Here is a 58,667-nt window from a genome sequence, read left to right as displayed (position 1 = left end):
TCTATTTGCTAGTCAGATAAGCCCTACTCAGCTGGTGCTACCAGCTTTATGCTGACAGGAGAAAAGCTTGTCATTTTATTGAAATCATGGAAAATTTGTCTTTGAGAAAAATAAAACTGTTTTTCTGTTGTTTGGCCTTAGAAATGTGGATAAGCGTGTGCACATCTGGGAACACATTCATGAACAGATCTGAGTACATGTTAAATTTGCAGTTGATGTTGGCAAATGGTTGCATAAATTTATAGTTTCTGTGCTTGCAAGCAAACGAAAGCAAGCACATCACTTTTGTGCATTCAGGTTGGCTATTGCAGGTTAAATGTTCTTCCAGTTTAAAAGGAATACACCTCTAAATCATTGATGCACAGCAAGAAGTCCAATATGCTGGAACCTTGATGTTAAATTAAAATTATAGCAGCTGCACACAGAAGTTTCCATAATGAGAACAGAAGTTTAGTTTGATGTCAGATGCACATAAAGTTGGTCTGTCATCTATTACACAGCTGATTAAACCTTCAAAGGTAAATACGGTTCTTTTTTTCATTCTTTCACCATCTTTTTTGATCCGTCTTCCTCCATCCTCTTCTTCTTCTTCCCCTCTTTCTGTCCAAGTCAGACGCTTGAAGGCTTTGACTTTGATTAATGATGAGCCGAGCTCCGCATTAAAAGCCAGGGGCTGCAAGTGGGGCTAGATAAAAGTGGAGCACAAGGAGCAAGGGATTGGTGGGTTGGAGGGTGGAGAGAGAAGCTTTGGGACACAGTCACCAATCACTGTCAGCATCATTGTCCCAGGGTGACAATGGGGACGCACTTGGAGAGGACAGCAGAGCTTCATTGAGCTGGATCTCACCCTCACACAACCACAACACATCGTCTCCGACAGGCTCGTCACACGTAGGTTATGAGGGCACATTAAAAAAAAAAAAAAAAAAAAATTAAAAAAAGAGGGCAAAAAAAAAAAAAAAAAAAAAGGGTGAAGGATCCTTTTTCGGTTCAACTCATTTCAGAATCACAAGCTCTGTTCATGTAAGAGACATTAACAAGATACCCATGTTGATTAAGAGGGCTATATCAAAATATTTACAATACATCCTTTCAGTTTTGTTCAGGGTTGCAGTTCAAAAAATGTCATAATAGTTCCTGTCTAAATGTAGAAAATCTATAAACAAAAACATGGAAGGGAAAAGACATTGGCACTATGCTGCCAAGAAGCAGACGAAGGTTGCCAGAGTTATCTTGTGTTTGAGATGGGGGTGCAAATGATCAATTAATCGGTTGTTCTAAAGTTGACTGATGTTATTCATCTGCTAACGATTAATTGTTTGTTTATGGTGAACAGGGTTGATCGTCTTTCCATAACAAGTTCATTATATTCCAACAATTTTTGTGTAAACTGTGTTAAATACTTCCTGCATAAACAGAAAATTGAGATTCTCTGACATTCTCAATCTCAGACATATTTATAAAATATAACGTAGCATAAGCTATTAAGTTGCTGAATAGAAACATAAAAGATGAAACAAGTAAAATATGTGAAACACTTAATCTCACATGAACAGAGATGTTCATAGTCTGTGAGGAGCATTGAAGACTTTACTCACCACTCTGTATCAACAAAGTGGACAGAAACTGTGATATAGCTTTCTGCTGCCAGGGAAGTCAAATTTCATTTAAGCTACGTTTTATATATATTCTGCATTTTAATAAAATATGCGTAAACAGAAATGTGCATTGTAGTTCTGCTACAAAACGGCACTAAGTGCCCGGAAAATACAAATGCCTCTGTAACAGAGAGAAATGTCCTTTTTTATTTGTTGCCAATTAGCAACTCTGCGTCTATTTGACACGGTCTTGTTAAAAGGATTATAATTCCACATAAACCCTACAAAGTTTTGACTAGCTGTCAAAGCTCTACAAGTATGGAGCCATAGGCGAATTAGTGAACATTATCTTACAGTTTGTTTTATTTAACCAAGGCTCAATCCAGACACGTATAAAAAGACACACTTAATGAACGAGACTTTGTTTATGCACCTGAAAGCATGAACTGAATTGCAGCCAGAGAAACAGAGCTTCCCTGCACGGCATCTTTTCCCCACTGCAGGAATTTCTGAGTGGAGCACCCATCCCCAGGGTCTGTCAGGAACAGTGTGCCTGTGGCCGGTAATTGATAATGCGGCCCAGGCAGCCCTCACCCTGGTCAGTGGAGCGTGAACTAGCCTGAGAAGTAGAGAGGCTGGAGTGCACCAAGGTAAAGCTCAGCTCTCACGTCGCTGTGTGGAGAAATGAGGGAGGGAGGGGGAAGAGGTGAGAGCCAACAAGGGCAGCCGGGGCATAATCCACAAAAACAGACCCTCTCACTCCTTCACATTTGCATTTTCCCCATGCAGGAGAATAGCATGACACTCAAACTTACTGATCCCAATGAAAGTCGTAGAATACTCCCTACAAAACGTGATTTACAAACAATCCCATAATGGCAAGAGGATTGAGATCTTTTTCGTTTAGTCTTGTGCAGAGGGAAGACATGGAGCTGGGAATAATCTACCAAAAACAAAGGAAGGAGGGTCATCGTGAAAGGTCTCTTTGATGAGAGCTTTTTCAGAAAAATGCTAATCAGGTGGGATTAAAACCTGCCTTTGTTGTTAAGAGTCAAATACCTGATAGACACAAAATGTTATGAGAACAGAAATTGACTGAAATTCTTATCAGAAATGGTCGTATGTTTACAAATTAGCATTATAGGATGGGATAGAATGTATTTATATTTTATCATTTAACCTTCAAATAAAATAAAAAAACAAACAAAAAAAAACGCACATTTAAACAACTGTGTAGACAGATAATTGTGATGATTGGAACTGGTTATTTCCATTCCCTTATTACTCAAATTAAATAGACAACACAGAGATATATCTCATAAATGAAGTGTGCTGAATGATTTGTGTGATTGGATAGAGTGACATTGCAAAGGACAAAAATGATCAAGGTGCCTTGTATCTAGATTAATTGACTGACCAGATGTGTGCAGTCAGGCGTGTGGCAGCTGCAGGGTGGAAAATTCTCGTCGGCGTCACAAAATGTTTCCATTTTAGTGATATCTTTGACAAATGCACAAATTTAACAAGTAACATCCCACACTTCACAACTGAGTTCATGATGAATCAACAGCTTTTGGGGATGTGACAATTAATTGTTTATAAAGTGTAATTGTGTGTTTACTACGTGTATGATCTCCCATTTCACAATATTCAAGATTCAAGCCATAGTTCACAGATTGCCAAATGTTTCTTTTCAAAGTTTTCCCTTGGCCTCCAGAGGCTCTAGTGTGCTTGACCCTCTTTTGCATAAAAGCAACCTGCACCTCAACTTTATTTAAATAAGGCAGAGCCAGGGTGACACTCGACCTCCTGAAATGCGACATGCCACTACAGAAGGCATTGCAAGGCTGCACACTCAGTCACTGAATAGGAAACATTAACATGATTTATACTTTGGATATATTACATTACAACTCCCATATTCAGACCTACTCAACCCAACAGCAGATTAAATTTTAAATCAGTCCTGGATGGACTAATGTTATGGTACTCCGGTTACAACTCAGACAGAGTCCTTATATCTGCAACTGAAACTCAGAACAAATGCAAACTTTAATAGAAGAGTCAAATCTACTTTTGATTTATATGTGATGGCCAAGAGATTCATAATATTTGCTCCTATAATACTGGAACATTGCCGGAATAGTCTTTTATCAAGTGATTTTAAGTTATTGATTAATTATTTACCAACATTATTTTCCTCTAGTTAAAGCACGATTATATATTCTTGGAAATGTTGAATAATTGTATTAAATTTATTTAAAATCTGCAAGAGATTTTATTAAGTAATTGGCGTGCCACCTTGCAAAAGATTATTATTACTGTTTTTTTTTGTTGTTGTTTGTTTTGTTTTTTTATCCTGCCTGCCGGCAAGCCAGGTTTTCTTTTTCTTTTCTTTTTCTTTTTTTGATCTGTCAAGAAATTGTGTGGTATTAGCATAGTAACTTCACATTATTGCCACCTATACCACACATATTGCAACTGAGTACTACAAGTACCGATCCCGCAGGAATTGCTTGATAATAATAAATCTAACACCCAAAATACACTGTGTAGATTCCCTGCATGTAAAAATGAAAAAAAATAAATAAAAAATAAATCCTTAGGTGTGCCCATTGTCGGATATACTTCAGACTGGATTTTACATCTTATTAAAAGGTTTTTACATTTCCATGTTATACTACTGTAAAAGATGTCTGCAGATATGTGAAACATAGAAATTGTTTAACAGAAGCTGTGCAAAAATAAATATGGTCATGGTATAGAAAAAAAGTTTGAAAGTTGTATATCATTTTTCTTTAACTTCACAATCATTGTGAAGGGACGACTAAGCTAGGAGTTAATCTTGTAACTAGTGGTTTGCCGATTTGTCCTTGGGGAAGACACTTATCTTGCCTTGCCTGCTGGTGGTGGATAGAGGGCCTGGTGGCGCTGGAACATGGCAACCTCGCCTCTGTCAGACTGCCCCAGACCAGCTGTGGCTACAATCTAGCTTACCACTATCAATGTTTGAATGTGTGGCTGAATGAGTGAATGGCCGAATGTAGTGTAAAGAGCTTTGGTGTCCTCTGTAAACGCACTGAAGAAAAACAGGCCATTTGACACTACTGCTTGGGTTTTATCCATCACTGCTACAACCCTTTGAGTCCAGGGCTGCACAAAGTGTCACAATTTGGAAATAAACATGAAACTGAAAAAGCTCAACTTAGCATCCCCTTCATTTATCTTCTGGCTCAGGGCTTTAGAAATATAAAGGAAGTAAAAACTTTAAGGTTTCTAAGGCAGTCCTCTGATGATGATGATGTAGTGGTTCCTGTTGTGACAGCGGGCTTGCAAGAAAGAAAGAAAGAAAAAGAAAGGAACAATGGTTAGAAATGAACAAGAGGAGCAACATAACTGTACTTATGTTTTTCTTTTTTCTTTTTGCTATCTCGATTTTTACAGCCCCATCAATTGTTCCCATCATGCACCAGATCAGCTCCACCATGAACAGCTTCACACTATCATGGCCTCAACCAGAGCAACCCAATGGCATCATCCTTGACTACGAGCTGCGCTACTACGAGAAGGTAAGCTGCAAGAGCGTACATTTGCATGAGTGTTTTGTTTTTATTCTTTTTTTTCCCAGCTGAATTTCTTTCACTTGTGCTCTTCATATGTTGTATATGTTACATGTGATGCTGCAGAATCTAAGCTCCTGGATATCTGCAAGCTGTTCCCCTGGGTTGATAATATGTCCAGTCCCTTCGCTCCCTCCACCTCTCCCACTGTTCTTTGGTTTCTGCTGCTGATGAAGTGAAAAGGCTGACCTCTGCACCAGGCCCACTCTGCACAGTGCAGTAACCCTGTCCCACTGTGAAAATGCATTGGGTCTGGAGGGAGGTCGCATCGACCTGTCTCCTCACACACAATACGTCTGCTTTATTAAGTCACCAGCACTACCCTTCGGTTACTACGCTGCTTTAGTATTGACCTGTAGGCTTTTCCCAAGGCCTCGAACATAATAAAACTTAGATCAGCATTTTGGTTTTCGGCCTTGTTTGTCTTTCTAAAGCAGGTCCATAAAAAGCCCAGTCATGCATAGGTTCGTTTTTTTTTTTGGTTGCCAGTCTTCATCATTCTAGAACTGTTTTGAGACTTAGTTAACCTTCACTATCTTCTGTTTTCCACATAGAAGATAATAATCAATATAGATTTATTAATGTGTGTGTGTGTGCATTTCTTGTGTTATTGTTGAATTCTTTGCTTCTCACAAACTCGCTGTGTCCTAGGTTCCTGGATCGATATTTGCAGTGGCAGCTTAGAAAAGTTTTGTCACGTTAAACATTTCCTACTGGGACAAGAAACAATTGCTATTTAAAAATGGTGTTGCATTCAGAATCGTAGGTCTTCAATGTTGTTTTTCCTTTTTGAGGTTTCACAGCTCAGGGAGCCGAATCTGACTGCCATGGCTCTGACAAACCTTATCCACCAGGCAGCTTAGTGTCATGTAAATACCACTCACACGGCCCACGTTACCTCATGAATATCAATCAAACCTGATGTTTAGCTTAGAGCTTCCTCAAACAAATAGATAAGTGCAGCATAATCACAAATTAGTGAACTATCGGGGACATGATTGCTAATTGCACTGGGATAATTCAGGTGATGACTGAGGCTGTGGTCCATGCTGCCAGGCTGAATGTACCTACATCACCCCCTATTTGTTCCAGACTCGAAACGTCTTATCTGTGTAGAAAACGTCCCACCGTGTGAGACTGAGTAAGACACAGAAGGTGAGTCAAAGTGATTGCTTTGTGACACACTGGGCTGTCGAGATGAGATTTCCCCTTTGGTGGTCCTCTTTTGACACTCTGTATTTTGGATCTGACAAGGCTTTTCACACATTCTAAACAGACTTTCCTTCAGCCAGACACCCCTGACGGAGATGTCAGAGATGTGTTTTTATACCTGATTAAGCACCAAATATGTCTCCATCCCTTTCCCTCAGTCTCTCTCGCTCTCTCTTTATATATATATATATATATATATATAGTAATATCTCATCAGTAACACACTAGCTCACCGTACATGGAATATCACGCTGTAAATACTGTCATTCTTGTGACCAGATTAATTTTCCATTAGCAGATCCAGAGTGGCTCTTCATGGCTGATCTCAGATTTAAGTACGTAACTCATGGTACCCGGACCAAGCCGGGTACTGTGCACGGAAGCGATTTGATTGACAGCTGAGGGGGTTCAATGATTGGCTCTTGATTTACGTCACTGAAAACTCCCAACAACAGTATGGTTTAGCTGTGGACTACGGACATGCTGTATGCTATCAGAGAGCTGTTCAGTGTGGAGGAGCATAATTGTGAGTTTAACAATCTCTATCTGCACCAGGAACACGTGCCTTATTTTATTTTATTATTTTTTCTTTTTTGTGACCATTATGGCCAAGTGCCATAATGTAATTATATTTATATGCATTGTGAAATAATCAGCTGATGTTAGTCTCTCTAAGACGAAATTAAATATCTAGGTTTATTTGAGTCCATCAAAACCACAACCTGGAGATTTTCCATTGCTGAGTGTCTCTGCAAACATCAGCAGAGAGTTGACCACAACTGCTGCGCACTCACAGCCCGGCCACAATAGTGAGAAACAGATCCGCGATGGAGATGCTCACCACTGGGGTTGAACCAAACCGCACATTAATCGGTTAGAGTGCAACTCGCCAGTGGAAAAGCACCTTAATAATCTCTAACAAACTTCTTAAAGATTTTTTAAATAGCTGCACCAGGACTAAATCACTAAATGCCACATTGTATTCACTAATTAGATGAGCATTGAGAATTGATAACACCAGATTTTATTTCAGGGTTTCAAAGTTGAGTGTTGTGAATAAAAATGCATTCATCACTGTGTTAATTTATCTTTATTAAAATATACCTTAGTTTTTAGGTTGTAATGTGACAAAATGCATGGAAAATGTCAGGGGACGTAAATACTTATTCACTTTCAATTCTATTATCTTATTAATATCATTGTTATGTGTTGTTTGTCACATCAACATACACTACAAAATGTAGGTGGTAATGAGTAAAAGACAAATTTCCATTTTTTTTTTTTTTTACTTGAAATCCTAACTAGATGTTAATAGGTGTTCACCCAGCAGATACCTCTCTCTTCTTTAGGCTGCCTACTTAGTCCAAAGTAACTGTTCCCAGGACCTTAAATTGCACAGCAAGATTAAATGATTTAAACCCTTTCAGAGGAAAGGGGGAAACATCTCATCCTATCTTTTCTCTTCCTTTTTTTTTCGTCTAGTTGCCTGAAAATTTGGGGAGGGAGGAAATAAGTCTACATAGTGGAGGTCAGGCCCTCCATTAGGCCGGAGCAGAACAGCCACCCGCTCTGGTTGCAGACAGCTCTGATGGTGTCAGGAAGAGGGTGCATGCGTGTGCGTGCGTGTGCGTGTGTGTGCGTGCGTTCGTGCGTGTGTGTGTGTGTGTGTGTGTGTGTATACAGCTAGGTGTGAGTTTGTGTAGTTGTGTATGTGCAAAACCCACCAGCAGTGCAGGTGGATCCATTCTGGTTAACAATAGTGAAGTCATGCAGCAGTGTTAGAAAATGCAGGCAAAAATCCAAGGTTTTACAGTCTGGACACAATGAACTCTCCCCTGTGTTTCGTTTAAAATTAGTGATGAGACAAATAAAAAGGCGACTTTTATATACTTACTTTCCACAATTCTCAAGTTGACCACATTTTGTGGATACATGTAGATATTTGAGGGGCAAGTTCATCTCTGAATACTGTTCTTTATTTACCACACCACAGTCCCCAATCAAAAGTCTTCACATTTTCTTGTGCATGCTTACTTTTCCCCCCTCTTGGTTTTTACTCCCACATTGAATGTATGCAAAGAATAATGGCAAAGGAAGATGGTTGCAAAGTATATGGGGAAGAATATTAAAGATTAAAGAGAATTAAAGAAAGTTAACTTGAAAAAAAGACAATGCATTCACATTTAATAGACATACGATTGATAAATTAAGATAAAAAAGATAGAATTTCCAGGTTGTAAATGTCAGTTTTAGAGCATTTCTACTTTATCATGGTTTTAGCCAGTTTTATTATATGCAGTTTGATAAGGACATGATCATAGGAGCAATTTCCTGAGCTATTTTTGTTTTACAAAACTAGAAATACTAGAATCTGTGTTCATAAACTCCTCGGTTTGCCTTTGTGTGTGCCGGTTATTTGCATGCATGCAACTGTTTGAGCCTGTGAAGAGGACACATGGTATCCCACCATGTTTGTCCTTTCGCCAAGTGGCCATGCTGTGCATTTTGGGTTGGTTGGCAATTTTTGAAAAACAGACACACAAGTAAGATTCTCACTCACAGAGACATACACACATCAAGTAAAATAAAAATTCATTTGTATTGTCCAATATGACACAGCTTTCAGTTTTGAATCAGATATAATGTCTTACGAGGCTTTATTAAAGTGGTGTCTTTGAGAGATGTGTTTTCAATTGATAAAATGCTACAGATTTCACTATAACTGTGAAAATGAAAGAAAGTAATAGGTAGTACTTCCCCGTAGAGCTTCATCGTCACCATGGCCTAAAAATCCAGATCACTTCAGTTGTAATGATCTCTATGAAATTAATGACGACGTAAAAATCGTAGAGGTACAGCATTGCTGCAAACATTTAGAATCAACTAGCTAGCCATACAGCAACGTCATAATCCTTTTTTTTTATCTTTACTCCCTTTCTGTAAATAAATTACTGCACAAAGCATGATGTGAAACGTAAAATAACAAAACCAGTTATTTAACTCGACTTTTTGAAAAGAATCACAGCAGATTATGTGAAAGGAAAAATGTCTGACAAGGATGTCACTTTTTGTTAAACAAATTGCCAGTTTAAGATTAGTTGAAAGAAAAAAAATATTTTACTGGACAGACCCAAAACCAAAGGCTATAACTGCTTTTGTTCACTAAGTGACTCCAGAAAGGGGTAAACATGAGAAATTTGCCATACTTCTAGTACTGTTTGATCACATTGTCACCTTCTAAAGAAAAAAAAAAGAAAATCTCTAGAATAACATGTAAGCTTTAAAACGTTTTTGAGATTTTTGCATTTGGTTCATTTAAATATTCATGTCCTCGTTGTGTTTAACATGTAAAGCAGCAGTGGGTAATTTTTTTTTCCCCAACTCCCAAAATGAGCTGCCTGTGACTCATATTTCATGACATTCACAATATATGACCCTCTTTACGAGCTCTTCAATTATGGAATATTTGTGACATAAAAAGAGAAGTTATGACCATGTATACCAAAAATCGCCAAGGGGTTCAATTGTACTTCATTGAAACAATGCAAAATGCTGCCACTGCGCTGTCACTTTGCTCTTTGTTCACTACTATAGTAGTTGAGTTGCAATGCAAAGAAATGACAGGGATATTTTTTTAACATAAATATTAGCTGATAAGGTATATTTGTTCCCACTATTACTCTATAAGGGTTTAAAGCTATGGCAAAATGTTCAGATATTCCGAATACTTTATGTCATCCCTAATATTGCAGAAATGGGAGTTTTTTTTTGTTTTTGTTTTTTTTTATCTGCATGGAGATTTAAACACCAGTGTAAAGTTCCAGTGATACTTTTCAGATGGTGGAACAATCAACAAGAAGCAAAAGACGAATGTGAAACACGTTTTGGCACCACTGCGGAAAATGAGTGCAGAAGATTTTGGTTGGAATGAATTCGGCTTTTGAACAAGGACAAATCTGAAGGGAATATGGTCATTGATCATGGATAGTCTGCTGAAGGCAGAGGCATTGGAAATATGCTGAAAAATTATTTGAGTGCCCAGGAGATGGCTGAAAGTCATGAGTTTTCTACAGAGAAAAAAAAACACATCACACAGAACCGCTGGACCTGGCATTATCACCTATTACTTTCTTTTTAGATGTTTCTATCTAATTTTATTCATCTATTTTTGTAGGATTTCCATGAAAGTTGTCAGGTGAAAAATATTCTTATATACCGTTGTATGCGACCTAAAGTTACTTTTTACTGTGCAGTTTATTTTCCACACATTTCATTCCACTGGTAACATCTTATTGTACTTAACATTAAAACAAATAACATTTTAATGCAGCCACTCCAATGGATAGGTTTGTGAAAATCACGGCTTTTCCGTTGGTTCTAGTTCTAGGTTTGCATGCTATAAATTAACAATAAATAAAACCAAAAACCTATTTCTCTCATAGTAGTAATATGGATTTGTTGAACATCTACATCTAAGAAGATTTAAGGCATTCCAGTAGCAATTTAGTTACAGTTTCTTCTTTTTTTTATGTTTGATTAGCACATTTCTATGAAAGAGTGTAAAACCTACAAAGCTCAGTATGGCTGCTTTAAAGTTTTGTAGAGTACACACAAACATATTCAAACCTAAATATTAATTATCACATTTCTGTTCACAGATAGTATTTTAAAATACTTCTATATTGAGACTAACCATCATATGTTATGGCTCTGTCACTTTGCTGAATGCTCCGGTGATCATTTCCCACAGTGCTTCCTGTCTGTCACCTCTGGCAATGATTTTGATTGGCTGCTCCGCCATCTGCCTTCCCACCTGCAACTTACTCTTGATTTAGTAAGTTGGGGTGTGGTCCTCCTAATCCCCAATTGACTGGCAGCAGGGAAGGACCTCTCATAGCTGGAAGCTCCTCCTGGCAAGGCTTTCCATTGGCTATCTTCAAACCTGCTGGTGCGCCAAATGCCAGCTCATTTTTGTGTGGCAGATGTGTGTGTATGTGTGTACGTGAGACATAATCCCCTTTTGACAGGCAGCATGAAGAGGCCATTCTGAGCTCATTCTTTCCCAAAGGACAGCTCACCCATTGGCGGTTTGCCATCTGTCTGCTCACCTGTTCTGCATTCATATTCAACAGATGGGGGTGTGGCTTGGTGAAGGCAAAGAAGATCTAGGCTAATTTTGACCCCTGGGGGTCTGTGTGCTTTCAACCATGGCTGGGACCATATGATTTGATGGCAGGGGTTTCAGTCTCTCACGGGGACTCTTGTGGGGTGCACTTTTTTTTTCTTTTTCAAAAAAGCTGTTACTAAGAAGTCACGTCTCGTAAGTGTTTGTTTGCAGCAATTTGAAAACAACTTGTCTGCTCTCAACACCGAAAAGTACATTAATGATTAAACTCCCTAAACCAGTTACATCCGGCGTTCCATTTATAAATATGTTTTTTCCTCTCACTGACAGAATGAAATCCTGCTGGTGTGATGCCCCCACATCCCAAGCCCAAACATTTGTCTTCATCAAGCCCAAAGTGTCCAATAAGAGTTAATGTGATTGCGCACATCATTATGTGTGTGCGGGAGGTGGATGGAAGCAGATCTCATAGCCATGTTTACCTCGTCTGCTTAGTGATGGAGCAACCGGAATGATTCAATTACACCAATCAGATTGGATAATGATTTCAGTGTGGGCTGCCACTGCCTCGAGTTTCTTATCGCTTCCTGCCATCTTCCATCTCCTCCATGCGCCCCCTCCTCCCCTCCTTTTTCTTATTCCTTACCTGATTTTTTTTTTTTTTTTTTTTCTCTAAGCATTCATACATGATGGCAAAAATGCACAGTTCTGACACTGAACAATGTTCTATTAAGCCAGTTTAAAATAAAGACTTCTTCTAGTTACACAGAATTACTGACACAGGGATGTACAGCCCCTTTGCTCATGGCCACCCTTTCCAGTTTGTCTGCATTGCAGCCATCGGTGGCCTGCAATGGTGGGTGTAGTGTAGGTGCAGTCTTATTTTCTGGCTGTCATATTCACTCTGCGTTACGGGATTGTGACAGGCCCCAAGTTATTACTGATCCCCTATAGCAGATTCTGTACCTCCAACAAGTCCCCAGACTTCTCTGCAGCAGACTGTCTGACTCGCTCTGTTGAGCGTGGAAATGGAATTAGGACCATTTTTCAGACATTAGTTATAATTAAGAGGTGGCTGCACGTATATATACGCACACGTTATTGAATAATTCAGTGTACTTGAGTAGCATGCCGATTTATGTGCAGCTTTTTTAAAAATCAGCATACTTTAAACAGCCTCACAAAATGATGTTGTTTAAAGTTGAAGGTTCCAATATTTTACATGTGTGTTATTGGATGAATGGGACACTATCATCTCTGTGGTTGGTTTAAGTTCTGCAACTTGAGGTCCTGTATTGTTCAGATGTTTTCTTCATGCCGCACTTCCATTTAGCCACCCCCTCAACACACTAAAAATCATAACTTATAGAAATTTGTCTAATTAAAACAATATTTAGCCTTTTTATTAAATGCTCTGAGACAGTTTTCATTGTCTTTTCTTAACAACAACAACAAAAAAAAAAGAAAACATACACCACAAAAGAAAAAGCTGAATGTAGTTAAATGCTTATGTCTCTTTATCAGTTTGGTAGCTCAGTGTTGAAGGTAGTCAGCAGGTTTTTTGCTTAGAAAAAATGTCACATGACAAATAGGCCCATGTTTATCTTTTACTTTTTACCTTAACGTTACAGTAAAGTATTTTTTCTAAAGGTTCCCTGCTTCTCTTTTCATGCCTTTCTGTCTTTCTCTTTCCAAGGCTTTGCAAGTTGTTCACATGTTGCAAATGCATTAAATACCATTTAATATGTTGTTGTTTGTCTGATAGGTTTTCTTGTTTTAAGACACCTTCTCCAATAAGGAAACCAATTCCTCTTCTGTGTAAAAAAAAAATATAAACAGAGTAAACGGATCAGATCTGGTCTGGTTACTGCCTGGTTGCTGTGAATGGAGGCCACTAATGCCACAGAATTGTAAAAAAACAAAAACAAAACAATAGCACAATACTTAGCATGGACCGCCTATATGCCACACACAACAATGATATAGGTCTACCACACATTAACAACCCTTGCTAGAAGCCAATTCTGTCAGATGTTAGGTTTGTAAACCATAAATAATTTCAAGGTGTCTCCTGTCAAATTGAATTCCTTGATGCTCACTTGTTGGTGAAGTTTCCAGTCATAACTTTAATTTTAGGATGGAAATGAACCTTTATTTCTTAGTTGACAGTGTGTCTTTTGCGCAGCAATTAATCGCTAATGTTTTCTGCCTTCACTGCTTCTTTCAGGATCATGCAGAGATAAACTCCACTGTGCTGCGCAGCCAGACCAACACTGCACGTGTGGAGGGCCTCAGGCCGGGTACAGTTTACGTGGTACAGGTGCGGGCGCGGACTGTGGCTGGCTTTGGCAAATACAGCAGCAAGATGTGCTTCCAAACCCTCACAGATGGTAAGGACCGTGGAGCCAGAGGAATCAGTTCTGTCTGCTCATCTCTCTGTCCTACTCTGCTTTTCTTTTTTTTTTTTTTTTTCTTTTTCCATTTTTTTTTTTTTTTTTTTTCCATTCCACGCACACACACATACACCCTCTTCTTGCTAGCACCCATGGACACCTCTTTGTGTTTGGTGTTGGATTATTATTAGCAGAAGAAATGGAAGGAAAAACACAGTTTTTGATTGCACTTCTATTTCCACAGCAAAATTGATTTCCTTCAGGGTCAGATGTAAGTGTGTGTGGGAGCTATGAACATGAAGAATGCAGAGTATCTTTTCTTTGTGCAGCTAACTGTGGTTCATTTAAAATGCTTAGCTAATTGTTTTTGGGGCTTTTTTTTTTTACCATGTCCTTCTGTTCCCGGAGAACTGTACTAGAATACATAACTCTGATTAGCAGTTGATTAGATTGATTTTCTTTTTTTTTCTGGGCATCAGAGGCAGGGGGCAGTTGGCAAGGGAAAATGGGCTGAAACACCTGGTAAGCTGGCAAGCATCTGGAGCTATGTTCATTAGTGTCACTGCAGAAAGGGTGTGAATAGATTTGGTGAGGTTGGTGGAGCAATTCCTCACAAGCTTCCCAGCCGGGGGTTTTGGTGCTGGAATCAAAACAGCTTGAGCGTGTCTGAATAACTCTTACTTACTAGAAGACCACACTAATCTCTGATATGGTCAGAGTTCCTAATACATAAAGAGGTTATAAAGATATTTCCACATTGTACTAATACAGAAAGTAACTATAGAATCCTCACACAAAGAATGATATATTCCCCAGCTTTTGCTTGTAGTAATTTTGGTGATTATGGCTTACAGATGAGAAAAATCCAAAATTCAGTGTCTCAGAATACTAGAATATTGTGAAAAAGGTCACTGGAATGGAAACTTATGGCGTCACACCCTAATCAGCTAATCATCTCACAACATCCGCAAAGGCTTCCTGCGCCTTTAAGTGGTCACTCACTCTGGGTCAATCGGCTACATAATCATGGGGAAGACTGCTGACTTGACAAATGTGCAGAAGACTGTCATCGATACCCTTCGCAAGGAAGGTAAGTCACAAAAGGACATTGCTGCAAAAGCTGGTTGTTCACAGAGTTCTGTATGCAAGCATGTTAACTGAAAATTGAGCGGAAGGAAGACGTGGTGTTTGGAAAAGGTCCCCCAACAATTGAGAGGACTGTCATGTGAAATCCATTCCAGACACACATATGCAAATACTAGATGGGTTACAAATGCACATTCGCCATATTAAGCCTCTCCTGAATCAGAGACAACGTCAGAGGCTTCTCATCTGTTGTGTTTTGGTCCATTGTGTTTTCTGAAGTCCACAGTCAATCAGCCGTCTACTGGGGAATTCTCAAGAATGTTGTGCTTCCCTCTACTTTCAAGCTGGATGAAAATGCTGATTTTATTTTCCAGCAGGACTTGACGCCTGCACACACTACCAAAGGAGCCAAAAGCTGGTTCAGTGGTATTCCATAATGGTATGGTTTTCCTGTTTTGGATTGACCAGCAAACTCCCCAGGCCTTTCGTCAAGAGGAAGATGAGCGATACCATATGCAACAAGTCGGATGATCTCAAAGCAGCTATCAAAGCAATCTGGGCGTCCATTACGCCTGTACAGTGCCATAGGCTGATCACCTCTTAACCATGGCGAATTAATGCAGTCATTCAGAATTTCTGCATGAATCCCTTCAAGTTAACGCTGCAAGTGATTATGTCATATAGATATAGTTGATGAATACGTAAAGCAAATAAATGTGCTTAAGGTCCCTTTGGTGTTTTCATTTAGGCTGTGGGCATACTCAGCAACGTCCACAGCATTTCAAGAACAATAAAGGTAGGCCTATCAGCAAAATTAGGATTTAGAGCTCCTAATTGTAGTTTTTAAGTGGTTGACAGGTATTTTAGATTTCTAGTAAACGTGTCTTAAAGTGTAAAGGACATTGCACCTTGGTTGGGCAGGTGGGATGGCTCACAGCGAGCGGTGGCATATCCAAAACTTGACAGATATGGACGTATTATTAGTAATGAAGATCACAATACTTTATGCTATGGTTGAGTCTTAATGGAGAGAAAAATGTCAGGTGATAGAGCTTATCATTTTGGCTATTTACCTGTGCAGAGCAGATGTGGAGGCACAGTCGTAGGCCCTCTGTTCACCCTCTCTTCACAAATGATCGTTCTCTCAAACATGAGTGTCGGTTTAGATGCATGCATGCAGTCACACACGGGGACACATACCTCACAGTCGCTCATGCTGCTTATGGTTCATCCCTTGGCCGGTTGCCATAGCACGACATTCGTCAAGGCAATTAGCAGCAGGCACCAGAGGACAGCCGACGATAACACCCACGCCTCCACCTCCTGGCCCCTCTTACCAGTCTTTTCTCCTGCCGTCAAACCGCTTCATTTCCTCATAAAGTAAACACCTTGTCTCCCTTCCAATAAATGTATTTCTTAATCCTTTGTGTCCTCCTACCAGGACATTTTTGTACGCTTTTTCACCATTTTCTCTTTACTCCTCTGGACACACAAAGTCATAGAAGAAACTTGACCGATCATTTAAGGAAGAGATTTCATTTTGTCTCCGTGCACCAGGAGTAAGTCTCGAAGTTATGGGAACATATTTACCACTGGAAGAGCCTTTTGCGTGATTTCAAACTGTCAAGGGAAGTTGGTGTTCTCAAAGGGAAGATTTATATAGACCTCTCACAACGAATATGCATCAAAATATAATAGAATGAGTGCCGGGAAACTGCAAAAAGCTGTTCACAATGTTTTATTGAAATATTCTTGAAAAACTTACAAGTTAAAAAGGCGACCAATTCATGTCAAATCGAGCTCCCTCACATATTGCAACTCTCACACTACTCCCAAGATGCATTAGGTCTCCCTTTATCACCTTAATCCAATGCGTCCATCCTGCATGGGGGATGGGATGGGATTTGGAAGCTGCTGATTTGCCTTCAGCATGCTAAATTGTGATTTTGCTTTAACGACTGTGCTCCGGGTCTCAAAGTCGCAAAAAGACTGGCACACACAAAAAGATAGCTGAGGATTCTGCTGCCTTTGCACTTTTAGGTTGTCCTCCAGGACTGCCACAGTCAACACTAGTTAAAATAAAATAGTGGATGACTGACAGTAAATGGCTTTCTATTAACACTTGTAAAGCCAAGATTTCAACAACAGTTTCCTTGTCCACTTGTTTATGACACATACACCAGCAGAGAAGATTGTAGGGTCTTCCTCGATCTTTTTTTTCGCTCTCAAGTTTTCTTGCGTTGCTATTTTTTTTCCCCCTTTCACTTTCTTAGTCAAACACAACAGGGTTTCCGTAAGCACCTCTCAACAGAATTTAAATCAGTTATTTTTTTGTTTTGCCACCTCTTTTCTAGTTTTTACTAAACAAAAACAAGAAAAGCTATATAAGATAAATAAACACAGTGTGTATTATTTACAGTTTATTTCATTTTCATTACATGTCCTTCTACCCTTTCTTTGTGTAGACGACTTCAAGTCTGAGCTGAGGGAACAGCTTCCTCTGATTGCGGGGTCAGCAGCTGCTGGAGTGGTCTTTATTGTCTCGCTTATTGCCATCTCCATCGTGTGCAGCAGGTAACCAGAGTTTTCCTTATTTTCTCTTTTGTGCTAAATTGTGAAAAGTATTATTCATGCTACTGCTGTCACTGAGATGCATGATGAACGAATAAAAGTAGTTATGCTCCCCTTGACACTGGCTGGCTACTGGCATCAGAGTGTACTAAGGTTTTTGACAATTATTGCATATATTCTCAAAGTAACCCAGCCAATATTAGCTTGCTTTACCGGTGTCAGTCAAGTGCTAAGATTCCTCTGTAGAACTTTTCAGCATTAGTTAATGTATATTGTGTTTACATTAATGCTAATGTTATGTACTTTCTTTTTTTTTTTTTTTTTTTTGTTGAGATCTCCAGCGTATCACGGAAATGCTTAATGAAGTTGAAATAAAATAACGTATTGATAATTTTGAGTTGGATTAATTATGAACTGGAAAACAACAAAAGTTATATATTTGGACACTGCAGGAATTGTTCTTATGTTTCCTCTTTCTTACCCTAACTGAAATGAAGAGATCTAATATAAGAATGACAGAAAAAAAATCAATAGATTTAATAGAAATGCAAAAGCTGTTACATTTTAAAAGGAAGACTTTTTTTTTCCATAGAGACTGTGACAACTCCACCCCATTAAGCCCATCTCTTTTTGCAGCAGTTTGTCACATTGTCAAATTCCTGTCTTGCTCCACTTAAAATATATGAAAGTTACATTTTCACCGGTGATGTGCAAGTTTGAGCAAGTCAAGTGCTCATCAAATGGGGCAGCCTCTTTTGATGCAGAAGCAGAGGAGACATGAAAAGAAAAAAAGATCCTATCAAGGTCTAATTAAAAATCAACTCATTTTCATAAACTTCATCTGCTATTGGTATCCGCTGAAGCTGATTTATTTTCATCTGCGTCATCTTCAGGCAGCACAGAACATCATGAGCCGTCTTCCCTTTCATCATGTCAACTCTTATATTCTCTTTCAATGTTTGCTGCTCTCTCAGGAAAAGAGCATACACCAAGGAGGCAGTGTACAGTGACAAGCTGCAGCATTACAGCACAGGAAGAGGTGAGTCCACTCTGATAATTGCAGTCACAATTGCTAAAGGGTTGGCTTACAGTACCAGATTTTTTTTTTTCTTTAAATTTCTACACATATAAAAAACTGTGTTCTACTGTGTAATGGCCTAAACCATGAAAATGAACAGCTTTAGTTTGATTTCCTGATGACTCGGACCTTGTTTGAATGGTAAAACATGAAATATTTTCTGAATATAAAATATTCACTAACATGGTGAAACATGCTTACAGATCTTTGTATTGCATTGCATTTAATAGTGCACCATTATTACAGCAATAGTAGGCACAGGCAAGACCGACAAGAACTGTTTCCCTAACACAAGAAGAAGTCGGTGTGTATGTAGGTTTTCCCGGTTTGTGTCGGGTTATTGTATTCATTTAGAATGGCAAAAGAAAAATGAATTGTATGCAGTGAAATGAAATGGAGGATACCTAAATGGACCTGGAAATTTGACTAAATTCTTTTACAACCTTTTCTCACTTGTTTTATTTAAATGTGATCCTTTTTATTATTACTGTGCACATTTTAGATTAAACACAAGCCTGCAAATGGCAACGACACAGAAGCCACCCCGGCATGTTTACATTAATTTTCTAAAATAATGGTTGTTTATGCAGGAAGTGGTGGACACTACACTTTGGTAATAGACTGGCAACTCAAAATTGCGCTGTGTTTTTCTTATTGTAATTATGCAACATATTAGGCTTTATTGACTTTCCCTCACTTAATGGATGTCTGCTGTCAGATCCGGAGCAATGCAATACAATAACACATTAGAATTACAAATTAGAAAGTGGAAAAACTGAAGAGTGATGACTAAGAATAATGCAAAAGTTGGAGTTTATTTATCATAGCAGCCTTTTTCATACATCTAGGTGCAGGCTCATCTCCCAAAGGATTCAGAGAACAATGGGCTTTATTAATATAATACTTTGAAAGACAACAAAAAGGTTTAAAAGATCCATCAATCCATTATTTAAACTTGCTTTTTCTTTTCATGGACACAGTGTGACTGATGCCTATCTCCAGCAGTCATTGGGGCGAGATGCAGGGTACACCCTGGACCATTTCCCAAGGCAGCGGGGGCCATTTTATGTGACCACCATAAAGAAGCCAATAGTTGTAAAGAGAATAGATTTGAAAAAAATGTGACAAAAATGCATTTCTTTATACCCTAATATATCTAAATGAAATCCAAGGGATTAAATTGCTCTCTACTGCAGCTTTGAATATGTCTATCAAAGTGCTTGATAGTCCAAGGTGTATAAATATACTTACAAGGCACCGTATTATGTTCAGCGTAAAGTTAAAATAGAGATGTCATAAAACTAAATTGATCAGGTAGGTATTTGTGGATATAATTGTCTCTCCTGTGCGCTGTGACATTGACTAAAATTTCTTCGGGCTGCATGATATCCATGATTGAGTCTTGTCTAAGCCCTTTCCGGGCATGCACTGATGAGGAACACAAAGCCCAGAGGGGCGTACAAATAATCTCAGGCACACTCAGACGCACACATGCACACAAAGGAACGTGTACAGGCTTTGTAGCTCATATGAAAGCTCTACAATCTGCCAACCAAGCAGTCTGAGAAAGGGACTCTCACCCGGGGAATTGAGTTTTGTTGAACCTGACACAGCAAAGTGTTTCAACACAGTTACTTTGTGTCAAAGTCACAGAAAGGTGGCAGCTTGGGGCTCATTAAAGCCGCTGTGGACATGAACTATAGGAGTCAATTCTGTCATAACTATGTTTGGCTGAACCTGATTCAATTAGCATAATGCAGCTTGTAAAAAAATTAAGGTTCAAAGAAGTGAAAAACTAAGCAAGAGATCTGAAATGAAAAGGAAACGAAATGCTTGTAAGGGGTCCTATTCACAGATTTGGTTGTTAAACCTTCACACTTCCTACACTCAGAAACTCCCTCTATCGCCACAACACCTCATGGTGTTTTGTTTTCCTCTATTCTCTTAAGATTTGAGTGACAGTTTGATAATGTCAGTATTCAGCACGACAATAAAAGAGAGCCCCTCCGTCAATTGTTTTATATAAACTTCCAAAAACTGTGCTTCATCCAGCTGCCTGCTTTTGCAGATGTTGTCACACGCACACACACACACACACACACACACACACACACACACACATCCTATGACGTCTTCCTCATTGTGTAAATAAAGTAGATTTAGAGAAGCAACTGAATGACTGCCTTTTACATTGCAGTGTACCCCAGGCGGGATATTGAAACAAACAAACTGGTAAACACATGAAATAAAAAAAAATAATAGTTCATATGATGAACCAAGGTGACCTAATTTAGTGGACTCTGAGAATTTCCCCAATAACGCTGTTGCATGTTTTTCTCTTTTCCTTTCATCAAGGAATCATTTGAATTTCAAAGTTCTAAATCTGTCTTGCTTTTGCAATAAAAGGCCATACTTATTATTATTTTTTTTAATTAGCTAATGAAATTGGAAACCCACCAAATAAAACCAGCGCTTGCTGTATTCCATAACACATTTGTTGTTTAACTTTTCTGAGGGATGTATTTTACACTTTGGCAGACATGGTGGCATTTGCAGGTACGGTTGTAGCAATGCATTCATTGCTTATTAGACAAGATTATGCACAAATAGAGAGTAACTTTAAGGACTGTTTTGGGGAATGCTAACAATCCGCTTTTGCTTTACTTATTTGACAAGTCAATATATTTCAGTTTTTATGCCTGTGTAATTTTACGTTGGTCCTAATGCCAAAGAACATTTTAAAATAAAGGTTTTGTAAGTCTCAAAAGGAATCTCTATTCAGTGTTAAACCCCTACCATTTTTCATTTGAATGATGATGACTTGTAATAGGGCCCAGATAGTTCACCCACATTACCTACACACAATAGCACAAAAACAACAATGTGCCTTTGTACCATTTAAACCCTAACACATACAAACTGAGAGTGAGTTTCACACTAATTGGCCTAAGTGTGTGACAGATGATTTTCCAACATCAAACAATGGATAATTAGTTTAGATTGAGTCAGGAACCTCAGCTCATAATACCGTGAGCAACTAAAGTAGATTAGTCTGCTTCTTAGACAGACATGAAATGAAAATGAACCCACTGTAGGGATATACTGCCCTGCTGCTGTTTGTTAATTCCTCAACAAATATAATTACAGAAAACAGTTAATTGCCAGCTCTTCATTAATGCTTAGACGTATGGAAATTACATTTTTGTCAGAGAAAATAAATTGGTGGACAGCGAGTCCCGTTGCTGAAAGTATGAAACGGTCCTTTAACTTAAAAAGATTAGCTTTAAAAAAAAAAGCCGGAATTCCTATTTGTCTTAAGACTGAATGTAAATCCTGTTAAGAAAGACCACTAATTTGATTTGTCCCATAGTTGTATTAGATCATTGGAAGCACTGGTCCGGTGTGGTTGATTTGTGAATACATTAGACCCACTTAGTAAACAAGCATAGCAGACAAATAGGTCAGTGACAGAAAATTTCATGGTTAAGCAGTGTACGGTAAAATGTAACTTCAATTAATCAGCCAAAAAAGAAAAACCAACTGACTTAAATTGCACAAACTCGCTCTATGCTTCCAGGGCTACTCTCAAACAAGTCCACCCTTCTAAGGCTTTGGTTCTGGAGCTTTTTTTCCTTTTTCTTTTCTTTTTTCTTTTTCTTTTTTTATTTTTTTGGCGTGTTCACCAGGAAGCATTGCTAAGTTTCGTTTAATTTCTGTTCTGTGATAATATCCCTTTTTCATTCTAAATGGAACATGTTCATTACTCAAGACTGTTCTCTTCATAAGTGGCAGAGGTAAAAATGTGTCCTTGCACAACTAGGCAGCTACACAGCTTTTTTGTTAGCACAGAGTAGCACATATTTTGTTAGCACAGAGTAAAGAGCTACATATTTGATCTCTATAAGTTACATAAGAGGAATGACAACATATTTTCCCTTATATGTTCATGTTTTCAATTTTATAAAAGAAAAACACAGTCTAATTGATGCTGATGTTCTAGAAAACTGCAAAAATGTTGCTCAATTCCTCAAAGTCCACGAGAAGAGCTGTGCATCCTCTCCCTACAGAGGACAAGTTTTTTATGTTGGTAAAGATAGAAATGATGTTCAGATACATTTACTTCATACACTTAGACGAGGTCCCTTTAAAATATTCATGTTAAATTGAGAGTCTATGTTTTTAGCCAGTGGTCAGAAAAAGATGAGTCCAGTTAACCAGGGCTGTACCATGGGGAGGCAGAAAAATAAACTGTTTGCGTTTTCAATTATAGATAAAAGTGGGCTCTAGAGTGAGAGTTAGAAAGTAATGGGTGTGCAGAGTTTGAGATTCAATTTTAGCTTGAGACTATAAGTGTCTTTGCATGTGCTTGTAGCCAGACATGGTTCCCCTGTCGAAATATCAAGCTTTGCCCCGGCAACCCTTGGAAATGGCAAAACAGTTTCCAAAGCAAAGCTCTAAAAACTCTTTACAATGAACAAAATCAAATGATGAACTAAATTAACCTAAACTGGGTTCCAAGCAATTACAGTGTTAACTGCAAGGTGAGGTAATTTGATCCCTGGAACCTACCCTCACATTGTCTCTTGAGACCCTTCTGTCCTTCTGTGTAGTTCATGCAAATGAGCAGGCATACATTTTACTTGATTGAAGACAGGTTTATTCAAATTACAGCTGGCAAAGTTTGGATTAAGCAGCCCCTATGAAACTGGCCTGTCCTTCGATGTCACAGCAGAGATGATGATTTCATGTCTGGTTGCTGGCTGTTCGTCCTTTTGGAGCATATTAAATTTGTTTACAAGTGTTTTTTTTCCCACCCACCCAACCTGTCAACACAGTAAACCTTTCCTTCGTTTGGAAAGACATCTCCGGTCTGTGAACTGTCCGCTTGTTGCAGAATTGCATAAAGAGCTTGTTGATGGCATGGTAGTTTTATCTTTTTATGAGCTCCAATAGCAAAACGCTGCTGGAAAATTGGTTCTACCATGATGAAAGAGCAGATATTGCCAGTGTAAGGGATAAAGGAATAAAAAAAGGCATACATTTATGCTTTCTATACACCGTAGACGCTCTGTGTCGCCTCTAATGCTTTGCTTTCTTATTTTCCTTTTCTAGTTTCACATTTTATTCCAGCAAAGATTTTTTTTTTCTCCCTTCTTTGAAGCAAGTTGTCCCTGTAACCTACCACTTATTCTGTACAATGCAAATATATTTTCACCTGTCATTTTCTGTCTTGTTGCTGATTTGGGCTCTAAAGAAATCAGCGTCTCCAGTACTAAGTGCTTGTAGAGGTTGTAACATTTTGTTATATTGAGACTTAAGCTACGATCTAGGGACTAATTGTAACAATCTGACATTTATAGAATATTTCACTTAAGTGTAAAGGAAGACTATCTCCTTCTTGAAAAGCTCACTGAGCGCTTTGGTTGTCCTAGAACTCTCTTTGCGAGCCGACATGTCTAACTGCCCCTCCCCACTGGGCTGCCCGACCCACTTCTCAGGCTCACCAGGAATGAAGATCTACATTGACCCCTTCACTTACGAGGACCCCAACGAGGCAGTGCGAGAATTCGCCAAAGAGATTGATGTCTCCACTGTCAAGATTGAGGAGGTCATCGGTGCAGGTATGACAAACAGTATATTGAAGCAACACATTTCTGTCTGCACATTTGCTGTTTCTTGAGACATGATCTGGATGTGGATTGCTGTGATTTCAGATGCTTCTGCATATCGTATATGAAGTGCATGTCTGTGTGCCATTGAGTTTAACCTGCATCTGTGGCAGGTCAGAGAGTCAGACTGTTTGTCAAATAAATCAGTCATGTCAAGGGTCAAAGTCAAGCGCACCAGCAACATGGTGCGCTTGGGACCCCAAGGAGAATAACTCAAGCCTTTCAGTTCATTTTCTGTTTTTCTATTTTATTTATTTTTAGTGAATAATAGTGTTGTTTTTTTGCAACGTTTTGCCTTCAGTCACACACTTTCATCAAATGTACATGTAAAACAGTGTGGACCCTTGTTTGAAATTGAACTCACGATGTCTTTTAAAGTATACTATTGGTTACTAGCAGTTCTGAGAGAACATCTCTAAACAGACGGCTGCATTGTGTTCATGTTTATTTCATGCCTCTCCCTATAGTTGGAAACACTTTAGTTTTACAGGCACTAGAGCATTCTGTGCTCCTTCATTATGATGCAAAAATAGTGGTAGTGTGATTGGACCTGGAATAGCTCCCGAACCATGGCTTACTCAGCAAGCTAGGTGTGAGTTCGGGTAAAGATAAGAAAGCAAGGTGGCTAACTAATTAAGGATTTCCGTTTCTGCTGAAATCTTGGTGTGGTGTCTCTACAGGACAGCAAGCTGGTGATAATTAATGAAATTGGTGCCAGAAATTTACTAGATAGTTCTTGGCTGATTTCCTTCAGTTTGGGAATACAAAGACGCTTGGCAGTATTTTAGGATAAGGTGACTGCTGTGAGTCAGAAGGAACCACACTGTTGTGAGTATCACTAGCAGATCAGCACTACTATCCGTGCTAAGAAAACACTCAGCATGCCTGAAGCACACATAGTGAATGAGCACGTTAGGGCATCTAAGGTGTGACTAATTGAAAAAACTACAATGACTTTGAACTGATCAAGGAGATCGGCTCTTCGTTCTGATGACAGCTCCACTATGCTCCATTGTTTCTGACCAGGCGAATTTGGAGAAGTGTACAAGGGTCGTTTGAAGCTGCCTGGTAAGAGGGAGATCTATGTGGCCATCAAGACCCTGAAGGCTGGCTACGTTGAAAAGCAGAGGCGAGACTTCCTGTCTGAAGCCTCCATCATGGGCCAGTTTGACCATCCAAACATTATCCGTCTGGAGGGCGTCGTCACAAAGAGCCGTCCAGTCATGATTGTCACAGAATTTATGGAGAATGGTGCCCTTGACTCATTCCTAAGGGTGAGTAAACTCTATGAAAGCGAGTTGCATGTAGTTGTTTGTGGGAATCAGATGAAATGTTCATATAAATTCATCGCAAAATTGATGATGGAATTTGTTTAGTTCAGTATAATTTAGATTGAGCCGATTTAACTGAGGTGGTACACACTGAAAACATGTTTATTTCTACGTATTTTATTTTAGTATTTAATTAAAATCCCTATGATATCAGTCTTTTATAATCTTAAAATTTCCACAACACATTTGTTAATCAGCCTTTATTTACTCTAATAACCTTTGAAGCTGTTGATAGACTCTTTCTTTCATAGTGATGATTGAGCCGACATGCGGCTTAATCAATATTCAACATTTTTTTTCCCCTCCTTCAATCTCATGGATTGCCATTCTATTTCACTTTGATCTATGGTGGGTTTAAATAGGCTCTTTGAAGTTGGCTTTGCTAACCACCGCATCCGACTTGTGTTTCTATCGATCCCTTCTTACCCTCTTAATTGTTGTTTTGTTTCAAAGGTTCAAAGCCTACGATTGAGAGCATTTAGACACGGATAAGAGTGCCAAGCGATAATATTGGACAGATGGATACTTGAATACCAGAGCCCAGAATTGTATCAAGCTCAAAATTAAAACTAATATACAATTGGTAAGAAGGAGGAAATGGAAAAATAAACATTGGAGCAGATGAAGTTGCGCCGCACTGGACGTCCCTCTCGTATGTGGGTGTCTGAGTGACAATTTACTGCATCTCGATCATTGTCTTTTATGTGCATGTGCCCTCTGGTTGTGTTAATAATTATAAACTGCCAGGCTTTTTCTAATTCTGGAGAAGAAGATTATCCAAATGAGTAGCCTTGGTGCATCAGAAAATAGTACAGTCATTTACTCCACTTTGTAGCTTCAACTTCCATGCCAAAATCAGATCCATTCACTCAGCTGAAATATGACCATTTCTCAGCCAGTTAGCAGGCGATTTGAGGAGAAGTGGAAAAAAAAAATTCCTATCATATACCACATAGTTCTATAAGAGTGTGGGCATTGATAGTGTGGAAGGGTAAATATCGCTCCTCTGTAAAAGCCCTTTGAGTGGTCAGTATGTCTAAAAATGTGATGCAGAAGTTCAGTCCATTTACTATTTTGCCCTCATTTGGAGTGAAACCAACATGATGGTTGGTGCTGTATTTATAAGTTTAGAAATAGTCACTTTAAGTCCCCCGAACATACTTTTGCCATCGTGGCCGATTACCTCAATCTTTGTCTCTTCTGACCAGAAAATGTTTTCTCCGGGTTACATCTGGCTTGTCCGTAATGGAAGCTGCAAATACTAGTTGAGCTTCAAGTTGTTTACTTTTTAGAAGGCACTTACTGTTACTGTTACCACTGCTTTGGTCAGTAGTCTCTAAGTTCTAGCTGATGCTAAAAACACTTCACTTACAAATAATAATCAGATTTTAAAGCTCTGCCAAAATTATACCGAGCCAGGAATTTCTGCTTAGAGAGCCACTGTATTTTAGTAGAGAATATACAAAATTTGTTTATTGCAATTGAAAGCATCTTGTGACTGTGAGTCAATCATTGTGATGATAGCAACTAATGAATGACTGACCTTTATTCTCATCCCTGTCCTCCAGCAAAACGATGGCCAGTTCACGGTGATCCAGTTGGTGGGAATGCTTCGCGGGATATCAGCAGGGATGAAATACCTCTCAGAAATGAACTATGTCCATCGTGACTTGGCTGCACGAAACATCCTCGTCAACAGCAACTTGGTGTGCAAAGTTTCCGACTTTGGCCTGTCACGCTATTTGCAGGAAGACACGTCGGATCCCAGTTACACCAGCTCTCTGGTGAGTGTTTTTAATTCTCCTCTTTATTTTGCTTCTGTGCATTGGGTAATCCCCCTTGACTAATCTAGTAGTTATAATTTAAAGTCTCCGTGCATTTATTTTACTGACAAACAGCAATTTAAAAACACCCTTCAAACCATGTCAGTCAACTTTCCACTTTGACAATATCTCACTCTTTTTTTGAAGCCCCTTCACCTTTTCAGCATCATTCATTTTAGAAGAACTGTCACTCTTTCTTTTTTGTTGTTTTTTTCTTAAGCCCACTCCTCTGCTTTTTGCGCTACGCCGCAAGTCATGGACTGGAGGACTGTCACATCTTCATTAGCGTGGAGACAAGCCTCCTCTGGGAAAGCTCCTCTCTTGTTGGCATGCCCAAAGAGCAGAGAAACCAAAGGGCACTGCAGCCTCTCGAAATGACATCTCCTACCTCTTTCTCTCTGTCTTTCGCTTCCTCGTCCCTCTCTCTCCCTCCTCATTCATTATTACTGGGGCATCATGGGAGGCTTTGGCTCCTCATTAACTCCTCTACGCCACAGATCTGTAATTATTAGCAGCCATCGTTAGTTCATCTTCTGCCTCTCCTCTTCCTAATTCAAAACACACTTTTACACCCTCACAAACACACAGGGCCAGGTCATTAGGACGCCACGCTCGCCTCGGGTTGCGTGGGTGGTTTTGAGTGTCTGCGTGCTTCAGAATGTATGCAAAAGTGTGTTTGTGTGGGGCTCTCACCACGACTGTGTATCCGCTGTCACCTCATTGAATCTGCTTAAGTCCTTTGTTACAAATTAGGTTGTTTACTGCATGTGGCACACGTGTTTCCATCTGCTACAGTTTTAAATAGATCCCGGACACTTCACGGACATAATGTTACACAATAACATTCAAAAGAGGAATGATATACGGAAAATACTTAAAATGCACTAAGGCAGATTCATTCATTCAAAAATTAATACTTCCTATTTTGCTTTTATTTCACAACTATTTTTATTTGCTACTGAAATATGACAAGACAAGATTGCATTTAATGTAACCTGCCTTTTAAATTTATTTACTTTTACCACAACACAACTGTCTGGTCATGGTGGAGATCTTGCTGTAAATGCGTACATTTCGTTTTTTTTTTTTTTTAAATATCGAAATTGCTTGGTTTGTAATACTTCCACTTTAGTAAGAAGTAATGGCGACAATTTTGCTGATGTGCAGACTTTAATAATCTGAGCGTGTTGTCTGCTTATATGTTGTTTCTGTTACGGCGACACTTGAGACATTGAACCAACTGCAGAAATGGCAAAATGTGAAAACCCCTGAAAAGAAATCCACTTTAGGTGAAGGTGTTTTCATCTCATACAGAAACTGAATTGAATTCTAAATAAATAACACTCGTTTTGAATGAGGTTGGCTAGACAAAGAAGGTTAAGAGGTCAATCACCACCGGAATAATCTCTGAAAATGCATCTCATTTCACATGTGTTTATGACTCTAAATAAACACTGTGTTCCTAAATGGAATAGCTGAGAGAACAATTATTCTTTTAACTGAGGTAAAATGTTGGAAAATGAAAATGTTTGGGGGTTTTTTATCATTATTGTGAGCTAAGAGTAGACTCCTTTTATTCTGAACTCTTATTTTTGCTAGAGGTGGATTTATAATCTCATATTTATTTCTAACTTCTCTTGCTTTCTTTCAGCCGTGTCCTGTATTTCACCTGCCCCATTCTTTATTTTTGCGCTGACAGCCTCCAGTGGCCTCACACACTCGTTTCTAACAGAGTTGCCTGAGAGCGGAAAGTTTTAACGTGTTTTACAGAACTGCCATGGGGGTTCCTCTTTTGCAATTGCTTCATAGTGTACAACAGAAGATTGCAGCTCAGTGGCAGGGTCTTATATATTATGAATAAATATGAATGCAATCTGAATATATTATCTATAAAGGTATATTTTAGGACGAACATCAGAGGCATTACAATGCTTGCAGACCTTGAGATCAAAACCACTGTGAAAGCCTGTGAGTTGGCGCCACAAAGGTAAAACAGAAACCTTCTAAATAAACTGTCCTCATCTAAATATAATATAAAAAAAACAAGCAAAAAAATAATAATACAAAAGTTTTATTTTGTATTTATCACCTTCTTAATGGCATTAGACAAAAACTATTTGATTTAGAACTAAGTTTGTTTTTTTTTAAAGTGAATGTCAAACAACATTGCATTAGCCGATCAGGGAGAGTTGATTGTCAACTGGTGTGATGAGCAGCAGTGTCGTCAAAGCCAGAGGAGATCTGACCTTACATTCGGGTGACTGAGAGCTAATTGCTCCCTAGGAATACTATGCTTTGTGTGCTTGACCCCTGTGGCTAAACCTTGCTGAATGGGTATTATTTAGCAACAAAGCTGAATAAGCTGGCTAATATAACAGGACTCAAAAGGAGTGGGTTTATAGATTGTGGCCAGTGTTTTGATGTTGGTTAATGCAAGAGTCTACAAAGTCCTCCTTAAAGGGATTATCTGACCGAGAGAGCTGTCTGATAAAAAGACACTGAAGGTTTTTGATGAGGTGAGGTGGAGTTTTTCAGGGTACTGCTTTGATAAAATAAGTCAAATCAGTTTTTAACTACAACTCCACCAGTTGCCAATTCAAGAGAGGAGCTCCACATGCCGCAACCTGCTGCCTCTTCTATCCACCTGCAGTTAGGCTTTTAAATAAATTAAATTATAACAAACGACAGACTCTGATATCTGCACGTTTCTGATCCAGTGTGCCTTGAAATCTTTGGAGCAGACCAATGCCACGCACGGCACAAGCACCGCGGGACGTTGTGGTCCTATTTTGTAATTAAGCTGCCTGTATCTCGTGCCCTTCGCTTTCCAGGCTCTGTGGTTATGACCCGAAGCTTTAACCAGTCTGTGGGCAAGACCTGCATTTTACACAAGGACAACAGAATAAGCAAATTAAATTGCAGCGACATCCGGCAATTTACATAGTTACCAACGGCCTCCTCGAGCAAATGAATCACCCCTCTCCCTCTGCTGATTTTCTAATTTTTGTCTGCAATTCTGGGCGCACCAATTACAGTGCCTGCAGTGTGATGCTGGATCATGGTTGGGAGGACATGCTGGTAATTGTGTTAACCCTGGATGTGGGTTCACTCCAGAGCAGTGTTATGGAGTTTAAGACAGAAGGAGGCTGTCCTCCCTCTCTGTTGGCTGCTCACCAAAGTCATGATTAATTAGGCTTTCAAAACAATACTTGAACTGGACTGGTCTTACTAAGGTGCACTGTGTTAATTATTTTAAAGGCTTTAGCCACTGGGTGTTTTATCTTATCAGTGTTAGGTGTGCTTTGTTTATTTCTTAACAGCAACATTTAATTTTTCTGTTTTTTGTGTGTGTGTGTTTTTTTTTGTTTGTTTGTTTTTTTTTTTTCCATGTCAGTTAGCCTCTGTATCTTGCTCAAAAGGAAATACAGAAAAGGTTGCGTATTCATTTGTTTTCTGATTGGTCCATCGGATGAGACATGAGTCCTGACTAGGGTGTCCAAAAATAAAACTTTGAAAAATGTAGCAGTCTCTCTTAATCATCCATTCATCCATTGATATTAAAGTTGTTGTTTTTTTCTCTTGAATAATAAGAGCCTACATTTTCAGGTAATTCCTATATTGTGGTGCCCTTGGTCAAAACTTTTGCTATTGTTTTGCCCTTGGTCAAAACAATAGCAAAATCCTACATTCTTACAGATAGATTATCCTCATTACCAAAACTCTGAATCTGTGCTAAGTTTCAGTTGCTTGTGCACTAATGCCTTCTGCTTCTGTTTTAATCCTGCATCTCTTGCTGTTTTCCTAAGGATGCCATTTTCATCCTTAGGTATATTTTAGATTTACTTTGCTCCCTCTTAGAAATAAGTGGTAACCTGATAGCAGCTCCAGTCAGTTTAATGATAGTGTAGCATTGGCATCGCTTCCTTCTTTGGGCATGTGTCTTGTGCTCATAAACTGCAGATGTCAATGAGAAGAGAGAACAAAACTGAGGGCGTAAGTTTTACTCACGGGGAAAGCTTGACTGCAAGGAGGCATTAAAGTTGACTCTAGTTTGAGGAGAAGCACAGTTTATTTATGAGCAAGCAAGAGTTGTTGTTTTTTTGGTGTGCACAAGGAAACTTATAGAAAAGTATCATAACATCCGAAAGTTAAAACAAGAAATTTTGCTCTGAAATTGAAAATGTTCTTACATTTTTGAAAAAAAAAAAAACATCTTGGAGAAAAATTTAGACATCCTTTAGACTCCCTTCTCTCCAGTTTATTCCAGGGAGCCCAAGGAACCTCAGGCCAAAAGGAATATAACTCCATTAATCAAGTTCACATTCTGCCCCAAGTTTTCCTTCCATTGGACGGTATACAAAATAACGTTGATGGAAGACGTACTGATCAGATGTCCAAGCACATTCACTGATTTCTATTGATAGCATCAGTTGTGTCCTGGGTTCCCTGCAGATGATTTTCAGCTGAGTCCAGTCATCTTATGGAAGATTCTCATTTTAGCTTCTGCTAACCAGAGTTTTGTTTCAGCATTGATCGATATCTTATGACCAAAGGCACGCATCAAAATCAGTAGATCCAGACAATTTTTTTTTTCTTTTATCACAGCTCTTTCTTCACCACAGATCACAGACTCCATTTTGCCATCACTTATCAACAAGTTCAAAGCATACTTAAACTCCTATGCTCGAGGCAAAAGCATCTTTCACAAAACACTTCCAGTCTGGCTAAAGATGCCCGTTACAGATTTAATGCATATTTTTGAGCAGAGAAGCCAGCACATGTAGATGTGCACACATTTGTTTGGGAGTTTCTGTGATGTGCACACATATTATATCTGTAACGGAGGGTTCATTGTCAGTGGGCAGTAGAGGGTCAGGTTTTAGATATAATTTCCACCTGTGGCTCAGCTAGTAATGTCAAGACTGTCGACGGCTCATGTCCAATGCGAACCTCACCAACGTGATTAGATATTTGTGTTTGTTATTATATACACTCGCATACAATCCCTTATGTGTCTTTAGAGGTGATTGTGTGTCTGCCGCCATGTTTGCTTGTGCCATTGATGCTGAGAGAGGCTGAAAGGCGGGGTCACAAAGAGCCGGTACCAAAGCTCATCCGTCAAATCCCCGTGGCCAGCGTGACATTCTCTCAGATTGGCTCCAGCGCTCACACTATGTGGACTGCCCCGTTGTTTCTGTCATTTGTTTGTTTACTATTAGCATCCCATCCCACTCTCACTGCTTTCAGGGCAACAAGTTTTTTTGTTTGTTTTTTTTTAAACATGTTTCTTTGTTTGCTGTAAAACAATTACATACACTCAGAGTTAAGGTGATAGATTCTTGGTTAATGAGGTACAAGTCCATAATGATGATGTGGATGCCCCTTTTTTGTCTTTATATTTTCTACACAGTTGTCCTCCATATGATTTTTTTTTTTTTTCATTTAGTAGCTTAGCATTTGCACCATGGAAATTGATACCATACAAACATGTAGAGAGGGGTTGACTTCACTTGCCCAGGATGTCTTCACTTCCAGTGAGGACATCCTCCAATCAGTAGCATGTTTGGAGTGATCCAACATGCTACTAGGAATGAATCCAATCAAGCACAAGCACATTGCTTTAAGACATTATTTTCTTTAAGCTGCTGCTGATGACTGAAAGTGAGGATTTCTAAATACAGTGAAGATTAGTGTGAATAAATCATTTAACAGGTTTAAATAAATAGGACATCTAAAAATGTCCTATTTAATGTTATTATATGAGCCAGTTATAAATTGTAAAAAAACAACAAACATGATACATACCTGGTTTCTGTAACAAAGTGTACTCATCCGCATAAATTGTTAGTTTGATTTATATCTTCTGTCATATTTGCCAGTCAGTATAAGTAGGGCTTTGATTTGCCATCTGCGACTGTTTGACTGTATTTGCATTCTCACAATGAAACAAATCATGCTCACGTAATCCTGCTCACTAAACCAAAGGAAAAGATACCTGATTTATATGAAAGCTCTCAATAAACATACCTCTGCACAGAATGCAAAGTTACAAAGGAGAGATTTGTTATTTTAGTTAATCAAAACCAGACTTTTTCAAAACTAAAATGTTGCAAAACACAAGGCGTGGCATAAACAATCGATATTTCTACCTTCATATTGCTATCATTTCTGGCTGAGAAAAATGTTTTTTAATCTAATTTTACCCCTATATGTTCAGATTGTATTTCATTGCCAGAAATCCAAGTGTGAATTCTTAAAATAATCCACACATTATAGATAGACCTTATATGTAATATTTCTGGCTTCCATTTGGATAAACTGCCTGAATTCCAGCTTCCATTTTTGTTTCCCATTCTCAATAACAGCTCATTTAGAAATGTTACAGAACTAAATAAACACAGTTAGTGGCACAGCTGTTAAGTTTTAACTAAATCTCATATTTATATTTTAATTCCAAATTTTGGGGACAAGGAGGTGATTGGATGACCACATGCTGAGGCATAAAACCCCCCAATACATCAATTTTAGCCCTTTAGTGTTTTTATAACAGGGCACTTCTCAACCACAGTCCCAGTAGCACTGAAGGGAAAAATTAGGGCTATTCAGCTTTCGCCCCAGTTAGATAAGTGATTGTAATTGCTTATATCCCACATTCTCTGAAGAAATTGAGGCCAAGGTCAATTTCTAAAATTAGATTTTAACACAAAAGAGAGATAGATACTAGCTGGATTTAATTTGGTGGTGCCAATAGATGGTATGAAAAGGCCCGTTTTAAAACCTGCAGAATTGATTTGGTCTAAATTGTCAACTAAATGCTAGTAAGTGCAATAGATTCTGATGAAGAGGGATCTTAAAAAAAAAATACTGAAGTGTTTTAATCGCAATGGCTTTCCCCTTACCACGCTTCCATAATGATTTGTGAATTTCATGTCTTACAGTCGTGATGTTGGCAGACTCTCCCACCTGTTTCCCTTTAAACTTCTCCACAACTCGATTCCTGACCCGTATGATGTGTTTCTTTGTTTCCATGTCAACATTTGCTTATTAATGTCCTCTTGCATACCTCTAAGTCCTTCACAAAGAAGCTGTAGGTATAATGAGTTTTAATTATACACAGGTGGGATCCATTCACTACCTTGGTGACTTCGTAGGTATCAGTTTAAAAGGTGCTCATTAAAATTGCATTGTTCATTTTTTGATGTTTTGAGAAGTGGGATAATTATTGAAACAAAGTATCATATTGTAAATTGTGGTTACAACTTCATACAATACCGTAGTGGGCTTGAATATTGTGGTCAGACACTGTAGGTTGGATTTCTTTTCTTTCACTCTCTCAGTCCAGCCCTCAGCCCTCACTCCACATCCATCATTATATGATACAGTAAATAAGGAAAAGATTTTTGCAAATCAAGTACTGCGCTTCTTGTAATTCTCAATTCCCAAGTTAAGTTAGTACCAAAACTTAAACTAAAGAAACAAAGAGATCATTGCAGAATGTCAACTTGTTTACAATTTGTACAAGTAAAGATTTCCCCAAAGTTTTACATTGTTTAATTTAAATACATGTTGGAATACCTCTGTTCATTTCGATTTGACGTTATTGAAAAGAAAGTCAGAAAAGTCATCAAATGACTTTGTTTTTTTTTTTTTTTTCTTTATGGCCTCCACCCCCCACATCCCTCTGTCACTCATCCTCTCTGGCTCTAACTGCATGTCTTCACTCTTTTTTCTCATTCTGTTTGGGCAGACATCCAGGGCAGATCGTTGCACTCAGGATTTCATTAAAACTATGTTGATGGAGCACTCTGCCCAGCCTAAGTAAATGTGCTGAAGCCCATTTGAGTGTGCATTGTTTGGAAATAGATTACTGACGTTCGTGGAGTAAAGGCATCGGAGAGAGGGAAGGAATGGGAGGTGGGGGGAGTGGCGGGGAGAAAGTTTTTCATAGTTGACTTCCAGATGGCTTAGAAAGTTTATTCAGAGTCCCTAAATGGCTCATATGAAGAAGAAGAAGAAAAAAAAAAAAAAAGCCAAAGAGACAGAGATGGACAGAAGTTAAACAATAGCAGCAAAAAAAAAAAAAAAAAAAAAAAAGCTGAGTAAAAACAAAAAAGTACTGGGCTTTTCTACAGCAAGCTTATCTGGAAGATGTTCGTGACAACTGTTCACTGTTCTGTGACGGGTATTTGTGTTCTAAATTTTACCACATATTCCACACACAGCACGTCGTTGACAATCTACATGAAGTGATCTGCACATTAGCGGATTCACAGCTCAAGCTAGCACCACGTCTTGACAGGTGCATCATGTCCTGCTCAAGTGCAACACATTCACAAGAGACACCGCATGTCACCTGACCAGCAAACGTTTGTCCTTTGTCTCCCAGATCCAGTTGTCAAAGGAAAACATTCGTTTCAGCATAATACCCGTTAAACTGACAGTCTCTGCACGTCCTCTTTACTGTGACATTTCAGACTTATCACAAGCTGTCACTTCTAGTCACAACCTGTCAGAGGCGGTCACAAGCAGGTGGAGCCAGTCACGTTGTGTAATTTCACTTTGTTGATGCAAAGATTTCAACACGTTCAAATGTTGGCTCAAGGTTCTCTGCCCTGGACTTTTGTGTGCAAACACAGCGAGATGTATTATCCACCAGCATATGTAAGGAGTAACTTAGATTTTTTTTTTTTCTCGTTCACATAAATTTCATGTTTTCACACCCTCTTGAAGCTTTGCTTTTTATTTAAAGAGCCAAAATTTGTCAAGCAGAAAATGGAACCACCCAATATGGCTAGAAAATCAAGCACTGTGTGTCACCTACTTTAGTTATTATCCAGAGAGTTTGTGGGGTATATCATTGGATTTTTCTCCACTCGAGGTTGAGAAGTTCTGATGCTGCTGTGACTATGAACTCTAGCTCCTCTCCACAGAGTCTGAGGTAGTTGTCCGAGATAGGAGTTAGAAATATTTCTCTTTAATACTGACAGAGAAAACAGAAACTGCAGCATATATATACTATTGAAATCAGATATTTGTTTAAAAAGACACATAACCATCTCATGTCTCTGTATGACAAGAAATAAATTTGTTTTAAGTCAGCTAAGATAGACACAATTATTTCTATTTCCTAAGTGCCGGAGTATTGAGTTAATTTTTGAGGAGAAAATTTTCTTTAACTTACTTGAAATTAAGATGTTTATATGCAATAATCACGTTAAAGAATAGCACAATACACACAATTTGTATGTATTTAGACAATTTTTGAAAGACCAGATGATAATGCCAGGGCTTGTAAACTTTTGATAGATCCATTCTTATTAGGATGTTGTCCAGAGCTGGTAAACGAGTCCCATTATTCACATTGACATGAATCCTGTATCAAGTTGGCCTGAAAGGCCACTCTTAGAGGAAAAAGTTATTACTCCAGAAGCGACCCAGAAAAGAACCACAATTTGCAAACATTCATAGTTAACAACCACCTTAATTTGTGGAGACATGGCCTGTTGTCTGAAGAAACTAGAATGATGTCATTGACCACAGTGTCAATTGTTACATTTTAAGGACAATGTCATCATGCAAGCTTGATGACATTAATCCGTCTGTGAAATATGGAGGTGGTAGCATCATGTGTGATGCGGCTGGAGGGAATGCTTTACTTCACAAAATAAATGCATGAGGAAAGTGGAATGCAGTGGAAAGCTGAAATTACATCTGAAGATAAAGGCCAGGAAGTTTGGGGACAATTGGGTCTTTCAAATAGGCAAAGATTTGAATTACTCCACTAAATAACTAAAATAGTGGCTTAGGAACCACAAACTCAAAGTTTTTGAGGAGCCATAACAATGCTCTGATCTCATTCTTATTTTTTATTGTTTTATAAGCCACAGATCAACTCTGACAATATTTTCATAGACTAGCCTTAGGAACTATATTAGCAGCATCCCTCATAGCACTGTTCCAACAACAGAACATAAGTATCATCCTCTGTGCCCCCTAAAGATCTCTTTACTGCTATTGATGCGCTTTGTGCTGAAGAAAGCGATTACTCTGTTTTGCATTCCCTCTTTGTCTATTCATAAGTCAGTCAACACTGTATGTTGTTAAGACTGGGTTTTGGCAGAGCCTAGTAATGGCCCAGAGGAGTAATTACTAAAGAGTGTACATAGACATCTGTGACTCAGTTGACTTGAAAATAGTATAACTAATGTCTGTCCCACTGTTAGTGTGAAAACAGCTTTACTCGGCCTATTTCAGCAACTCCCAGCTCATATCTTAATAGGGTCCTGGGGCAACAGGCCAGATGTACAAACTGAGAAGAAGCAGCAAGGAAGTTATGTCAAAGAAGGATTGTAATAGACAACATTTTGCTTCCAGCTATTTTTTTTTGGTTACTTTGTATTTATAACCTCATCTTTCATCTCATATATACTCATACAAACACGAGACATTTACCCAGAAGAGAAAGATGATCGACCACTCTAAATGTATACATTTTGTTGTTTTTTTTCCCCCTGTTTCTAAATAATTTCTTCCCCCAGCCATAAGCATGAACCAGACAGCACACCCTAAGTTCTCATTGGAGATAAAACAATCCAGATAGAAACCGAACTGAGATATAAGAATAGACATGAGAAGCTCTGGAATCATTCCATTTTATAGGCTTTAGTCACTTATTTTATAGCAACTGCAGAAAACATAGTTACTTTGTTGTGCTATAAAATAGCACTATGTGCCTGAAAAATCCACAATACTGTCCCTTTATCACTCTCTTTTTATATATCCAAGTACCTCCAATTAATTTTAATAAAACTTGCTCTTAAAGCTATGTTTGACTTTTGTTGTTCACCTGTTGTGTGGACGAGAGATCAGATGATTGGAAATATGAGTTGTTCACAAAAAAAATATTAAACAAAGGTGGTGCTGTTAGGGAATCTGTTTACAGGGCACTGGAAGAAATTATATTTATGTTGTAAAATTGTCTCTATGCAATACAAGAACCGTAACAAAAACATGAACAAAACTGCGGAAGGAGGGGAGAGGGGGATCTGACTCAATTAAATATTAAAATTTCAAGTTAACTTAATAGATTACATTTTAAATTAATAATTTAAATGATCAAACAAACATTTATAATGACGTGGTTTGGACTGGACTCTTTGGTGGTGGAAAATCAAACCATTTATTGTAGAAAACCAGCTAAGAACTGTCTCTGGCCCCAAAACTGAAGCATGTGTGAGCAGACAGTATAAGAGCATGGATTTTAATGCGATAGGGGAAGTTAAACTGTGAAAATAGAGGTCCAAGATTCAATGCAGAACATTTTTGTTGAATGGGGCATTAAATTTGAGAATAGAAACATGCGATCATCCAAGATTTTTAGAGCGATAGCAGTATGATATGTGCAATGAAAATATAAGCCGTTGCTCTTAAATTGAACATTTATCCTGTTATGCTGTAGAAAAATCCCCCCAAATTCCTCCTAGCAGCCTCTGTTTACTATCAGCCATCACATTTCTGTGTGCTCAGTCATGTATTCTAATTCTCCACTGCAGTAGTACAACATAACACTGACCTGCAGAATATGATCATAATACAAATATATGCATTACCAAAAAAGGAAACTGTTGGACATAAGCATGCAATTTGGAAAGATCCTAGAGAACCATTATCTGTGTGTTATTCTCCTCACTGGGGGTGGTCTGCGCCTGTTTCTCTTGGGTTTGTTTCCAGCAGCGGCTTATCTCCAAATGCTCAGGTTCAGTTAATTGGCATTATTAAGCTGGTGGCGAGCTCAACTCAGATGTGAATGAAGGGAGTATGGTCAGGCATGTACATGTCTGTCTGCCTAGTTAGATGTGTGGGCGTTCACGCACAAACATCTCCGTCTGTGAATATGTTACCAGCTGAGACTGCTTTGGTGTGTGCGTGGAATTTAAAGCAAGCGGCTGTCAATTTCATTCAAGAGGGCACGTGGCATGCCTTAGGCCCTGGTAGCCCAATTACAGCCAGTAACGCTCAATGAAGGAGCAGAAGCCCAGATCTATCTTCCTTTCTTCAGACAGGAGACGAGACAGTAGTAAATGTAATGTCGGTCGATGACTGTGCAGAGTCACTCGTGGGACGGAAGCAGAATCTTATGAATGTTTTTGGCTTCAGGTGAATGAATACACAGGGTGAGTGAAGAAAGAAAGAAGGGAGCGTAAACTCTTAAGAGTCGAGACAAGTTGTGTGGTATTCAGGATAAAACGGCTCGCTGTAGTTTAACCCAAGCGGAAACGAAATCAACCTCAGTATCAGTATCTCTAACGTGTTAATTCTTTCTTTTCTATTTCTTAGGGTGGGAAGATCCCAGTAAGGTGGACAGCTCCAGAGGCCATTGCTTACAGAAAGTTCACCTCAGCCAGTGATGTGTGGAGTTACGGTATCGTCATGTGGGAGGTGATGTCATACGGAGAGAGGCCTTACTGGGACATGTCCAACCAGGATGTAAGTGATTTTAAATACGGTATTTTGTGAAATCATATCATGATTCTCTCTTGAAAACACAGTGGTGAACTGTGGCTCTAATAATAGAGCTTTATTCATGCAAAAAAAAAATAAATAAATAATAATAATAATAATAATAATACCATCACATCTCCCACAACCATTCCTTCTCTCAAGGAAACCAGCACAACAAATAGAAAGGCTTCCAGCATATATGTGTCATTCACTTAGATAAAAAAAAAAAGACTCAAAGTCGATGGCAAGTTTTCTGGTTTGATGGGTGTCAAGACTTAGAAGATGATAATTGTTTTGTAGATTTATTTAGATGAGAAGCAAAGAGCTGGTGCAACCGGAACTGAAGATGGAGTATAGAGGATTGGAAAAAACCACAAAATATTTCAAATAACTGTCAGCAAATTTAGAGCCCAGGACTAAATGTTTCACTTAATCAAAGGATCTGAGGGTGTACAGCCTGGGTACTTATGGTGATTGAAAACAGCTGTCCCTTGGCCCCGCCCATAAAATGTTCTGTAGGCGAGGAGGAGGCTGTGAAGTCAGTTAGTTGAAATCTCTTCCAGCAGCAGAACCATTTTTCCATCCGATTTCAGTGTCCCCTGTGTCCCTTCCCGGTGCCATCTGTGTCTTCTACCAAAACTGTCAGCTGAAAAATGTTAAAAGATTGAAGGAAACAGACTGAGAATAAATGAAAAACATTAGTGGTTAATCAAAGATATTATCAGAATTTACACTTTCAGTAATTTCAAAGGCGAAAAATGAAGCAGAATATCCAAGATACTAAAGAACTGTGTGGAATAGGAATCAAATTCAAAATCCAGCTTATTTTATACCATCAGAAGAAATGCATCTCTCTGATCTTTTCATATTTTAGAATATTTGTGACATGAAATCATTTCACACTTTGTTTAGTGGTCAACTTAGGGACTTACTCAAATAGATTGAACACCTTGATGGCTTGCCACTCTGAAACATAAACCAATCAAGCATTTGCTTGACAGTTATGAGCAACAAGTCATTTTTATATAAAGGCCAATTACATAAAATTACATATTTTATGTGAGTAAAAGTGAGGGAAACATTTAGTAATTAATATAATCACTTCAAGAGATTACTAGAAATAAATACATAATGTTATGTTCAAAAAGTCACCCTTTTTTGTAATGTGGGCTTATATTATTTTGTCATCGCCTGTATGCTTTTCATTTTTGCCTTTTTTGCTTCTCAAAAAGCTCAAAGTCTCCTTTAATTGATGAAAGAAAAAGGGCACAAGCCACCTGCTTTTTCATGTTAGAGTTGCTCCAAACAAGCTACTGGGCAGGCATTAGCCAAAAGTATCGTTTGTGATGTACGCAAGTAAAGGAGGGGGAAAAAAAGGCCTGCACTACAAGCTAACCCATTGTAGACAGTTCAGAGGCTGCCTTCTGTGGGGGAGAATAAGTCTTTGTAGCACCACTGTTTCATTTTATACAAAGCTGTTTATTCCTTCCAAACAAAGCTCCGATGCTGGGCTGCAGGGATGTGTTTTTGGCAGGGAAACACATGTGCACTCTCTGGTTCTGTAAACAGAAAAGCTACAACTTTCTGACACTATGGAAGAAATAGCATACATTTACAGTATGTGCCCTTTAAGAGCTTCTCAGCAAGTTCAACTTTTGGAAAATTATTGAAAGGGACACTACCCTTTCAACAAATATTTAACTTAAATAGGTCTCGGAGTAATCACTCCCTCCTATGAAAATTCTGTGGCCTGTAATGCATGTGTGTATGTAAAGACTAACCCAAACACAATTAAGGATAACTTGTGTGAAAAAGGAAGCTGTAATAAATCACCTTTTTCATCCACGCTATCGGTGAAGATGTCCTTGACTCTGACTTTGAAAGCAGTCTTATTATGGGCAAAGCCTCACACTATTCCTTTCCTTCCTGGCCAGCTTTTGAGAGCAATGAATGATTGCTGAGAGCTCTGCTTTGTTCCCCGTGTCCGCTTGGATAAGATCCATACTCGCAGGCACCAACACAAACATGCACAACCACTGGAAGTGGTCCCATACTATGAGGTCGTTCTCCCTAAGCTTCCCTTAGTGAGAAGACGAGCCAACCACCAGGCCTCTGTGGACCTCACTCCACCGGGACAGTCCAACCAAGCAGATGTTGCCTCAGTGGGCCAGCAGCAAGCACTGCCTGGTGGGACTGATGCCACTCAGCATGCCCGCCTCCTCTGAGCACGCACATATTCAGGCACTTGCAAACACACTCCTCGCATCCTCTTACACGCCCACACAAAAGTAAAAGCTGCTGGTTCCCTTTTTTTCTCTCTTTTAAATCCATCTTCCTCAATATAGCCTTCAAGTTCCTTTTTTATACGCTCCCTCCCATCTTGCATTTTCCCTGTCTTCTTCTTGTGTGACATTTAAGTAGATTTTGTTGAGCTACACTCAGCTTCGAAACTGAGTCTTCAAACTACAGAAACATTTTTACAGAATAGTATATCTTACCATGGGTTTTACACTTGCAGTGTAATTTGCAGCCAAGCATTTTATGTAAAAAAAAAAAAAAAAAAAGCACATAATGTACTGTTAATAATCTGTAAAAGGGTTTTTGTGAAGTTTTGTTATTAAATCCAAATCTAAAGACACTTTGTTATTAAGATATTTTTATAGATACATTCACACACCAGACATGTTATTAATCACACTTTGTTGGTACCTGGTTGAACCGAACTTTACCTTCAGAATGGCTTTAATTTCTCATGGCATAGATTTAGCACGGTGTTCAAAACATTCATGCATGTATTTCTGCATATTTTTGATTCAAATTGATGAAAAAGCATCACCCATTTCCTTAGCTGCAAATATATGATTTGAATCTACCATTTTACCTCAGTGTAAAGGTTTCTTTTGTATTGAGATCAATTAACTGTGGTCACACAGACATAGACGTTGTCAGCGATGATTCTATAGTACGCCGTTTCAGTCAAACAATGTTAAATAGTCAGAAAGATAGTCACACCCTCCACCACCCTGAAGCACTGATACAAGGTAGAGTAGATTCATGTTTTCATATTGTTTACTCACATTCCTGACCCTATCAATTCAGTGTCAAAAATCAAGACTTCAGAACAGGCAATATTCTTTCCTATTTGTTTTTGTCTGTTTTTCACAAGCCTGTGTATCTTGTCCTTAGCCAACATGTGAAACCCAGTATTGTCCTTTGCTACTGAAGCCCTTTTCATTTAATGCCCAACACTCTGTATTTGCAGAGACTGTATTCTACAAACCTTGGTTGCAACAAGTGTGTGCTTCCACTACTCTATCATCATGATCCAGTCTGCCTATTTTTCTTTTTTTACCCCTGATACTTCCAAAACAGATGTCTACACATGAAAGGTTCTCTAAATCAATTTTCTTTACCATTCCAATGCTGAATTTGAACTTCAGTAAGCTGCTTTCACCAAATGCCCCGAATGGCTTCCCTGTGATTGTCAGACTCTTTGTGTTAACAAGTAATGGAACAGTAAAGTAGCTTATGAGTGGTATCTATATTAAATCTGCATTGTATACTGTATTTACTACACTTTAGTTGTATGTACATGCAGTAATTTAGTTCACCTAAACACTTGGCTAACTTTGACTTGTCCAAGTCTCTTACAAGTAAAAGGCCATCATATCTGTGAAGTCTTTAAGAGGCATGTATCAAGTGTCTGTTTTCTAAACTGTTAATTATTTCAAATCTTCCATCCCCTCACTGGCTCCTCCAGTGACACAGCTAGTGTTTTACTTCCACTCTGCTTCCCCACTTTGTCCTCCAGGGCTGGCATGATTGGCTAGTGTCAGGAGGAAGGGCACATTAGCCTGAATGCAAACTGTCACTTGAGCGACGAACAGCAGTTGGCCTATATTATAGCAGCAGAGGGGTGCTGGCAGGGCCAATTTGAGGCATAGAAGAGAGTGCTGTAATTACTCAACAGATACATTTGCAGAAAAAAAAAATGTTTTTTTGTTGTTGTTTTTATTTAAGTTTGTGTTATTTTTCACCTGACAGATGGTAAAAAAAAAAAAAAATCATCATCTATGCAGACAAGACATGCAAGTTATCAGAAGACAGTTTCACGTAATCCAAATATTCAGATGTGTGGCTTTTAAGGTTTTAATCTGTATTAGACTGCTTTCTTAGTTTAAAACAATAAAGCCAGAATTCCCCACAAGAGAGACTAAATAAGACACCGACTACTAATAGCTCCCCAGACCTTTGTTTCAAAAATGTCAGAATTATCCAATTGTTAATAGTAGGTTTGCAGCTCCAACTGAAAATGTCAAATTACTCAAAATGTTCTAATTATCTCTTAGGTAATCAATGCTATTGAGCAGGATTATCGTTTGCCACCACCCATGGACTGCCCCAGCGCCTTGCACCAACTGATGCTGGACTGCTGGCAGAAAGATCGCAACGTACGACCTCGCTTTGCAGATATTGTCAGCACCCTCGACAAAATGATCCGCAACCCCACCAGCCTAAAAGCTGTAGCCAACATCCCTGCTGTGTGAGTAAAGCAATTCACTACACACACACACACACACACACACAAATGCACCCTTAACTGATATTAAAAATGCTTTTCATCTGTTTATGTGCACCAAGTTCCCACACACAATCTGCACAAGCTAGCTTACTATTTGTGTTTATTTTTATCACCTCATAAAATAGTAATGGTCTCATTACTGTTGATTGCATCAAACTTGAACTTTTCCCTTGCTGCTTTTCTTTCCTCCCATTGAATCCTGATACTTTCAGGGAGTTTCACTTGAGTCATAGCCATTCAATAATAAGGCAAACACATTATGAAAGTGTGTAGAAACAATTTATAAACAAAACGGAGACATTTGGAATACATTTTGCTTTCAGAAAAAAAGGTTGTATTAGTTTATTATTAAAAGAATAGACTTTTTTTAATGATTTTAGTATTTTGCATTTGGTACTATACATACACACTATAAAAATAAATGTTATTGGGCACTAAATATCAGATATTTGTAAAATTATTTTAGTACTGCTTATTAGTTTGAAAATATGACATTTAATAAATGGATGACATTTCTAACAATATATTGGTCAAAAAGTCCCGACCTCATCATTTGGATAAGACTTTGACTGCAGAGGAAAATAACTTTTATTCTCAATCATGCCATCATGTGCATCGATGCAGCAGAGAATGGGAGGGTGGATATTTATTTTTCCATAAGAATGGATATTTATTTTTAAATGGGTGTACTGTGAGTTAATGCATCAACTCAGTGAAAGCTATGGACAAGTTAAAAACTATCCTAAGACCACTGTTAACCATCATTATGTTTCTGTATTGGAACAAGAACTAAAATTTGCATCTTAGCAAGCTTAGCAGCAACACTAATGCTAAAGTTCAGCATTATAAGCAACCTGAGCTTGTTAACTCATTAACTGTGATTATCAGTGAAAATGTTTATGTGGCATCTTCAGCTAGTTAAGTCATGATTCTAATTCCAATGTCAAACTTGCCAGCAAACTGAGGCTCATTACCATGAAACAGTTCAGTGCCAATAAATGGTACATCTTAGCTGTAGATGTCAGGAAAAAGCCATGCATGCCACTGTAACAGTTATGGGCTTTGCAGCATCAGAAGATGGTTCTTTAAGGAGACTGAGGTGTGAATGAAGACACGAAGCAATGGTTTTGGTTTTAGTTTTGGTGTATATATTAGTGTTTTGGGAAAACAAAACAACAGACAATTACAAATGCACAATGAGAGACAAATTAACTCAAAATAAATCGATTCCAAGATCACAGAGTTATTGTCCTTTTTCCTTAGCTCACCATCCTTAGATCCAGTAGAGAATCTGATCCACCATGAATAAAACAAAACCGACCTAAAAGGCCAGAAAACCTATTAAGTATTTTATCAAGCAATGTACAAACATACAAATGCAATAAATATTAAATGCAAATGCAAAATTAAACATTTCAATCAGGTTAAATTAACCATAATTTAAATAAACAAAAATATCAATCATATTTCTAACTAATCAATTTAAAGTTGAAAAGTTGAAATCAAAGTTTTCACAATATAAATCAAGAAAATGAATTAACTGAAATACTCAAGCAAAGTGGGGAAAAGAAAAAAAAATAATGAAATAAATATACTGTGCAACATCAACTTATATATAGCTACATCCTATTTTAATCAATTTCATTACAAAAGTGCCAGAGCTTGCACAAAACCAATGATCATGTTACCTTTGGGCAGAGAGTGGGGCGCACTAGACTGCGATCATCTGTGACAATCTTGGTGACGGCCCAGGTAACAACGCCAACAGTTCTAATAAAACAACCTCCAATGAGCAATCAAGCAGAAATTCCATGCTAAAGCAATACTGCTATCATACAAACAAACTCACCAAAGGATCAAATCAGTAGATGCAAAGATTTGGATGAATTGTTAGGAAGACGCCAAACAGTCAGCCACAATCACAGTGGAAGAGGTGATGTAGTTCAAACTATGTGCTGGAGGCGGGGCTTTAAATAAGTTGCAGAGTTTGGGCAAAACAGGAAGTGGGCCCGCAAAAATAAAAGTCTTGACTAATTGACTGATTGCGGGTTACACCACTTTGCTGGGATTAATTTAAAAGTGTTTCTACTATTTCATTAAGATTACATGCTTTAATCATGAATTTATTCTTATTTTTCATTTTCTGTATGGGGATAGACCAGATGAGGAAAAAGACTGGAAAAAAATAGGATTTGAATTACTTTCATTTTTTTGTCCAAAAATGATCTTTCTTTAGATAATTTTTCTGAGTATGTAGTTTTTTTTAAAGTTGCTAGAAATTCTGTAAGATTCTTTGTTGAAAACTTTGACTTACGTTTTCATAAGTATTTAATTGATCAGATTATATCAGGTTGTTTGATCCATGTACAACAGTGACTGGATATAGTTTTTTCCTTCCCTTCACCTTCTACACAGATTCTGTGAATCTCTGGTTTGACTGAGCTACTGAGGGTCAGTCAGAAACTTAAAGCTATTTGTTTTGGCATTGTGATTTGGCTGGCTGCCATGTTGCCTAGGTGAACTCCCAGCTATGTGTCAGACTGAGGTTTTGCATTAGGGCATGCTCTTACTCTTAGGTCTTTAAGGTTTTGGGACAACTTCCCACAGCCATAATGAGCCTTTTCGTATAAATAGCACTGGCCAGATGATGGGTGGCATGTTACCTAACATTTTTAGTTTTTCATTTTTGTTCTCTTTCAAACATTTTCAGGTAGACTGTAAACACGCTACTGGCTGTTTTTTGCTTGTGTCTTTTCATATACACCTACACAAATAAGAACCCCTCAGTTACTCTTGTTTTCTTAAAACACTGCTCACTTAATATTGCATCAAAGTCCATTTCTCCCTCTCATCTCACCTGCTCTTTCTCGTCTCCTCCAGGCCTTCTCAGCCATTGTTGGACAGATCCATACCCGACTTCAACACCTTCAGCTCGGTAGAGGACTGGCTTGCTGCCATCAAGATGAGCCAGTACAGAGACAACTTCCTCAACTCAGGCTTTACCTCCCTGCAGCTTGTGGCTCAGATGACCTCAGAGTGAGTTCACTGGCTTGTGCAAAATTAAGTATTTAAAAACCGTATGACTGTCGACAGAAAATGTGCTTACTACCTCTTGGGTTGTTCGTCGGTGTGGTTACTCAGATACCATCATTGCACTTCATAATTATCAGTGTTGTCATGAAGTAAAATTATGCCTGCATATGTATTAAAAATTGATGCTCAAGGCCTTGATAGTATTTATGAAGCCTCTTTGCAATTCCAAGCAACATGGTTAACAGACTCTTCTCCCAATTTGAATTAATTTTGTAAATTTGTTTTCTGTTAATAACCACTTGTTCCCTATTTTCAAAGTATACTTCCACATATGGTGAATGATGATAAATGTTTTTTTTTGCTGCTGATGACCTGATTATTTAACTCAGGTGTGGTGAAGAAGAGTCACATCTAAAGCCTGCAGGACATCAGCCCCTTGGGGCTGGATTTGAGGTCCCTGACTTAGCCCTTTCTCCAGTCTGTCATCGTACAGCCAGAAACTCTAGTGTATTTTGTTGGGATTATATGTGACGGACATAAAATTCTATAAATTAATACATAGTAAGACACAAGTGTGGCATGCAAGAAAAATGATGACATGTTTTTGCAAATAAAAATCTGAAATGGGGTATTCCTGTTCAAAGTAGCTGAGTCTCTACCAGATTGGTTGAAGAACATCTCTGAACTACAACGTTTTCACATTTCTACAGTTTTCCAGTTGGATTTCAGTCATGGCTTAGGGCCATTCATGAATATGCTTCAATTTGATCCACTCCATTGTAGTTCTGGCTTGTGGTGGTTGAGCTGCAAGAAACTTCAAATACTTACCACCAGTTTTCCTTCAAGATTGCTCAGCTTCACTGTCCATACAGCAATTTGCTGCCACCACAAATGAAATGGGGCGTCCAGAGTGATGTCCGCTTTAAATGTACAATAGGCTAGATTTAAAGCTCAGTTATGATCCAATCTGAGCTCCAATCTGTCTCACACATTCCAGACACATTTTTTTTCCAGCAGTCAGTCCAGCATCTTCAGTGATGTCCAGTTCTTTTTTTGTTTTGTTTTTGTTTGTTTTTTTCTAGCCATTTCACAATAAGGAGCTGATTTGTGGACTGCATGTTTTCTACTGGTAATGGTGACAGATTCTTTCACCTAAATTGTTGATCTCCGCAACTTCTCTGTCGTTAAAGTTCGCCTTGACTGAATAAGATGCTCCTTGCTCAGCACCTACAGTTAAGGTCATGTGTTGATGTTTGTGGTTTTGCTATTTTAGTTTGAAAGTGCTTTGTAAAATATCCAAAACTTAAAATGTTATATTATTATAAAGTCATTATTTTGTAACCTACCCTTGTGTTAAATTTCTCTACAGCTTTGTCGCTCGAGCATTTATTCATTTTCATACGGTTGTCTGCTGACCAGCAAACCTCTGAGCTTTTCAAAGAACAGTCGCATTTAAACTGAGATTAAATTAGTGAATAGTTAATTAATTCTGCACCTTCGAAAGACAACTTGTGGTACTGGATTTTATTCATAAGTATCAGAGTAAATGGGGTCTGATACTCATATATGCCACAAAGAAGATATTTTCAAAACTATACAGGTTTCCTTCCACTTTACTATCACTACATTGTCTATCAAAAATAATCTGAATAATTGAATTGAGGCATGTGGGTGTAATATGACAATGCGTTCATGAGGTATCAAACCATTCATGAGGCATTTTAATCACATTTTATTCAAATTATCTGTTCTACGTTCAGAGTGATTGAAATTCTTTTATATATGTCTTTAAAAGAAGCTATTGGATTTCAGGGGTTTTTTTTTTCTCTCTTTGCTTGTTTCTCTCTAGGGACTTACTTAGAATAGGAGTGACCTTGGCAGGCCATCAGAAGAAAATCCTCAGTAATGTCCAGTCTATGAGGGTGCAGATGAGCCAGTCACCCAAGACGATGGCATGACTACAGGGGGCGCTGTGCCATGGAACGGGCAGCATTCGGAGGTCCAACAACAGCAGCCCCCGAATGACCCCCGATCCATCGGAACGCGCCAGAGTCGAGACTATCGTCCTAATCTAAACCCCTACCATGGCAACAGGAGACCAGGGTTTGCGCAACCACATGGGAAAGGGTTGTCACATCTCACGCTATCCACCACATGCGTTCACGGTCCATACCTGGCACTTTTTTCTCCATTTATCACAAAGGAAGACAAAGACAAAATCTTGTTGTTTCCAACTATATTGGTGTCATTGTAAACCAAAATGACTACTACAATCAGACATCAGCACAGGGAACAACCTACGAATCCAGCCGTTGTGGTAAACAATTGATATTGTGCTTCTATATTATCTGGACTGAAACACGTTTAAAATGTAGACACAAGTGTGAGACATTTAGAAACCTGTGACCTGTGATCTTAACCCATACCGTTGTCAGTATGCGAGATGAAGGCGGCTTTACCTGGCGGGAAATAGGATACAGACAACAAAGACGCAACTAAAAGGAGAACTAACTAGTCGGAGAGGTATACAGGGATGTACAGAGGAGCACCAATTTCAACTTTTGCATTGTTTTTGTTTGTTTGTTTTTATTGTTTAAAAAAATTTAATACTGTATTATAAATGAACAAATTCAGAGCTTTGTTATATTTTTGTCTTTTACCATCTGTTTTATGTGTTGCCACTATAGCAAGAAGCCGCCCACTTATCTCTTAACTTAAACACTACCTGTGGAAGTCCAGTTGGAAGGCCTTGCCTAGAGGACTTTTTAACTATCTCCACCAAGAGAATATAAATATCTTTATCTCTTGCTAAATATGATTATATCTTTCATAATAAACCTTCATATTGAAGGTGTTGCATATGAATATGTATGTACAGAACTCTCTGCTTGCATTTTTGGCAAAGACATGTTGACTAGATTGTGATAGACACATGCAATGTGCAGTTTCCTGTAAATCCCTGGTTTCCTCATCACAGCTGAACAACGGACTATTGGTTCAACATCTTCATGTTTCAGGAGCACCCTGATGACTTTTCCGACTGAATCTTACCCAAGGAACTTGTAAATTGATTATTGGTAAAGAACTGTTATTGTAGAGCTGTATGAAAATTGTTGTAGGAGTTAAAATATTTGGGGGGAAAAAAAAAACAATATTTTACCGGAGATCATGTTAAATGTGGGTGTACACATGCTGTCTCTTGCTGGTGAGCACTTACATGTACAGATATGTTTTATGTTCCATTTGCGATTTTTATATATTGCTTGTGTTGGGATTGGTCAACAGGATGAAATGCTAAATTAATTGTTGTGGCTTGGCTGACCCAAACTCATGGTAAACAGCTGCTAAGAAAACAAGGCATAAATATGCATTTGCCTTAAATTATTCTGTCCAGATAGTTTTATTTTGAGGTAAATTCTAAACATGTGCTGTAAATATCTTAGCAGGGCGAGACTTTCTATGAATTTGAAATGCATGAGAGAGCAGCTAATCAAGGCATTGGAAATCAGGGTAAATCACCATCTCTTCCTTTCACAGTGAAAATGAACATCTGGGCTGGGGTTTGCCAACAGGAACCCGGTGCCATTTCAATGAACACACAGTCTTAAATAGCCCTCAAGAGCTCGGTGCTCGCCATAAAACATGACCTCATACACGCTGATGTATTTAAGTTGCTGAGCTTATCTATTCAGCCTCACTGTAGGGGTTCACCATATGGACTGGAGAGATGAAAGCAAATGCTGTGCTGTTAAAGAGAGTTTCACACAATCATAAAGATTTGGCTGCATCACTCTCTGAGGATGGACTGAAAACTGTCTGTGAAATTCCTCCTCGTCTATAATATAGTTTAGGGGAAACAGTAATGTCTTTTTTTTAGTCTAGCAGCAGCACCCAACAAAAAAAAAAAAAAAACTTAATTAACCTTAATATTGCAGGACAGATATTTCCCCTTAACTTGCTACCATTACCATTCGTATTATTGCCAAAATAATTACCTATTAGTCATTGTTAAGCAAATAATGTTGCTTATTGTAAATCAACAATATTTAAGAGTGTCTCAATTGGCATAGGAAAGTGAATAGGTAAGCCATCTTCATCAATTCATATCAAACTACTAATGAATTATTTTTAAGTACAGCCTTCAGAATGGGAACATATTCTGCCTCATGAAGAGCTCGTTATAGTATGATCACTATAAACACCTATAGTTTGCTGAATATTCATAATATAATTAAATCTATATTTTTGTTTTATGATGTCTTGAGGCATATATTAAACAGAGCCTGTTAAGATTAATAGTTTAAATTTTAAGCTCACAATATACTGTGTACAGACAGTACACATTATGTTGTGTACTGATTATTTTCAGTCATCAGTTTATTCTTTCATGGCTCTGGTCGTTTACAAATACATAATAATTATTTGAAGGGGGGAGAGTATTATGTAAAGTCAATTATTTTTTAGCTTCATATGATATCATATCTATTATCTAAAAATACCCAGAGTTTTGCTTTGATTCTTTTGTGCCTGTTTGAAGGATCCTTCAACCTCCTTTGGCAGCCATTTGTAATGCCTAAGAGCCCATGAAAAGCTCCTCTATCCAGCTGTAGTCCTCAGCTGAGCCTATGTCTCTCAAATCACACCCTCCACTGCCACTTCCTCACACAGCTCCTTCAGACTAGCGGCAGCAGCAATTGGCAAACACCTGCTGGAACAAATTATCATGCAAATGACCTCTCAGTTCAATGCTTCTAACAAAGTTTGTAAATGATATAATGGAGTAGTGTTGTTAGGGTAATGCGCTGAAGGCAGAGTGTTGGAAAGCAGGAGCTTCTTAAAGAGACAGAAGTCAATTTCAAGGAATCACATTATGAAGTCAACTTATTTTGGATATGTATATATATATATATAGCATTTTTGTAAAAACTGAAGGTCACATAGTTTCTTGATTGTTCTACAAATTGACCCCAGGTGCCTGGGAACTATATAATACTCCCGCATTAATAATGACTAATGTGTAATTTGCAGCAAATATGTATGGTAATAAATAGAGGTTGTCAATAATTTGTGTGTAATAATAAGTATTACCAGCCTTTGTCTTGCCCCTGGGTTATTTGGGGTGTGTAATAACAAAACACCATTTATTCTATTTAGCAAATTAACTACAATCAATCCTTCCACAATTATAGTCAATATTCTCTTCTTTCTGCCCTGCACTCACTTCCGGGCGGCTCTAGTTTTCTGGCGGGGCTCCAGCTCGTTTATCCTTGGTTTAACCAAGCTGTCCAGGGCACTGTCTGGGCTGGGCTTGGCCAGTGCTGGCCAAAGAAATAGTTGGCTCCCTTCTGTAGTGGGTCCAGAGAGGTTGCAAACACCTAGGACCCATGTCTGCCCTGTCTGACAGGCATATGATCAGCAATGGCGGTAGGGAAACTGATGGGGCCATTTAAATGCCCATAAACACACAGAAACAGGAAGCCTTTTTAATGTGATTCTAAAATATGCTCCTTGGCTAAAACATGACAAAGTCTGTGCAAAGGTGGTAGAAAGAGGAGGAGAGGTTGCTTGGAGGAAAGACGGTTTGCAGGGAAGAGGATGAACAGATGAAAGTCAGAATCATCCTCCTCTAGCTTGAAGTGTGGTTTATGCTGCAATATCCCTTTCATTATATAAATACTAATTTCTTTTGTTTGGTTTGGGAATGAAAAATGTTGTAATTAAGCAACTGGTTTGCCCTTTGGACATAATCAATTGCATTTTGTTTAACTCCCTAAGTCATTGATTTACTAACTAAATATAATAATATGTTCCTTAATGCAAGCTTAGATACCTTTCACTAAAACCCATCTTATCAATTTGAATGTATTAGTTTTCTATTCAGCTCAGTCATGTGTGTTTGCTTTTCAGCCCGTGAGCTTGTGAATGAGTTGGTGAATGTATTCATTATCTAACTGTGCAATTCTTTTAGCCTCATTTGCGCTGTTTGTTTTATGAAATATCTTACTCTATAGTGACACTCCAGGGTGATGAATAGAGGGATGGCTTGGAGTCCCTCTATGAAAGAAGGTTTCTACAGAAGCCATTTATCACATACTGATACAAAACACAAGAGGAGAGCTTGTTAAGCATTTCATGGTGCCGTTAAGTTGTTTGAAGAGTGGCCAACGACCCGTTTAGTTACTGGAATCATGCCTTGCGTTTATAGATCTGCTATGTTCACCTGAAAATGCCCTGACATGACTCCCAGCAAAGAATATTCTCATTAAACTGCTTCGTTTTGTTTTGTTCCACCTTCTGTTTCAGTCTGGCTTCTAAAAGATTTACACACACATAAAACACATTACTTTACATCCATAAAGATGCACACAAACACTGTGAATAAATATAAAAAAAGAAAAGTTTCTGTGGTCAGCCAGGGAGGAGGAAGATAAGATGAAATGGACCTTTTCCCAAATAAAGTCTCTCTCTCTCTGGTACAGATTTAATGAGAGAAGGGATTATGAGTGCACATGTCATTATTTGTTCATTTGTGTGAGGGACAGTGGGTGTGTGTTTTGTGCATATCAAACACAGTTATGTGTACAGATGTTGTTATGTGCACAGGTACAATATTGATGAGTGAATGGTTTTCCTCTTCTTTTTTTTTTTTCCTTTTCATCCGTTTCTGTATAGCGCCACATGTAAATTGTGAAAAGTATGTGTCAAAAGTTTGTAAGATGTAACTTTCTGAGAACAATTGTACTAAAATGCACTTAATAAACGCCTTGGAAAACAAGTCAGTCACTTTGTCACCCTCTGATTTAATGGACAACAATTCTGTAAGTCAACAAAACAGCCGGGAGTGATTATTATCCAGTGCCACTTGTGCCAACACTGTGCTGAAGTCTGACATCAAATACTTTCATAATAGCTATCGACATAAACAGCTTTTAGTTACCGCCGTTTTGAGCGGCAGCACATGTTAAAAGCCATCAGAGACTAATAAACAATCCATCATTTGGAATATAAGCAACATCCCAGGACCCTAAGATAAATGATGGTGTCTTTGAGAAAACAAACTCGTCTAAATAGTCATCTGTGTCCTAAACGTGCAGCTTTTGAAGGGCCTCGCTTTCAGGAAACCATGTTGTTCACTAATTATGTTATTAATTAGGTATGTTAAAGAATATGGAAATGAGTCCAGGTCTCGGCATTCTGTCAAAACAGTTTGACTATTCGAATGATTAACATCTACCTTCATGTTAACAGAGTAACGTGCCAAACACGTCGGAAGAAAAAACATCTAAAAAAGGCAATTTTCAGCAATCTCAGCTTTGTGACGGTAACAATGTATTATGTGACGTGAAATGGTAGTGGGTTTTTTCTTACATAAGTAATTTGTTATTTCAATATATATAAAATTTGCTATTAAGCTAAATTGCTCTTTAAGATGATGTTGATGGAATAATGTGTTTTAAGATGTAGGTAACTAAGCAGAATTGCGGGGGAAAGAGCATCACTAGGGACATTTCTTGATGCCCAGGAAGCACGATGGCTGTCTGCTGTGAGTCCTTGGACAGCAGTGTTTCTACCAGCCTGCTCCCTCTCCTAGTATTTTAATACAGAATATTGTCCTTGTGACCAGGAGCACTATGTTAGATTTGATGTGAGGACTGACTGTGTGCATTTGCCTTACAGACAACCACAGGCAGAAATAAGCGTTCTGCTTAATTTATACCTCATCTGCAAGTGAAAGTGTATTAGTAAAAGGAAAGTCAGGTCACTTGGTTTCACATTAAAGTCGCATGAAGTTTGAAAAGCGACTTCTCAGCAGCAAATCTTTTCCCTGATCAATAATCCCAGAGCAATCACCTGTGAGAAAGGGATTGGTGCACAGCAGGGAACTCCAACAAAAAAAAAAAAAAAAAAAAAGTATGGAGTTCGAAAAAAGAGCAATACTTTCAATGGTGTAGAGCTAAGTGTAAGAATAGAAATTTTGAAGCACAAACTGACTAAATGGTGGCAAAAAAAAGGAGGAAATAAAAAGGCAATGTCCCGATGAAAGAAAAGACAATTTCTACAAAAACATGATTTCCAAAATCTTTGTCCTTACTCCAAGCCTTCTGTTTTACCTGTGTTTTGGGAATTTTTTTTTTATAAATACAATTTTAAGAAAATGCAGAAATCACACAATAAGCTGACTAGGGTTTTGTTTATCCCCAGGAAATGGTCGCTTGCCTTGTGAAATTGTCCAAGCCCTAAATCTGATCTCAGAGCTTGCTGGCGGCTGCAGCTCAGCAAGCTGCGTGCATATTTACTGTAATCTTGGAAGCTGAGGAAATATCCAAGGCACAAACCGCTTAGTGGAATCCTGTGTTTTGATGTGCATAATTTTACTAGAAGCATAACAACTTAAAACTGGAAGGAAGCAAATCACACTGATTATTTTAGTAGTTTTAAATTATTGAATAGAATACATAGGTTACTCATTAACTTGAGGAATGCAGAATAATTTTTTTTAAAAATGGTGCATTTTAGCAATTTATGTTTTTCAAATTATTCAAATGAAACATGTTTATATTATAATACATATCGATAAATAGTATAAAGGTGTGCTAGCAGTTTGAGTTTCCCAGTTGTTTTTTTTTAGATATATATAATTTTTCATTTTCAAACAAAAAATTAATAAAATATCTTTGCTGTCAAATAAAAACTCCACATTTTAAACATGTCACACAGGCCCACGCAGTGCTATTGATGGTCCAAATGATACATTTTGTTTTCAACAGGCTATGACCTTGCCAAACCATTTAAAATATCAGACAAAAGCAAATATTGCATTTAAACAGCACAACTTGCAACCAATTGATTGTTCTTATAATGTAGCTGTTCCATTCAATCACTACCTAACAGACAACAAAACGCAGCATTTGCTTGTCATTGTAGCCTGTTACCTCTCTTTCATTCCACTGTCATTTGTTCTCTCTCCACATAGGCTCTGTCAAATTATTACAAAGACTTAGATCCAGAATCAAAAATCCTTTGTTGCTAATTTTATTTATTTCACGACTTTTTTTGTTTTCTTTCAAACAGTGGCAGAAAACTGAAATACATTAAGTCTTACAGAAAATATTCTGAAACAAAATAAATAAATAAATAAAACCCGTCATACAATGAGAAATTAACAAAATGAAACCTATTGCAGAACAATAAATACCTATTACTGATACTTCTTCTGGCTTGATGATGGGGGTCACATGGCTTCACATTTGCCTTGGACCAATCAATGCTGGCAGAGAACATGATGGAGGACATTGATGTGGGCAGTCAAAACTAATATGAGTTTCCCATCATGATTTTTTTTTTTTTTTTTTGCTTCTACCTATAACTGAAAGGATTTTATTCTTAGAAAGGAGTGAAGAGGTGAGGCTTGATCCCCAGGGAGATAAAAAAGCAGAATCCGATTAGCCCTGAGAGTGTTTACGGCATTACTTGCTCATGTGAATTTTGCGTGTGTATAAAAGAAGGCTTTGGGACAAAACAGCTCCACAACTGGAAATCTGTAAGTAGTAGAAATCTGTTCTTATATCTGACTGCCCTGAGAAACATAGAAATGTTAAAATCACAACATAAGCTTGACCAACACAGATCATTTTATTTCACAAGGGTAATATGCAAACAATGTGGCACATTTGGAGTCACCAATTTGATTAATCAAGATGTCAGCTGGAAGATTCAAAGTTTGTCTTTTAAAACTGGTGCATATTTCTCTTTTTGCGGATGAGAAGAGAAATCCAGCACCTGGGTCAAATGAGATTTTATGTCTCCAAGGAGTTTATCAAATTTAATTATTATACATATAATTACCAAAAGCAATCTTGTGGTAGGAATAATCATTTCAGAGCGAAGTTGGCACCTGCAGGGGTGAAGCATAATTTGAGGGCGGTCTAGGGTGACAGGAGGGAAATAAAGAAAAGGGAGACAGAAACTGTTGACTGCTAAATATTTTGCTGAGTAAGCTCACTTTATGCTCATCCTCTTTACTGTAGGAGCTCTGAAAAATGACTAAAACTGTCACCCACACTTAAAAAGATTAAGAACAGCTTTTACTTTTTAGCATCTGATTAAAAAAAGGGGATTTGACAACTGCTTGGTTTTGTGCGATTATGAAAACACGGCCATCCGTCATCGCCGTTCTGCTTGGAAGAACATAAACAGAAGCGCCGTCGAATCCAGATGTTTGTAAATGAGTTGGATTTATCATAACAACGTAGGAGGACGGCTAATCAGAAGTTGTGCAGAGGCTAAAGAGTGAACAATGGGAGCTGTGAGTGAGAAGTGAGTGATGATGGGATCACAGCTGTAATTGGTTCTTTCAGAAGGTGAGAATGAGTAAGGGTTATAGACGGGGACATTACACAGTAACCGCACACACACCTCCACATATATATATACACACACAGCCTCAACAGCTCCCCACCCGACGCGGAAACCCCCTGCAGTGTCTAATCCTGCACAGAGCCCTTCTCAGCTCCGCCCGGCTTCGATTGCTGCTAAAAAAAATCAATGAAATATTTTCCCACCAAAATGAGGGGGAACAATGGATAAGATCCACACCTCAAGGTCTTTCTAATTAGAGAGTTCACACAGAGAGCTGCAACATTTCATGGCTCTAAGAAAAGACTGAACCAGAGACTGGTTCAGAGGCAGTGAAAGAATGGAGAGTGATGAAGGTCATAGACTTTGCTCCTCTAAAATGCAAACCCGTGACCTTGGCAGTCTCAGATCTGATCCCTCGACATCCTTTTCTCCAGCTATGGCTGTGCAACATAAGGCCACTTTTGCAAAAGCCACGTGTTTTAAAAGTAACATGTCACAATGTCATTACCTCTTACCCTTGAAATGGAGTCGGAAATCCGGCTGCATTGTTTTACTAAATGACTTTTGATGTCTTTGCCCTTGGTGAGTGCAGAAAGTGTTATTATGGCAGCCTAAATTAAAAAAACAACAAAAAACGCCCCAACGCAAGGCATGGTGCACGTGAGACAGAATTACGTAGGGAAAGG

General features: G+C 38.4%; 1 protein-coding gene across 1 annotated transcript; it reads left to right on the top strand.

The window, feature by feature from the left end:
* Positions 1–5,047: 5,047 nt before the first annotated feature.
* Positions 5,048–51,534, top strand: LOC103148978 (ephrin type-B receptor 1-like). The gene is made up of 11 exons (XM_016679583.1): positions 5,048–5,167; positions 13,783–13,945; positions 17,500–17,608; positions 18,580–18,644; positions 24,116–24,304; positions 25,379–25,626; positions 27,252–27,467; positions 39,843–39,992; positions 44,357–44,550; positions 47,470–47,625; positions 49,472–51,534. The coding sequence occupies exons 1-11, from the start codon at positions 5,063–5,065 to the stop codon at positions 49,578–49,580; spliced, it is 1,704 nt and encodes a 567-aa protein (XP_016535069.1). The 5' UTR covers positions 5,048–5,062; the 3' UTR covers positions 49,581–51,534.
* The last annotated feature ends 7,133 nt before the right edge of the window (positions 51,535–58,667 follow it).

Source organism: Poecilia formosa, unplaced genomic scaffold (genome assembly GCF_000485575.1).
Source record: "Poecilia formosa unplaced genomic scaffold, Poecilia_formosa-5.1.2 Scaffold215, whole genome shotgun sequence".
In the NCBI taxonomy this organism is placed as follows: Eukaryota; Metazoa; Chordata; class Actinopteri; order Cyprinodontiformes; family Poeciliidae; genus Poecilia; species Poecilia formosa.
The sequence above is the reverse complement of the archived record's forward strand: the minus strand, read 5'-3'. Positions and strand labels throughout refer to the sequence as shown.

What these genes read in the sequence shown, in the direction of transcription:
- LOC103148978 (XM_016679583.1), top strand. Translation starts at nt 5,063, where the DNA reads ATGCACCAGATCAGCTCCACCATGAACAGCTTCACACTATCATGGCCT. An exon ending in GCATTACAGCACAGGAAGAG is followed by an intron (nt 18,645 to 24,115) that starts GTGAGTCCACTC and finishes TGGTTGTCCTAG; the next exon opens with AACTCTCTTTGCGAGCCGAC. An exon ending in GTGGCTCAGATGACCTCAGA is followed by an intron (nt 47,626 to 49,471) that starts GTGAGTTCACTG and finishes GTTTCTCTCTAG; the next exon opens with GGACTTACTTAGAATAGGAG.